This window comes from Coenobita brevimanus, chromosome 14 (assembly GCF_032717465.1).
Source record: "Coenobita brevimanus isolate Jiangsu-jjx chromosome 14, ASM3271746v2, whole genome shotgun sequence".
NCBI classification, from domain to species: domain Eukaryota; kingdom Metazoa; phylum Arthropoda; class Malacostraca; order Decapoda; family Coenobitidae; genus Coenobita; species Coenobita brevimanus.
In genome coordinates, this window is record NC_136967.1 from 35,750,852 (window position 1) to 35,822,940 (window position 72,089).

Consider the following 72,089-nt stretch of genomic DNA (forward strand, 5'->3'; position numbering starts at 1 on the left):
TTATTCTTTTCTACATTTACTCTCAAGGCACGACGCTCACAGACATCAGCAAAATTCTGAACTAGCTTACCATGTTCTTGTCTGGTATTTGCAAGCAGTACTGTATCATCAGCATACAACAAATTTGAGATATGCCATCCATCACCATTCAATACCAGCACAATTCTCCTCTCCATTACTCGTGTTTTTACTTCTCGCATCATCCCATCCATATTATGTATTGAGCAACCATGGGGACATCACAGAACCTTGTCGCATGCCCACACCGATCGTGAACCATTCACTCAGGTGCCCATTAACCCTTACACGTGCCTCACTACCATCATAAAAACTCTTGACGGCACCTAGCAGAATACCATCTACACCGTATGTGCGCAAAACTTTCCACAATCCTTCTCTGTCCACTTTATCATATGCTTTTTCCACTTCCATGAATGCCATAAACACCTTATGATCCTTCTCACAAGCCTTCTCTGCCATCTGTCTCACTGTAAATACTTGATCCACACATCCTCTGCCACTCCTAAAGCCACCCCGTTCATCACTCACTAGGACTTCTGATATCTCTCTTACTTTCTCTATAATCTATCTATCTGTCTACTGCCAGGCGCCTTAATCCCTTATACAGGGGGGCCACAAACACCCTGTCCCCAGCCATTTCACTGCCCTGCTCCCAGTTCACACCCCTCTCTCTCATATACCTCTCCACTCCATCTCATTCTTGGCCTTTCCCTCCCTCTCTCCTGCTCCACCTCACTCACATACATTCTCCTCGTCAGTCTCTCACTCTTCATCCTCTCCACATGACCAAACCACTTCAGTGTGTTTCTCCTAATGCTTCCTATCACATCCACATCCACACCACAACTCTCCTTCACATCCTCATTTGTCAGTCTCTCTCTCCATGTGACTCCACAGGCTCCTCTCAGATAACTCATTTCCACTGCTCTCACTCTTGTGTCCCTCCAACAACGTCCAAGCTTCACTTCCATACGTCAGAGTTGGTACCACAATACTGTCATGTAGTAACTTTTTCACTTCCATGCTCACTTCCCTGTTTCTTACCACTGCCTTCAAGGAACCAGCAACCTTTCCTCCTTGTTGGACCCTTTCAAGCACTTCACCCTCCAGACGTCCATCCTTACTCATCACACTACCGAAGTACTGAAAAGTACTCACATTTTCCATTTCCTCCTCATCCAACCTCGCTGTACATTCACTGACTTCACCTCTCTCGAAGACCATAACTTTACTCTTCCCTATCTTCACCTTTAAATTCCGTTTCTTACACACACTCCCAAACTCATCCACCAAGCCTTGCAGCTCCCCTTCGTCTTCACTTAACAACACAGTATCATCTGCAAACAACAGTACAGGGAGTTTCCAAACACTGCCCTCTCTCATTAGAGCCACTCCAACATCCACTGCCCTGCCTTGTATCTCTTTTATAACCCCATCCATAAACAGATTGAACAACCATGGAGACATGACACATCCCTGTTTCAACCCAACCTTCAAATAGAAAAATTCACTCGGTTCACTATCCACCCACACTGCAGCCTTACCACCCTCATACATACTCTTCATAGTATTCAGCAACTTCCCATCTACTCCATATATTCTTAATACTTTCCACAATCCTTGTCTATCCACCCTGTCATATGCTTCCTCCAAATCCGCATATAACTTCTTTCCCTTCTCTAGACACTTTTCCACTAAGGATCTAAGAATCAATATCTGCTCTACACAACCTCTTCCCTTCCTAAAGCCTCCCTGTTAGTCTCCAACTAATTCCTCTGTTATTTCCCTAACTCTGTCAATAAGTATCCTACCATATACTTTTCCTATTGCACTAAGAAGACAAATGCCCCTATGATTACCACTCACTTCTTTTTCCCCTTTCCCTTTGTACAAGGGAATAATTATACCTGACTTCCAATCATCCAGGACTTTACCTTCCTCCCAGGCCAATCTGCACATCTTCCACAACCATTCTACTACACCATCTCCCCCATGCTTCAACATTTCACCACACACTCCATCAATTCCTGGGACTTTCCCCATTGTGACTTTCTTCAATGCTTCCACAACTTCCATCCTAGTGATTCCTTCCTGTCTTCTCACCTCCCTCCTTCTCCCAGCCATTCCCCAGCCACTTATACTCAAATTACTTTCATTCTCTATGTTCAACAGTTCATTATAGTGTTCTCTTCATCTGCTCACTTTTCTCCCTTCTTAACTAGTAATCTACCATTTTTATCTTTCACTCCCCTACTAACTTCATTGCCACCTTGTCTGACTCCCTTTACCTCTTTCTAGATCATTTTCTTACATGCCCTCCACTTTGCACTCAAATTCCTTCAGAATTCCTCATCCACTCTCTACTTCCTCTCTTTTACTAATATTTCACCTCCCTCTTCCTTTCTAATGGGTAACCCCAAAAAACATCCCACATTTCGAAAGGCTGTAGCACTGGCAGTAGTGAGGCGGGAGGGGCAGGGCTAGGGTCTATTGGTAGCCCAACCCCAACTGTCCTCAGTCACCAACATGGCGTGGTTGGGAGCGCACCGTGCGTTCACTGTCGAAGCTTTCTTAAAAAAACAACATATCTGTGATCGCCGTGCAGAGGGCCTCTCGAAGACATTTCAGTATTCTACGGAACCAAAACGTTCCAGATCGGAAAACCATCTTGCAGTGGGTTGAGAATTTCAGGGCAACAGGTTCAGCTTTAAAAAGAAAATCACTTGGTCGACCGAGGAGCACTCATACACCTAAGAATATTGAAGCATTGAGGTGATCTGTTGTGCAGTCTCCGAGACATTCTGCACAGAAGCATGCTTTAGCCATAGGAATATCCCGGGAAACTGCAAGGAGAATCTTACACAAAGACCTTCACTTCATTCCATACAAAATGATGGTTGTGGAAGAATTCAATGCGAGAGACTGGATAAGCTGCAGGGAGTTACGCAAGAACATTCTGCAACGTGTTCTGGAAGATGCTGTTCTCTTGTGCAGTGACATAGCTCATTTTCATTTGACTGGCTCTGTAAACAAACAAAATTTTCGCTATTGGTTTGAAGACAACCCTCGCATGCTACATGAAAGACCATTGCACTCCGATCGAGTGACTGGTGCGCTGTTGCTGATGTTGGCATCATGGGTCCTTATTTCTTTGAAGAGGGTGGTGTAACTGTTACCGTAACTTTTGACCATTACATTGATATGCTCGAGAACTTTCTAAGGTCACAACTCGAACACCTTGAGCTTGAAGAACTCGATGTGTGGTTTCAGCAAGATGGAGCTGTGGCACATACTGCTCGAAGATCATTGCAAGTGCTGAGGGAAATGTTTCCAGATTGGGTGATCTCGTTGCGTGGCGATGTTGGGTGGCCGGCCCATTCCCCTGACCTTGCTCCTTGTGATTTTTTTCTGTGGGGCTACCCTAAATCGCGAGTGTATACTCATTGACCCCAAACTCTTGAAGCCTTTAAGGTTGCTATTCAGCAGGAGATTGCCGCTGTTCCACCCGACATGATGCGTTGAGCCATGGCAGCCTTCAGAAATCGCCTCCAACCATGCATAGACAATTACGGCCACCATTTGGAGGATGTCATCTTTAAAACATGATGAATAAAAACTGTACTGAATGAAGTTTCATGTGTGCAAATGATATTTTCATCATCTTTAGCCATTTTTTTTCATTTACCTTTGAAATGTGGGAGTTTTTTCTGAGTCACCCTGTACATATAACTCTTTCTTCTGTCTCTCAACTTCTTCCACGCCCCTATTTTTCATCCATGCATATGCTTTCTTCTTTTGCGCCACAACCTCTCTCACCTCTTCATTCCACCATGCTGTTCATTGCACCCCCTTTCGTCTTCTCTTCACCCCACACACCACCTCACATGCTGCATATATTTCCTCTGTGAATATCCTGCACACACCTTCCATGTCCCCCATCTGCTCCAGTTCATATTTACCCAATCGTTCCTCCACTTCTCTCTTATATTCTGCCTTTTTCTCATCCTCTTCTAACCTTTCCACTCTCCTTACATCTACCCTTTCCTCCCGTCCTTCCCTTCTTCTATTTCTCCATTTTACTTGGACCTCTGTATGCTCTTGCATACATTACACGTCTTCGCATCCTTTCATCCACACACACATAATCAATCATTGCCTTCCTTTCATTCAGTTCACCATACACCCTTCTTATCACTCGCCATGTATACCTATGGATCATTTTGTGCATGAAGAGGGTATTGGCTATCACCAACCCTCTCCCGGCACAAATGTCCACTAAAGCACTTCGATTCTCATCTATCTCAGCAGACACACCCCACTCACCAACTACTCCATCCACCTTCACATTCCCTACTTTACCATCATATCACCAATCAAAAACACTCTCTCATTGTTTTCAAACTTTTCCATGCACACTTCCACATTTGTCCAGAACTCTTCTCTCACTCTGCTTGCATGATCTAGCTTTGGTGCATACACGCACACAATCGCCCACATTTGTAGTCCAACTTTCCGTCTTACCCACAAAATCCTTGAACCAACTGATCCATACTCTCTTATATATAATAATTCTATAATAATTCTTCCATATACCTTCCCTATCACACACAATAAACTTACGCCACGATAATACTTTAACTCACTTCGCTCACCTTTATTTTGGTACAGGGGTACAATCACAGCCTTTTTCCACTCTGTTGGCGCAGGTTCACTCATCCATGCCTTCTTACATATCTCCAACAAGCACTTCATTCCACTCTCTCCACTGCAGTTAATCATCTCTGCATACACCTCATCAACCCCAGCAGCTTTCCCATTTTTCAGCCGTTTCACAGCATTCTTCACATGTGCGAGTGTCACGTTTCCTGGCACTGCATTCCTTCTCTGCACACCCCCAAAACCAATCATGTTTATAGCCGCTCTGCTGTCTCTATTCCCATTCATTAGGCTTTTAAAATATTCTTTCCATCTGGTCCTTACTTCATCCCCATGGGTTAATAATCTACCACCTACATCCTTTGCACCATCATATTTCTTTCCGTTTTCACTTCTACATTTCCGCACCTCTTTCCAGAATAACTTCCTATTTTCAGAGTAGTTTGCATTCATTTTTCTTCCTAGATCATCATTTGCCTCCTTCTTTTTCCTCTTCACTAATCTCTTTACCCCATGGAAATGGGTGCTGTGATTGTAAGGGTCTGGGTGTAATCAAGATTCATCTCAAATTTTCCCCAGCAAGGAAAAAAAATGATAAGCTCGCTTTGCTGTCATATGCCTGGCATCATGCGATATCCATCCTCCGTCCCTCCTCCAGCTTCTCCCTCTGAACCATCTCATTCGCATTTAACCTTCCACTTAAATACTCTTATGGTCTTCCTGTTTTATCCTCCTTATTTTTCCTCCTCTGCTTCTGCTCCACTCCCCCATACGTCCTCTTTCAGTCTATTGTTTCTCTTGATTTACTGTCTACTTCGTTTTCCTGGCTCGTCTTACTTACTTACTTACTTACTTAATACATACTTACTTACTTACTTACTTACTTACGAGAGAGGGAGAGAGAGTGTGTTCTTACCTATCTAATTGTTCTTACCTAATTGTATCTTTACAGGAATGAGTCAAGCTCGTACTGTCCCGTGTCTTAAACCATATTTATCGTACATATCCTTTAATTTGTGAATTGTTTTGGCACACACTATTTCATTCGGTAGTGCATTCCATTGATCAATTGCTCTGTTTGGGAAACTGAATTTCCTTACGTCTTTATCACCTCTCTTCTTATGCAGTTTTTTGCAGTGTCCTCTTGCTGATGCTCTTCCGTATGTTAAGTAATCATTTATGTCTATTTTCTCCTTCCCTGATATGCACTTATGTAGCATTATCATGTCACCTCTTTTCCTTCTCTCCTGTAGTGTTGGTAGATTCAGTTTATTTAGTCTTTCTTCGTAACTTTGGTCCCTTAAGCTTGGTATCCATCTTGTAGCGGCCCTTTGAACTTTTTCAATCTTGTCTATGTGCTTTTTGAGATGAGGACTCCAGACTACTGATGCATATTCCAGGGTTGGTCTAATGAATGATGTTATTATCCTTCTTAGCATGGCTTCGTTTATGTATGTGAATGCTATTCTCATATTTGCAAGCAGTGTATACATGTTCCGTACCTCCTCGCTGATGTGGTCAGCCGGAGATAGTCTGTTATTGATAATCACACCTAGGTCTTTCTCTCTTTCTGATGTGTATAGGGTTTTATTTCCTAACTTATAATCCCAATCAGGTCTTTTTCCACTTTTACCAAACTTGATTACATGACACTTGTCCACATTGAATTCCATTTGCAAATGTACTACTCCATTCATGAAGTTTATTTAATTCTTCTTGTAGCTCTTTACAAGAGTCTGTGTTAGTAATTCTCCTTTGTATTTTTGCATCATCTGCAAACATATTCAGATAGCTCTCATTTCCAGCGTTACTGTTTATATCATTTATATACACTAAAAACATGATTGGTGCCAGCACTGAACCCTGTGGTACTCCACTAGTCACTTCTTTCCATGATGAGTAGTTTCCTCTTAGTACTGTTCTCATTTCTCTTTTTATGAGAAAGTGTTGCATCCAACAATACAGTTTGCCTCGAATTCCTCCTTGACGGTACAGTTTCCATAAAAGTCTTTGGTGTGGTACTGTGTCAAATGCTTTCTTGAAATCTAAAATAGCTACTGTCCACCCATCCTTCCCTTTCCTGTATTGTGTTTGTTACTCTGTCATAGTAGCTCAACAGATTAGTAACACATGATTTTCCTTTTCTGAAACCAAACTGTCTTTCTGTTATCATACTGTGTTCTTCTAGATGATTTACCCAAGCTTTTCTTATAAGCTTTTCTAATACCTTGCTTACAACACTGGTCAGTGATACTGGTCGGTAGTTGAGTGGATTTTGTCTATTTCCTTTCTTGAATAAGGGGACAATATTTGCTTTTTTCCAAATATCAGGCAGTTTACCTTGACTCAAGGATTTCTTGAAAATAAAAAATAATGGTTTACTTAACCCCTTTGCACATTCTCGTAGTACCCAACATGAAATTTCATCAGGACCACTTGCTTTTCCTCTGTCTAACTTAACGCCTCCTGTATTACACTTTCTGCTATTTGTATATCTGGTAGTATGTATGGACATGCATGTTCCACATAGTCCCTCTCAAAATTTTGTTCTTCTGTAAAAACTAATTGGAAATTCTTATTTAGTGCTTCACAAATATCTTTCTCTTGTGTATAAGTGATTCCCTCGTCCGTAATGGATTGTATTATATCTTTTACTTTGGTTTTGCTTCTGATGTAGCTGCAAAACAGCTTTGGTTGATCACTACTTTTATTTATTATATCCTCCTCAAACAGTTTTTGGGCTTCCCTCCTTATTCTTGTATAATCGTTTCTTGCCTGTTTGTAATTATTATATGCCCTTTCACTATTGTGTCTTCTGTATCTATTCCACAACAAATCTCTTCTTTCTTTTGATTTTTTACATTCTGTATTGAACCATTTCTGTATTTTCTTATCTGCTTCTTTGTGCTTTGGGATGTACTTCTGGACTCCTATTTCATAAAATTCACAAAATTTTTTATGTACAGCATTTAAATCTTGTCCTCTAAGCTCATTTTCCCAATCAACTTCTAAGAAATACTTCTTTAGGTATTGATAATTTCCCTTTTTATAGTTTAGGCTCTTTTTGTAACTGTCATTGCTGTTAACTATGTCATATGCTATCCTGAAGTTATAATTTAGTACTGCATGATCGCTTTTGCCGAGTGGAGGGTGATATATTAAACTGTCAATATCATTTTCTTGCCTAGTAAATATTAGATCTAGCACTGAAGGCACATCAGGTCCTCTTTTTCTGGTGGTTTCCCTCACATGTTGCGTTAGGAAAAACTCTTGCACAAGATCCAGGAGTTTTTGGTCCCAACAGCTTTCTTGGCTAATTATATCTAGAGTATTCCAATTTATATTTGTATTAAAATCCCCAGTTAGTATAATTCTTTCCGATGTGTGTGTGTGTGTGTGTGTGTGTGTGTGTGTGTGTGTGTGTAACTTAACAGCATAACTCGAACTGTGGTGATCGAATTTGATGCAAACTGGACGGGGAGACTGACGGTCAGGCAGAGGTGAAGTGGTTCAGTTTTGAGAATATTAGGTCAAATGTCAGGCTCATAGGAGAGGGTCAGCTCATAAAGTTCTGATCCGATGTGGTCCAAGCTTGGTGAAAGTGTTAAGGATGAGACACGGATAAAGTGATTTAATCATGAAAACAACCGGATGATGAAGTTCAATGAGAAAAACCAAACAATTGTCCCTTTGACAGATTGCTCTAAAAGTCGAGTCACTAAGGTAATGTAAGGTGTATTTTGGATGTTACAGTGTTTCAGCACCAGGCATGTAGGACGTGGCCTTTACATTTTCCAAGTGCCTCCTTTTGGTTTTAGCTGTAATCTTTTGTGTATCCGATTTATGTTTACTTAGATATGTCTTCTTTCTTCCCTTGCATTTCTCTTTCCTTCGTTTCACTTCTCTCCTGCTCACAGTCCTGCATATCTTTCAAATCTCCCTTTCTCCTCTCTCTTTTGTACTTTCTTTTCTTCCATTACTCCAGCTTTCTCTGTCTCCATGAAACTGTTTTTCTTCTTTCGTTATACTCATTCCTTCTGTCTCGCCCTTCCTTTTTCCTCTACTCTTTCCTTCCATTCTCTATCCTTTTTACATTACTTCCATATTTCCCTCCATCCTTCCATCTAACTTCTTTTTCATACCCAGTCCTTTTCCTTCGCTTTCTCTTTTCTAGTCTTCCTATGTCCTTTCCTTTCTCACTCTCATCTATCCCTTCCACCTCATTTCATATTCTTTGCATCACCATCAACCTCTGAGCTTATAACTGACATCCTTCATAATTCCTTTACTCTATTTCCATTATTCTACTTTCTTAAGGTGCTTGTGGGACGGCTTTGCGCAATAGCACTGATATCATCAGGCGGATCTGTTGCTCAGTTTTACAAAGATCCCACCACGCCTTTCCTACTCCTCGAATGGAGTATGTTGAGCTGTGGGAGAAGGGCAAGGTCAACAAGCAGTCCACTGAGTTCATATTTTCGGTGAAGCTTGGGCCCCACAGCAACAGTCCTTTCACCCGTTACTTTTTCCTCCTTCCCTTGTAGAGTCCCTCCCTCTCTTCCTGCCTTTTTCCTCTTTCATCTTCTTTTGTTGCCTGTCCTTCTCTCCTTTTTTCACCTTCCTTCTTTCCCAGTGGCTTCGTCTTCCTACCGCAGTTTCCTCTTTTCTCCAGTCTCTATTCTCCTATTAATTCCTTCATCTTTCTCTCATTCTTTCTCATTCCCCTTCCTTATCGTCTTTTGCTGTCCCTCCTCTTTCCTTTGCACTTCATCTTTCATCCTACTCCTTCCTTCATTTATTTCACTTATCTTTATCTTCCCATTACTTTTTCATCATTCTCTCATTCTCCTCTTCTCTCCCTGCGCACCTGTTATTTAATCTCGGTCTCTCGTCCTCCGTCTGCATATTCGTATTATCTTCTCTCCCTTTATTCTTCTTTCTCCTCACTCCTATTTTTTTCCCTTTCTATCTGCAATCCATCTTTTTGCTCTTCCGTCTCAATTTCTTTCTTGAGTCTTCCTCACACCCAGATCTTCTTTGGTCTTTTCCCCTCATTTCCCTTTGTCCTCACCGCCCTCTTTTTTTTTTTTCCTCCTTTTTCTGTCTCACCTCATATCTTTCCTTCCATTTCACCTCCCAGTTTTCTCCCTTCTCGCCCACGTGCCTTTCCCTTCCTCCCTACCCATCGCCTTCTCCTTCCTTCCTTACTTACTTCACTCACCCTCTGCCTAGTTGCTGTTTATTGTCTGCTCTTTCCTTTATCTTTGTGTTCTGTTTCAGTTTTCCTTCTCTGTTTCTTATCCCTTTGCTTCTTCTTTTTCCTTTTTTTCTTCCAGTTTTCTTGTTGACCTCCCTATTTGCGACTGCCATATCATAGTCCACATTTTTCTTCTTTTTCTTCTAGTCTCACCATAACCACCATCTCGTTATCTCTGTCATACATCTACTTCCCGCGTGTCCATTCACTTCCCTTTCTCACAACCTCTTCCTTCCTCTCGCTTCAACCCATCGTCCACCTCTTTCTCTCTCTCTCTGTCCATCTCCATCCATGTTCACTTCTTTCTTGCATCTGCTGCTTCAACTTCTCATTTTCTCTGTTTGTCTTTGTCCGCTCTCTCCCCCTTTTCAAAACCTTTTCTTTCCCCTCTCCTCTGTCCATCTCCCACACCTCCCTCTGACCCAAACTGATTTTATTTTTTCTTTCCATTTTCGAACCCCATCTTCCTTTCCTTATCCACTTATCAATCATTATGTCTCTCTGTATTTTACGATTGTCACCGATAATTAGTTATATTGTGTTTAACTTGATGAGAGACTTGCCTAGTAAAAGGAATAACTGAAGCAATATCTGCCTTTACCTCCCACTCCCGTATGTTATCTCTTTTTCCATCTCTTCGCTCTTCCCTCCTTTCCTTCTCCTCCCATGCCTTCCTTCATTTTTTCCCTCTTCCATAACTCATCTCCTTGTCATTCCCTGTCTGCCACTCCCATACCTCTTTTCCTGCCTCTCGTTTTCTTCCCTCTTTCTGTTACTCCATCGTGCCACCATACTTCCCCTATTTTTCCTTCCAATTCAGTGCTTTCTTCTTTCACTTCCCTAACTCCCACCTACATGTCAATTCCATTCTTTTGATTTTACTTCCCTTTCCTTCCCACCTCCATGCCTCTTTCCCGTTTCTTTCTCCAGACTCTTCTTCCATATCCTATTCCACTTTCCTTTACTCCATGCATTTCTTCGTAGCGCCCTCAGTTCGACGACGGTTTTTGAATTGCACTTGTACTACCATCAGATTATATTATTTAGTTTACTGAAGGAGTGAGAACTTTACGAATTTATCTATTTTATTCTCCTGCTGTCTTTTCTCCCTGTATGCTCTCCTTCTCTGCTTCTACCCCTTCCCTTCTTCTATATATAACCCTCTCCTCCAGCACTTCCTCTCTCCTTTTCTTTCTCCTTTCTTTTCTTTACTTTTCTGTCCATTCCATGACATAATTTTCCAGTTTTCTTCCACTACAATGTCTCATTCTAATATTTCCTTAGTCCTTCCACACCTACGGCTCCCATATCTTCATTTTCCCCTCTACCTTAATATCTTCTTCCTCCCATTCCTGTACCTCCTTCCATATTTCCCTTTCACACCCACATCTCTTTTTCCATTTTATTTTGTTTTTTCCTTGTTTCTTTACCCTTTCATTCTTACACTTATACCTTCCTTTCATTCACTTCGACTCTCATGCTACCACCTCCAACTTTCCCTCTTACTCCCACACCCTCCTGTCCAGCTTTCTCTTCCACTCTCATTCTTCATTCGTCTTCTTATCCATCCCATTGTTTCCTTTCCCTGTTTCCCTCCCATACCTTTCTATTTCCCCTCCACTCCCGTAATATCATTCCTCACTCTCTCTTCCCTCACTGTTTCACTCACCGTTTTCCTCCCACTCACCAGTCTCTCCCTCGCCCACACCACTACAGCAGGGAATGCGTTAGAAGAAGGTGATAACCAACCAACCCGAGGTCTTTCTTTTTTTTTTTTTAATTGCACCCGCTTTAGAAACAGTTTTATGAGACTATAGAGGACTCCAGCACAGTGCCGGTCCCAGCTTTTTTGAGGCCCTACGCTGGATCTCTTTTGGAGCCCCCCCCCCTCTTCACAGTATATACATTCCTCCCCATTATATTCACCCCACAAGATATACCCCTGTCCTGAGCAATGTAAATACTTGTACTGCATAATCTTTTATTCTCTGAATAAAAATAAAATAATGATACCTTGTGTGAAACTATAATTTACAAATAATTATTACTCAGATGAAGTATATAAAAACAGAGACGGTCATTGCCATATAACTCCAGAGTGGCAAAAAGGCTAAAACATTATATTTTTTGTAAGATTATGAATTGTTACCATTAGAAAAGGAAAAATTTATATCTAAAATCTTTAACCCACCCCGTCCCGACCACTTTTCTACCACTGACTCCCCCCCAGTCCTGACCAATTTTGGAAATTTTTTTTTTTGGCTCAAACCTCCGCTTTTGATGAGAAACATCGAAAATTCATAGAGAAATCGCTCACCTGAGGTTTAAAATGCTCAATACATGTAGCAGTACTCCTTACCTTACTGGGTTTTCTATCAGGCTGGCTCCAAAGAAAACGAGTTCTATGGGAGGGTAACTATTCCACACCACTTATAAATGATATTTATTTATTTATTTATTTGATACAAATTTATATGTAGTATGAGACTATATTGGTTTTCACACAGTAATATAGGCAATATAAGCATTGTTTCACTCACCAAACACATCAACATACCTGACCTTTTTTGGCGACATTACCTGATCATCATTTCTGACTGTTTCTTCCTCTAATGCTACATAAACTTTGTCCTCAACATTGTCATCGATTGGTGAATCACTGGCCCTGAATTTCATACTATGGCACGACATGTCTTTACTCTGGTAACAGGTCAATTGCCAAGACAATGGCATGCGAGGGGGGGGGAGGTCATGCAGGGCAAGGCATTGTCCCTGTCTGGCATCTTGCAGAGGAAGGTGTCCTGTGTATATGTACCAAAAATCACGCGCAAAAATTGAAAATTGTGCAATTCGGGACCTTGCAATTGATTCGCGTTTATATATGTCAACGGGAGTGGCAGTGACAAAACGTGTGGATGTATATTCACATCAATGGGATGCGGTGGGTTAATAGTGGCATATAGGTTTCAACAAAATTATTGAAACAAAAACTTGTAACATCAGTAAAAATACTATTATATTTGGTAATAATTCTGAAATTTACACCAAAATGCTGTAGGCTCTCATTATCTCATATATAAGTAATCATAATCCACAGAAAGTTTGAAGATTCTAATGTTATACTATAAATAGTGAAAATTAATCTTATTATTATTACAGAAGGAACTTTAGCAATTAATTCGTCATACTATTGTAAATGGATGAGTATCGTTACCCCAAGAAAACGTTAAATTACCCACGACAGTATGATTTACCCCTAATTAACTACCCCTGGGCGGTGCCAGTAAGGGCCGTACTATAAGAACCCAGAGTTCAGGCGGTCCAGTGGCGATGTTCAGTTGTCAGATGTTCCTGAGCGTCAGTCATCCTTACTATAAAAAATCTGAAGTCAGTCTTGGCGAAACCCAGTTCTGGCGTTTGAATGTCACGGCACGCTAGATTAGGCAGGAATGCGCTGCATGAGCACTGAAAGCATTCAAATTTTGAATATTTCTTCTGTTTAATAAACCAGACACTTCCCTAACCCATTCTAAACTCTTACTTTTACATAGGAGAGAAGTATATTTGCGCCAGAATTGGTAACAAATGGTGGTAGAACGTGATAATAATAATTTGCTTTTTGTTTCACTTATAGAAGGAGTTTATGTGGTATTTTGGCATTTGTACACTTACACCTATTTTCATTTGTTTGTTATGCGATCTTACTGTATTTCTTTCTTTTCTTTTTTGTATGTATTGATTTTCTATAGTTTGTTTTTCTTCATTTGTCTATGCTTTTTCAGTGTTGTCGAAGGTTGCATAATTGCTGGTTAATTTCCTTGGGACCCTTTTTTAAGGCTTAGTTTATACTGCACAGATATTACTGAAAATGATATTATATAGCCCCATATTTTGTTATTTTATGTAAAAAATATATATACACTATATACAGTATTAACTATATACACTGACTTGTTCACTTGTACCTATCGTGAGCAATATATGTGCCAGCACTGTGTGGAAATCTTTATCTTCACAATTGTGTGGAAGATGTTGTTTATTCTTGCTAACGTCATTTGTGTTGGCCATTTTTTTTTTTCTTGTAACTTAATTTGTCTGTTTCTACTAGGTAGCTTTAATTAATAAATGTTTAATTCAGTTCTTTTAATTGCTCACTGAGTAACTGTGATAGTATATTTTTGTTATTACTTTGTTGATGTAATAATGGCTAGCTGTATGTATGAAACACGTATTTTATGTAGGTATAAATGGTAACACTCGTTGGTAGTAAATAAATGCTATAATAAATGAATGAATATATACAGTGTAGAATATTTATTGTTGGTGCAAATATTAACCCTCACAGACACAGTCACGCGATTCACGTTCCATGTGGATTGATATAAAGATGATCAGTCATGTGAATTGTGTTCCTAAGCACAAAAAATATCACCAAAAATTAAGTTTCTGGCTGATTTGCATCAATTTTTGATGCGTCGTAGCGAGCACAGCACTTTCCCATGGTAAGACATTGGCAACACTGAGCTGCCTCACAGGGCCTAGCACGTAGCGATAAACCTCAGTCTCTTCCAAGCAGCCAGGCGGTGAGGTTGCGTCGCGTCCTGTCCCTTTAAACTCCTACTAATTCTCCCCCTCCTGCCCGAGCTGAAGCTCCTGTGGACTCTGTGATAATGCAATATTTTGAGCATATTTGTATGTGATATTGTTGATGGAGCATTGATATATGTCACGAAAAGGAATTGTGGCCGTTATCAATCGTTAGGCTTAGAGGCGATATGCGTGTTCACTGTTGCGGGGTTTCGCCCCTCACCCTCCCCAAGGCCCAATTGCATGATTACAAATACGTATATAATGAAGCCAATGCCTAAACTGTACTTTGTGTGAAAGATATTGTGGCTAGCTTGGTGAAATTATGGAATTAGTTAGCGTTACGGATGCCATAAACCATAGTGTGGAATGGGGCAGGCATCACGTACAGTTTTTATAGTCGGGAAGGGAGAATTACAGGTGTTTAGGGATGGAATTATTGTGATTCTGAAAGTGAAACTGTGTATGGAATTGTGTGAAATATATGTCAAACATGCTGTGGGTGTTCGTGAAGGAGTGTGGTGTGTGCCAATACAATAGAGTTGCATCATACTCTCCTGGCAAAGGATGCTGCATCACAGTCATGTTGAACTTTAGTAAGGAAGGGAATAATTGCAGAGGTTAGGGTGGAATAATTGTGGTAGTCATGTATTTGTGTATGATATCATGTGAAGTGTAAGTGAAAGGTACCACGTATCCTCATGACAGCATAAATTATGATGCATAGAGTAGGTTAATAATACTTTTGAGGCAGGGGTCCTCAGGAATAGGGACGCCTAGGAACGACGGACGTCATTGAACAAGTACTGAACCTTGGTGTGACAGTGATATATTATACTTTATGTAAAATATACGTGAACTGTGCCGCGAGTGTTCGTTTAGGTGCGTAGCGTAGGTGAGCAATACTTTAGCGGTAGGTGTGCTGTGAAAGGGGACGATGCCAAGGAACGAGGAACGTCGTTGAACAGGTACTGTACCATGGTCTGACATTTAGTGACAAATTATACTTTATGTAAAATATACGTGAACTGTGCCACGAGTGTTCGTTTAGGTACCTAGCATAGGTGAGCGGTACTTTAGTGGCAGGTGTGCTGTGAAAGGTAATGATGCCAAGGAACGAGGGACGTCAGTGGGCATGTACTGTACCTTGCAATGCCGGGCAACCCCCCCTGGGGGTAGGGTTTTTTTTTCAAGAATACTCCCCCAGTATCCCTGCTTGTTGTAAAAGGCGACTAAAAGGGTTGGCGGAGGGTTAGTGCCCCGCCCCGGAAAACAACTAACTAAAAAACAAACAATAAGCCTCGGACAAGGACTGACCAAACGATGATGACCAAGGACCGAACAAAGGACATGGGTTATCAGAACGTGGAATGTAAGGGGAGCGAATGATGAGATGAAAGAGAGAGAGGGTGTCCAGGTGTTTGAGGGTGCGAAAGTGGATGTATGTGGAATAACTGAAACAAAATGGAGAGGAGAAAGTGTGAAAGAATGGGAGTATGGATGGGGTATATGTGCAGGAGTAGGTGAGAATGAGAGGGCAAAGGAAGGAGTATGTATAGTTGTGAGTAAAAGATGGAAGAAGAGCATAAGACAGTATGGATCAGTTGGGTCAAGGATTGTGTGGGTAAAGTTGAAAGTTGGAATACAAATGTGGGCGATTGTGTGTGTGTATGCGCCAACGCAAGATCTTGCTAGAAGAGTGAGAGAAGAGTTCTGGACAAATGTAGAAGTGTGCATGGAAAAGTTTGGAAGGAATGAGAGAGTGTTTTTGATCGGTGATATGAATGGTAAAGTTGGTAATGTGAAGGTGGATGGAATAGTTGGTGAGTGGGGTGTGCCTGCTGAGATAGATGAGAATGGGAGTGCGTTAGTGGACACTTGTGCTGGGAGGGGGTTGGTGATATCCAATACCCTCTTCAGGCATAACATGATCCACAGGTATACATGGCGAGTAATGAGAAGGGTGGGTGGTGAACTGAATGAAAGGAAGGCAATGACTGATTATGTGTGTGTGGATGAAAGGATGCGAAGATGTGTAATGGATGCAAGAGTTTATAGAGGTTGGGGGAGTGGACACTCTGACCACTACTTGGTGGTGGCCAGAATTAGAATGCAAGTAAGATGGAGGAATAGAAGAAGGGAAAGACGAGAGGAAGGAGTAGTTGCAAGGAGAGTGGAAAGGTTACAAGAGGATGAGAAAAAGGCAGAGTATAAGAGAGAAGTGGAAGAACGATTGGGCAAATATGAATTGGAGCAGATGGGAGACGTGGAAGGTGTGTGTAGGATATTTACAGAAGAAATATGTGCAGCATGTGATGTGGTGTGTGGAAGGAATAGAAGACGGAGGGGGGGTGTAAGGAACAGCGTGGTGGACTGAAGAGGTGAAACAGGCTGTGGCACAAAAGAAGAAAGCATACAATGAATGGATGAGGAATACGGGCGTGGAAGAAGTTGAGAGGCAGAAGAGAGAGTTATATGTAGAGGGAAAGAGAGAGGTGAAAAGATTAGTAAAAGAGAGTAAGAAGAGAGTGGATGAGGAATTTGGAAGGAATATGAGTGTAAAGTGGAGGGACTGTAAGAAAATGTTCTGGAAAGAGGTGAAAAGAGTAAGACAGGGTGGAAGTGAAGTTAGCAGGGGAGTGAAAGATAAAAATGGTAGATTACTAGTCGAGAAGGGAGAAAAAGTGAGCAGATGGAGAGAACAATAAGGAATTGTTGAACATAGAGGATGGAAGTAATGCGAGTATAAGTGGCTGGGGAATGGCTGGGAGAAGGAGAGAGGTGAGAAGACAGGAAGAAATCAGTAGGATAGAAGTTGTGGAAGCAACGAAGAAAGTTAAATCGGGGAAAGCCCCAGGAATTGATGGAGTGTGTGGTGAAATGCTGAAGCATGGGGGAGAGATAGTAGTAGAATGGATGTGGAAGATGTGCAGATTGGCCTGGGAGGAAGGTAAAGTCCCGGAGGATTGGAAGTCAGGTATAATTATTCCCTTGTATAAAGTAAAAGGGGAAAAAGAAGTGTGTGGTAATCATAGGGGCATTTGTCTTCTTAGTATAATAGGAAAAGTGTATGGTAGGATACTTATTGACAGAGTTAGAGAGAGAACAGAGAAATTAGTTGGAGAAGAACAGGGAGGCTTTAGGAAGGGAAGTGGTTGTGTAGATCGGATATTCATTCTTAGATCTTTAGTGAAAAAGTTTCTAGAGAAGGGAAAGAAGTTGTATGCGGCTTTCATGGATTTGGAGAAAGCATATGACAGGGTGGATAGACAAGGATTGTGGAAAGTGTTAAGAATATATGGAGTAGATGGGAAGTTGTTGAATGCTGTGAAGAGTATGTGCGATGGTGAGAAGGCTGCAGTGCGTGTGGATGGTGAACTAAGTGAATTTTTCTCTTTGAAAGTTGGATTGAAACAGGGATGTGTCATGTCTCCATGGTTGTTCAATTTGTACATGGATGGAGTAATAAAAGAGATACAAGGTAGGGTAGTGGATGTTGGAGTGGCCCTGGTGAGAGAGGATAGTGTTTGGAAACTCCCTGTATTGTTGTTTGCAGATGATTCTGTGTTGTTGAGTGAAGACGAATGGGAGCTGCAAGGCTTGGTGGATGAGTTTGGGAGAGTGTGTATGAAACGGAATCTAAAGGTGAATGTAGGGAAGAGTAAAGTGATGGTCTCTGAGAGAGGTGAAGTCAGTGAACGTACAGCGAGGTTGGATGGTGAGGAATTGGAAAATGTGAGTACGTTTAAGTACTTCGGTAGTGTGATGAGTAAGGATGGAGGGTTGGAGGGTGAAGTGCTTGAAAGGGTACAGCAGGGAAGAAAGGTTGCTGGTTCTTTGAAAGCAGTGATAAGAAACAGGGAAGTGAGCATGGAAGTGAAAAAGTTACTACATGACAGTATTGTGATACCAACTCTAACGTACGGAAGTGAAGCTTGGACGTTGTTGGAAGGACACAAGTCAAGAGTGAGAGCAGTGGAAATGAGTTATTTAAGAGGAGCCTGTGGAGTCACATGGAGAGACAGGCTGACGAATGAGGATATAAAGGAGCGTTGTGGTGTGGATGTGGATGTGATAGGAAGCGTTATGAGGAACACACTGAGGTGGTTTGGCCATGTGGAGAGGATGGAGGGTGAAAGACTGACGAAGAGAGTGCACGTGAGTGAGGTGGAGGGTGGAAGAGGGAGGGGGAGGCCGAGGATGAGATGGAGGGATGGGGTGGAGAGGTATATGAGAGAGGGGTGTGAGTTGGGAGCAGGGCAGTGAAATGGCGGGGGACAGGGCGACTTGGAGGCGATTTGTTTGTGGCCACCCCAAACGGGATTGAGGCGTCTGGCAATATATATATATATATATATATATATATATATATATATATATATATATATATATATATATATATATATATATATATATATATATATATATATATATATATATATATATATGTGTGTGTGTGTGTGTGTGAGCGAATATATCATGTGTGCAGGGAACCTTCAGATATTGTGAGGGAGTATATCATGTGTGTCGTGAAACTTATGGGAAGGATGGCTGAAAAATAAAATAAAGAAAAAGTTATATATATATATATATATATATATATATATATATATATATATATATATATATATATATATATATATATATATATATATATATATATATATATATATATATATATATATATATATATATATATTATATTATATATATATATATATATATATATATATATATATATATATATATATATATGTATATATATGTATATATTTATATATATACATATATATATATATATATATATATATATATATATATATATAATATATTTATATATATATATAATATATATATATATATATATATATATATATATATAATATATTTATATAAATATATATAATATATTTATATAAATATATATATACAGTAATCACTCTAATATCCGGACGCCCAATAACCGAACATCCCCACTACCCGGACCTAATCGTCCTTGGATCCAACATTCCCAAAATGGTCCGAAAACCCAAAAAAATAAAACGATTTTTTCCCGTCCGTAATTTGAACTTGCCGCACGCGCCGAGGGAGAGCATTGTTTTGGTGCATCATTCCTCCGATGTCCGATAGAGCGCTGCTGCATCCTCCCCACTTCCCGCCTGTCTCTCACCGCGACTGGACGTACGCTATTTGCAATGGCTGCCCACGTGTTCGCTTTTGTGGTGGTGCCCTACCTGCTGCAGGGCCTCCTGCTGCTCTTGGGCCTCCTCTTAGTGTGTGTGATGATGGCACCGCCACCTGAGAAAAGGAAGAGAGTGGTGTTGACTCTGGAAAAGAAGAGGGAGATATTGGAGAAAGTTGATGCAGGTTGGTCTTCTTCCCGCATTCTCTGTGATTACAATCTGGCCCGGTTGACTTTGTTCGATATCAAACGTTCTTGAGACAAACTCATGCAGTACACGGCTGACTTCTCGTTGAGAAGCAAACGCTACGTGGAAAGGAAGGTTGTGTTTACCCCCAAGTTTGCAGAAATTGACTGATCCACGTTGATTTGGTATCGACAGCAACGTGCAGCTGGTGTGATGGTACGTGGAACAGAGTTGAAGGCTGCTGATGAGAAGTTCGCAAGGCTTCACGACGCCCTAGACTTCAAGGCATCCGAGGGTTGGCTCTTCGCATTCAAGTTGTGACATGGCCTTGCTAACCGTAAAGCATGTGGCGAAGCATTGGACGCTAACGAGGATGGAGTTGACGAGTTTCGGCACAAGGTGAAAGGCTTGATCGACAGGGAGGGCCTAACTCTCAGTCAAGTCTACAATGCTGACGAAACTGGCCTATTCTATCGCTTGCTGCCAATGAACACTCTAGCCGAGGAGACGGAGAAGCGTGTACCTGGCCGCAAGCTTTCCAAGGAACAGATATCTGCTTTGTGTTGTGCCAGTGCTAACGGCATGCACCGGCTTAAGCCCGTTGTTGTTGGCCGTGCAAAGCAGCCTTGGTGCCTTCGTGGGGTGATGGATGTCCTTCCTGTCATCTGGTTCCATTCTTTGAAAGCATGGTTCACAGCTGTGATTTTCAAAGACTGGTTTCACTGTCACTTCGTCAAGGAGGTCATCCATTACCAGACGAAGACAGTGGGAATCCCTCGCGACCAGGTAAAGGCTCTCCTTCTGCTCGACAAAGCACCTGCCCACCCATGCGACAAGGGCTTGGTTGCTGAGAATGACCGTATTAGGTGCATGTTTCTGCCACCTAATACGACTGCTTTCATTCAATCCATGGACCAAGGAGTGATCGTGGCAACAAAGCACCTATACCGTTGGAAGTTCCTGGACGAGGTGATGGTTGTTTTCGAGGACAAGGACGAGCGCAGGGAAGGATGGGACACACGAGGCAAGCGGACTTTGGAAAACCTTTGCCGCTACATCAAGTCTGCGCTGTACAACTGGGCTAGTGCATGGAAGGAAGTCCCTGTGAAAACTTTTGAAAATGGTTGGTCTCGTCTGCTTCTCGGAACGGATGTGGAGTACGATTTTCTGGGGTTTGACGTGGATGACTTCCATGCACGGCTACGTATGCACGGCGACGATGTTGATGTGGACGATGTTCGTGAGTGGTTGGACGACGACGAGGGCGATCCTGGGTATCAGACGTTGTCTGATATCGAGATCGCGTCTTCGGTTGCTGGTGTCAGTACCGAACTTGAAGATACCGATGACGAAGGCGACGATGATGCGGACTCCTCTCAGCAGGACACTACTCCAGCCATCCCCAAGCTGAGTGCACTCCAGGAACATCTAGAGTTCGTCCTAGACTACCTGGAACACCCGGACTGCGACAGGGAGATGGGGCCCTTGGGACTTGTGGAGGAAGTGCATGCTTTCAGGCAGCGCATCATCAATCGTCAGAATCGTCGTTCCTTGCGTCAGTCAACGATTGACAGTATTTTCAGGCCCGTGACCCCCGCTGTGCCCAGCCCTGGCTCCACTCCGTTGCCTCCTCAAGACAGGCCCTCATGCTCCGAGCCACAGCCCAGTACATCAGCCATGGTGGAGCCACCGCTGGACGTGAGTTTGCGGCTTTCTTCAGAGTCCTCTGCAGTGGGTACGCCATCTCCACGACCCAGCAATGCACCCCTAGGTCGCCTGCCAGTGATACTCTCGGACTCTGACAGTGAATAAACAGCAAGAACTTCTCCACTAGACCACACGGGAATTTTGAGTGTTGTACAGTGAAAAAAACGGTGTGTTGTGTTAAGGTTTTCAAGTTGAGAGAAAAGACTCAATGGAAAAGAAATTTAACGTAAATAGACTTCTTTGTTTTGGCTTTGGAAAATGGAAAAAAATTGGGAAAATTTAAAGTGCAACACTAAGTTACAATGGAGCATTATTTGGACAAAAGTGAAAACTGTGAAGAGAATGGACTTCTGTGTGTTATTGACTAAGTTCAGTGCAAGACTTCAGGAAGAGTGTACTGCAAGTGCTTCAGGAAATCGTTCTTACTGTCAGAGTCCGAGAGGAGGCGGTTATTCATCGAGGTCGCCAGGGACTTGATGTAAGTAGCCAGAATGTTTCATACTGTACTTTTTTCCTTACTATACTTACCAGAATGTTTCATACTGTACTTTTTTCCATACTATACTTACCTCATTTCACTCTTTAATGTCCTTTATTGGTGTGAATAGGGTGTTTGTAGCTATGCATGTGCAGTAGGAATGTGTTTTTCTGAGTTAGGCTAGGTTAGGGTCCATAAGTACCAGAATGTTTATTAATGTATGAATATACTTCTAAACCCTCATTTTATGTTTCTTTTGCATTTATTTCAGTCATTTATGTGCCTTATTGGTGTGATTTGGGTCTTAAATAGGTGCTATGCATGTCCAGAGGGAGTTGTATAGGTGTTTCTCTGAGTTAGGGTCCATAAGTACAAGTCCATAAGCTGGGGCCCAGTATCCGGACAAAACCAATAACCGGACCTACCAATGGCTCTATTACGTCGGATATTGGAGTGATTACTTATATATATATATATATATATATATATATATATATATATATATATTCCGCAACAACGGACCACATGATTTTAGTTGCAGAATTGCTATTGTTAGTTCAGTAATTAAATGGCAGAGGTTGGACAAAATTGCATTATTTTGTTTCTCAACTGATTCTGACAGAAAATTAGGTCTACTAGCCAGGATAAAAAATCTACCCTGATCTGCTCACTGCTAATACCCTAAATTTGCCTTCATCCAAGATGGCCACCATCACGGGTATTTAATTAAAAAAACTGGCACATCCTCCAAACGAATAGAGCTATGAATGCAATCAAAGTGTCTAATCCTATGTTTTTGGGGTCAGGGAATTCATTTATGGCATTTTTAATAAGACTGAGATGTTTCTAAAGCTTGAATGTGACAAGACTCCCTGACTGCAAGACACATGTAACTAAATCAGCTAGAAAACTCGAACTACCTATAATCTACTCTACTTAAACTTATCCACATCATATATGTCGAACTTAATGTAACATCCTGAGAGAATAGTCATCCAGAGACTCTGCTTCCTGTTCACTGCATCATTGTTGCAGGTGATTTCTTTGCTATGACCACAAGTCAGTGTACAGGGCATGATCTAACCCAATGAATTAAACAACTCAAACTACCTATGTAGAGTCTACTCTACTTGAACTTATCCACATCAAATTCCCAAATCTAACACCCAGACAGTCTAATCATCTAGAACCTCTTCACTGTTCACTCCAGCTTTGGTGCAGGTGATTCCCATGCAGTGACCACATGCCAGGGTCCACAGCAGTCCATTCTTGCGATAGGAACAGGTGTTTTTGTCGCACTTGCCGTGGCAGTTGCATTTCACTAGCTTCAGCAAGGATGCTGGAGCAGCATCCCTCTGCATCTTCACTGGCTTGAGCTTCTCCATATTCTGGTCTTTGTGGAGCAACCAGCCCCACTTGGTTGGATCAAGAATATTGCCTAGCCAGATCTGTACCTGATGGTACACTCGGTAACTATGGTACTTGGCTGCATCGCAAGTGGGTGGGAGAGATTCAGGAGGCAGATAGACCGACCTGGACGCCACCTTGCTACTGAACCTGGCTGCTCTTTCAAAGTCAAGGCTATTTCCAGGCTTACAGTTGTACAGGACTTCTAGAGAGGCCTGGCCATGCTTGTTGACATCATCGTGGCTTTGATTTGGCTTCATGAATAAGCTGGTGTCGTGCTTGAGCTGCTGGCATTTGCTCATTGCCATGACCTTCCCTATGCTGTACGGCCTCGACGTCGTATCACACCCTGTGACGGCATGTAGGAAGTGCAACAATGCAGTAAGGTTAGAGGCTAGATGATCTTGTAGGATCCAGATGTTGAGGATCTTGCTGGCTGTCTGTAGGAAGATGACATGATGTCTGGGACTGAGATGGTGCAGCAGCAGGACCAGCAGGTCGGTGTCGTCCCCAACAACTGCCACTGATCTCCTCTTGGCCATGGTACATGCTGTTGACACAATGTCGAAGTCAGCATCACCAGCACTGTGGTGGAGTTCAACTCCAGCTTTCTCCAGCCCACTGCCAATGAAGTACAGAAACTTCTGCTTGTTCCTGGGGTTTGCGTGGAATGTCTTCTTCTTCATGGTCAGCTGCATTTCTGGTCTGAAGTCAACTTCTGGTCTGATGTTGTTTGAGCTGGAACATCTCTGGTGTGCTTCATCCTTGGTAGAGGGACCACTTCCATAACCATCAAATATGACAACAGCATGTCTGTAGTGGCAATTACATACTGCACATACAAACTGGATAGATTGGCATATGTTGTCTGGTTGGGCCATGGCAGCCGTTGCAAGAGTGCACCACCATCAAGGACGTACACCACATCATCTGGACATCAACTTACTACACAGGTTGGTACCTTCTTCACAAGGCCTGTCTGGAGACTGGCCTTGTCTGGCAGATGCATCAGGAGACTGTTGTCAAAAAGAGCTGTGAGGTAAGCTGACAACTCGTATGTGAACAAGCTTTCTGTGTCAACAGTCCCTGTTCCTGCCACAACAAGGCACTGGAACAACTGTTTCGGGTCGATCTCCAGGCGTTCGCCTTCAACAGCAATGTAAGTTGAGGCAGCAAGTGTGGTGACCTGATCTTTCTTGCAGAACGTGTGCTCTGCTACCGATTTGCCCTGCATAGATTTCAGTATGGCATGACCAAATGACTCTGCTCTTTCTACATTCACAGACTTGTCAGCTATGACTCCAGATGACAGACTACGCAGTTCCCTTGAATCCTGGGAGAAGGGTTTTCGTTCAGAGAAGTAGTTCAGGATGGTCTGCACATCCTTGGCATCTCTGGTCATCCTAGCAGCTGACCTGTCCTTGTGGACCTCTACTTCCTTGATGTCTTGAAGGCCGGTCACTTCTCTCATGGCCCTGTTGACTTCTCCACATGCTGGGCTGGACAGCAACCATATCAGACTGGTCGACTGTTCAAACCCCCGACCTCTTGTCAGACCACCAACCGCCTTAACGTTCCTCATGAGAACTTGTTCAAAATACAGGTCACCGTATATATCTGCCCAGTAGTTCTCGCTTCTTCTCAGGACAAAGAGGCCATCAACAAACTTGCTGTATACATGTGGATGAGTATCCTGAAGCTTCTCCATCTTGTTCAAGTACAAGACAAGGGACTTTGTATAGTTTTGATGTCCTGAAGCAGCCAGAAAGGGCAACATCTCCTTCAGAGCTTGTAGATAGAGCAGCCAGTTTCCTGTGCGACCAGCCCTGATGAATGCACGGAGAATAGCAACAAAAGTCAAGTACATGAGCCAGAGCTTGGCTGTGCAGTGCTCACTTAGAGATTCATGCCATTCTGCAGAAGCTGCTTTAAGATATGATATATTTTCAGATGAGAGAGCATCGTCCAGGGTCAAGGTGTCTTCTGAAACTTGTTTGACAAGATGTTCTATTGCTGTCAGAACTTCTGCACTGCTCTGAGGACCTGAAAGATAACACCACCACCATATTATATCATGCCACCACCACTACAGGCACCATGCATTACACATGCAAAAAAATTAATGTACATTACCATCACCATTAATTAGAATAAATGCATGACTAATGTAACCGAATCTACATGAAACTTTTGATGCTACATACAGACACAAGTTGCACACTCATCATCATCTTCATGCTCATCCATCATGTCCTGTACATCATCATGTACTAAGTCTTGTACACCCAAGTCGGGTTCAACTGATTCAGAAGCAGGAACAAGACTCTCTGAAAAAAACACAGCACCACACTTTTCAAGCGTCTGCTCGAGGTCATAACATGCAACACCAGGAGAACATTGTCAGTTATTGACATCATGTACAAAGAACATGAGAGGGAAAAACTACCTTCCATCTGATCACCTATGTGACTTGAGTCCTCCTCGCTGAAGACACAGGGTACAGGGACACCAAGCATCTGTGCTGTAGCCATGGTGTTCAGAGCAGAGTCCACCAGCAGATCAGCCCTGACAGCACGTGCCATGGCCTTCCCAGACAGCATGTGCTCCACACTACCTTCAGCATACACTTGGGACATCACCTCCTTCAAGCCGAAACCAGCCATTAGACTACCAGTAGAGCCCAGGAAGCTCATCTGTGTATGGAATCCACCCAGGATGAGGACGATATGATGCAGTGGACTCTCTCTAGGCTGAGCTTCGATGATCATGAAGGCAATCCACCACAACTGCTGGTCGAAGGTGATGACTGGAGTTGTGTTGTACCGCCTAGCATGGTCCACAACATACTCCAAAGTGGAGGGCACACAGGTAGAGTCAGATGGCGTGAGGTCAATCATGGGCAAGAATATGTCAGAGCTTTTTCCAGGATGTGGGATGTTGCAATGCGGCATCTGCATATACCCTGACCACATAGGTTGTGGTTCTAGAAGGTGGAAGGCCACTGTCCACATCACATCAAGGTTGTCATTCTGTATGTCTCGCTAGAACACTTCAACATTGGTGTACATAATCTTGGAAAGAACTGTCTTTGGATCTCTCTGTTCCACAAGATTCGCTTTTGCTAATTGCTTGACGACCTCCATGTCCACCTTGAGTCGTGGGATTCTCCTGGTACTCTGGATAGCTGGGGTGAATGTTGCCATTTGGCCCATTACGGCCATCTATGGTTCTGGAGGCATGGTCAACATTGGTTGCTTGGTACTGGAGGAAGGAACATGCAACTTGTTCTGGGAGATCAACACCTTGCACTACCGCAGCGTTGCTTCTGTACTTGTTTGCTTCTGTGTATGAAGAGCAGAAGCCAAGTTTGTTGATCATGTCAACCAGATCACGGTGACCATACTTGTGTTCCAGTGTCACGCTGAGACCAACTTGCAGGGGTGGGAGAAATGAGCGAGGACACGTGGACTGCATGATAGACTGACCTATTGAGGCCACATGCAACTTTGCATTTCTGCTCTTGTTAATGCTGCTTAGGAGTAGTTGCAATGAATGAGGCAGGTATCCAACATTTGAATCAACAGAACGCATATCCTCTGAAGTTGGATACTCCTCTTTATTACGTTCCATGGACTTTATCTCTGTTCTTATGAATTTCCCAACAGTTTCAATAAGTCTGTCCATATCGGAGAGTTCTTTGATTTCACTTGCTCTGTCATGGGCTTCTTGAATGATGGATTTAACATTGGACGTCAGAGTGACGACATTAGGGGGTTGTCTGATTGTGGTAATTGACACCCTTGCTCCATAGTGGTTCTCCAGCTCTCGCTTCAGTTGCTTGGGGGTGTAGATTTCCTCTTCGGTCATGCCACTCTCTCTGAGCATAACTTGGTACAGGTCTTGCCATGTAATGGTTTCATCGTCGTTCTTTTCCAGAAAATCGATTGCATATTGAATAGCACCAACTTTGGATGTGCTTCTAGGTCGACCAACTTTTCTTCTCTTGGTGGAAGAATTGCATTCTTCAGATGCAAATTCCGGAGGGCCTTTCCCTTCATGAACAGGTCCTTGCACGTGTGGTGGTATAGGGCCTCCCCAGCTGGTAGATCATTTACCACTGAGAGACGAGACTGGACCTTCAAGGCCCAATCATCCTCTCTGGTGTGACAGTGACTTTGAATGTTCTCTTGAAATCCTAGAGTCATAACATGACTGTATCTGGAACTAGCTTTGGTAGGACTTTTCTGTGCAAGAGACATTTCAACAAACACTCCACAGAAGAGGCAGTGGGTTTTGAAATCAAAGACATTTTCCTCAACTGATCTCAGGTTTGCCTTGACCACTTCGGAAGAATCACGCTTTTTGGCAGATTTGATGGTTTTGGGATTTGTGTGCCTGCTCCTGCATACTTTGTGCACAAGGTTATCATGATTTTTGTCAAAAACCAAATCTGGGACATCTAAGTTTCTCTCTTTGTTTGCTTTGTTAATGCCAGCACACCCTTTCTCTGTCAGTTTGACATAGTCATTGGACTTGTCTAGGTCAATCACTTCTCTGCAGATGACACACGCCATCTCTGTTCAGTCTTTAAGTTAGTTCATCTATCCTCCACCACAAATATGCTGTTATTCCATGCACATGCAACCTGTAGAAATTAAACGAAAGCCATTTACAATCTGGAAACATTTCAAATAACGACAGTGAAGGCATGCTGTGGATTACAAATAAGACAGAAAAAAGTACAATAATATGACAATTTTTTGCACAAAATTTAGAGTATGATTGCAATTATCTGCAAATAGGTCACATACAGACAAATAATACCATAATAAATGAACTCCTTGACTTGAAAAACATAGGATTAGACACTTTGTTTGCATTTATAGCCCTATTAGTTTGGAAGATATGCTAATTTTTGGCATTCGGTACCCGCAATGGCGGCCATCTTGGATTAGGGCAAATTTGGGGTACTAGCAGTGAGCAGATAAGGGTAGATTTTTTATCCTGAGTAGTAGACGTAATTTCCTGTCAAAATCAGATGAGAAACAAAATAAAGCAATTTTGTCCAACCTGAGTGGATTTTTTTTACTTTAATTACTGGACTATTGTGGCAAACTCTTCTGAAAGCTGCAGTACTGTGTTGAGGAATCGCAATCCTCCGCAATCTCCCATATGGCAGTTGGTGTTCGGTTAGTGTAGGCTACGGTATGACTCATTAATAACAAGCTTGAACGGGATTACCGGCCACAGCGGTGGCGGGTGAGGCGTTGCTGCATCAGCTAGCAGTAGGGATGGGTGATACCGGGAGAAATGATTTTATACGATACCATACGATATACTATAAGCCAGCATGGCAGTAAATTTTGTGGTACACATAGCTAATCATGTACAGTTGTTTCACAATTGACAGATGACGATCTAAAGTACTAATGTAATGATCACTGAATAGTTTTTTTTTTTTAATGGTCTTACTGAGTTATTATCATTGAGTAAGCACATTTCTATGAATTATCTATTTAAGTTCTATGGACTGCATTCTGCCTCTGGTCAGGTTGATTTTCCTTGTGGCACAAAGGCTACTTCTTTTCCTTGTAATATTATTTATGTAATAATGGATATGATTGTATTGTTATAATATTAGTATTGTGAGAGACTGTTCTCCCAGGGTCCCCGCTGCAGGGGGTCACCTTGACGTGGTGGTGGGGCTTGAAGCGTGGTTGGTTGTGCCACCTACTTTGGAGGCATGACTACCTTTGTAGGATTCGGCATTTGTCGGCCTCGTGGACCAAGCACTTTCACTGTTTAATAAGATCTGGTGTTCTGGGGAGTTTCCGACTTGTTGGAGTGTTGCTGTAGTTATCCCCATCCCCAAACCAGGTAAGGATCACCTACAGGCGACGAATTATCGGCCTATTTCTTTGACGTCTTGTATATGTAAAGTTTTGGAAAAGACGGTCAATGTTAGGCTTGTGTGGTTCTTAGAGAGAGGTGACTTCTTATCCCTGCCCAGTATGGTTTTCGAAAAATGCGATCTACCTCTGATGCACTTCTCTCCTTGGAATCTTCTGTCTGTGAGGCTTTCTCCTCTAACCACGGTCTTCTTTGATCTGGAGAAGGCATATGACACTGCCTGGCGTCATGGTATTTTACTCTCTCTTCATGAGTTTGGTTTTTGTGGACGCTTGCCTATTTTTATTCAACAGTTTTTATGTAACCGAATTTTAAGGGTGCGAGTGGGAAGAGTGCTTTCTAATGCCCGAACACTAGAAGATGGAGTACCACAGGGGAGTATCCTTAGTGTTACTCTGTTTACTGTAGCCATTAACAGTGTCATTAGCGTACTTCGTGATGGTGTACGAGGATCCCTATATGTCGATGACCTCTCGATTTCCCTCACTGCATCTAGAATGTCTCTGATAGAAAGGAAGTTGCAGCTGGCTCTCAATCGAATTTCTGACTGGGCAGAAATTCGCGGTTTCCATTTTTCTTCAACAAAGACAGTGGCTATGCATTTTTGTCATCTTTGAGGGGTTCACCCAGACCCTGACTTGTATCTCTATGGTAGGAGAATATCCTGTGTGGAAGAGACGCGGTTTCTGGGTCTTCTGTTTGATAGACGACTAACCTGGGTTCCTCATATTCGTTCTGTTAAGGCGGCTTGTCTTAAAGCTTTGAGTCTTTTGAGGGTTTTAGCTCATACCTCTTGGGGTGCTGACCGTCAGACCCTCCTCCTCTTGCATAGGTCTCTTATTCTTCCTAAACTTGAATATGGGTGTGAGGTCTACTCCTCTGCAACAGATTCCCGTCTCCGGTTGTTAAATTCTGTGCATCATGCTGGTGTGCATCTGGCATCTGGGGCATTCAGATCATCCCCGATTCCAAGTTTATTGGTCGATGCTGGTGTACTCCCCTTGGATTTGCGACGCCAGTTGCTCATGATGAGGTGTTGGTATCGTCTTCATCGCATTCCAGACTCAATTTCTTGTGCCATCATCTCCCAGGATTCCCAATCTTCTGTTTTTGACACCGGTTCTAATTTCCCAGGTTTATGTTAGCCCTCCCTGTTCCGAGACTGACAATTTGTCCACATCGGATCCCAAGGGTGGGTTCCTGGCTACTCCCTCGCATGACATTCTATAGGTCCATTGTTGAAAAAAAGGGCTCACTTCCCTCCCAGGTGTCCCTCTCCCTCTTTTCAGAACATGCCTCCATTCATGAGGGTTCTGTCCCTGTTTATACTGACGGGTCTAAGACTGATACTGGGGTAGGATTTGGTATTGTCTTCCCTTCCTTTAGTAGAGGTGATAGCCTTCCTGGCATTACTTCAGTGTATACGGCGGAACTGACTGCAATTTTATATGCTGTTAAAATTATTTTTACTCTCCCCCAATCCTTTTTTGTGATTTTTAGTGACTCGTGTAGTGCTTTGTCTGCACTGGAGTCTTTTAATGCATCCCATCCATTGGTTTTATCAATTTTAGAATGGCTTTTTCTTCTTGGCCGTCGTGGCCGCCGTGTAGACTTCTGTTGGGTACCCGCACATGTTGGTGTGGTGGGCAATGAGAGGGCAGATACTTTAGCTAAAGCTGCGTCTTCTCAACAGCCCCCAACCGACTACCCACTTCCTGCTTCTGATGTAACACCTTACTTGCGGAACGCAATTTGTACGTGTTGGCAGAGACAGTGGGATGTTGTTTCTCACAATAAACTAAAAGAAATCTTTCAAAGAGTTGTTGTGCCAAGGGTTCTTCCCTCTATGTCTCGGCGATTGGAGGTGGCTCTTGCTAGGCTTCGAATTGGGCATTCACGGCTTACACATGGGTTCCTGATGAATGGTGGATCTCAACCGCACTGTGATGACTGCCTTGTTCCCCATACTGTCCGTCACTTGCTGGTCGAGTGTTCGAGTCTGGGGGACCTTTGTCAGAGATTCCTCCATAGGCATGGTGCCTACTGTTTGTCCTCCATGCTTGGTGAAGCCTCTAGCGATTTTATTGATGTTTTTAGTTTTCTTCAGGAGGCGGGCCTCCTTCCACTTTTATAAGTAATTGGCATTTTATAAACTGTTCTTTTATTATTTTCAGTGTTTTATTCCTACTAACAGATAATAACTTTATTTTGAATATGCACCTTTTATTTTGCTGTGTCTTTTACTTTGTCATCTGGCGGCATATGACCCTGGCAGTTGCCCCGCCAGATTTTGATAATTTTCAATCAATCATTCAATCAATAACCCCGCTGCAGGGGGTCACCTTGACGTGGTGGCGGGGCTTGAAGCATGGTTGGCTGTGCCACCTACTTTGGAGGCATGCCTACCTTTGTATGGTTCGGCATTTGTCGGCCTCGTGGACCAAGCACCCCCTACATCACTGGTGGAGGAGGTCTGCTGGTGATGTTAGTCCCTGCCCATTTGCCATCTAGGGTGGGATTGTTACCTCCCCACGTGTTTGCCGTGTGTGGCGTCCCATAATGCTGGAAGACGGGAGTCCTGGAGGTTGAATGATGCTGCATGATGCACCCTACAGCTAGCAATACACCTCTTTGGTCCCTTATGCTGGCTAGACAGGCTGCCTGGTTGGGTGCGACCAAGTCAATCGGCTGGTCATGCGTTGGCTAGGGTCAAGTGGGCACTGGGGGGCCTGGTGGCTCCTCTCGTCCTGGAGTCACCCTTGCCTAAGTTCCCCGGTGGTTAACCACATATACTATCCCGCTACCTCTGGAGTCACCAGTGGTGTTATCCCTGGCACATGACTTCCCCTTGTTGAGCTCCATGGTGGGTGGAGGGGTGGGGGAATGAAGTTTTTTTTTTTTAAGCACATGGCCACTCAAAACAAAAATTTCGTTGACGACTCTGGCTCTGTCCCTGGCGACTCCCTTATTGCCACCTCGGAGCCTTACCAGGCCCATGGTGAATTTCCTCCTTTGCCTCAGCATTCAACTGAGACTGGGAGGCGATCATGTCGGGTAGGTACGGCCTTGGGGTTGAGCACAGAAGAGCTCGTGCCAGCTTTGTACACAAAGTATCTGGTGCTGAAATCCTCCGTAGGAGGGTCAGTCCTAGATATTGATATTTTTTAGCTGCACCGTGCCATAGTGTCAGCTTGTGGAAGAGAGCCCAAGATCCCTTCCCAGGGGGATGGAAGCATTCTCATTGAGGTGTCCTCCCCAGAGGAAAGCTCCTGGCTAATGAAATTGACCTCTGTTGCTGGTTCTGCTGTTACCTGTGTTCCTCATGGAACCTTCAACCAATGTAAGGGAGCCATTTTCTCTCGTGACATCCTCAGATACTCAGAGGAACAATTGTTGGAGGAGCTGCGGTCGTTTGGTGTGGTGAAGGTTGAGCGCCTTCAAAAAATGAAAAGCTGGGATCTTGACCCCGACTCCAACATTGTTCTTGACATTTGATAAATTGACATTGCCTAGGTCCGTGAAACTGGCATGGCTATTGCTTCCTGTGAAGCTGTATGTGCCAACCCCAAAGCGCTGTTTTCACTGCCAGGGGTATGGACATGTTAGCCGATTTTGCCGCCGCTCACAGGCTGGCCTTCCTGGTGTCTGTACCTCCTGTGGCAGACCAAGTCATGCCAATGACTGTCCAGGACCCCTTAAATGCTATCACTGTGGGGGCCCTCATGCGGTATCTTCCAAAAACTGTCCTCGCTACTGCCTGGAAAGGGAGATTTTATCCATTCCAACACTTGAGAAGGTTTCATTCCCTGAGGCTAAGAAGAGAGCCCAGACTCGCTTCTTTCAGCCCGGTGTTACTTATGCTTCTGTCCTTTCTGGAATACCAGTACACCGCCCTATGTCTCAGAGACAGCCTCGACCCAATCCAGTGCCCACTGCATCATCTAGTGCTTTGTGATTTGCTGTCCCTATCATTCATACTGTTTGTAAAAATGAACCTCGTGCACCCCCTACTGCGACTGTTTCTGCCCCCACTTTGGTGGTTGATGACTTGCACACTTCTGTGGTGATGACAGATGTCCACATTGACCAGACTCCTTCTCCTGTCCTACCCAGTCTGCCCAAGGCTCTACCTGTACCTGGCAAATGTCACCGTTGTTCGTCAGAGTCCTCTGAGCATGAAGACCGGCCACCTAAGGTCTCTGTTGTCGACCCTTCTGTCGACACCTCTCCTCTTCCCTCTGCCCAGCAGGCTGAGGGACCTAGCCAGGCGACATCCGAAACAGCAGGTTCACCTCTGGTCCCATCCCCAACTGGGGATGTTGTTGGACAGCTCGTTGGTGCTTCAGATCAGGAGCATGGGATGGCCTCAAAAGATTCGAGTCCAGTGGACTTTACTTCCACCCCCGGGGCTTCTGGTGGGAGCACTGGCCGTCCTACATCTCCAAAGGCAGCCCGCAAGCCGCCTTCCAAACAAACTGGTCTGCCCACTTCAAGAAAGAATGCTGAAAAACTTACTTCCTCATCCTCACACTTGCCATAAGGTGTTAGACAGAGGGTGTGGGTTTCTGGTGCTGGGCAGGCTCCTCCAAAGGGCTCTCATAAGCATCAATCTAAACTCGCCAGGGGGGCAAGGCTGTCTCGCCCCTCATCCTGATTCTTCCTTCATTATGGGTATAAGGATTCTCAGCCTGTATACTACAATGGAATTGTAGAGGTGTCATGGCAAATTGGGAGGAATTGCAGTTATTACTCTCTGCTTTGAACCCACAATGTGTCTGTCTTCAGGAGACGATGGTGGGGGACAGACAGTTCCCTCCTATTAAGGGGTATGAGGTCGTCCATGCATCTCCTCCTGGTGGTCACAGCGGTGAATGAGCAATTCTGTGCCGTTCTGATGTCCCCTTTATTTCCTTTGAGATACAGTCCCCCTTTCAAGTTCTAGCAGTACAGATGCACGTTTGGAGGTGCTATACCATCTGTTGTCTGTACCTCCCACCTTCCATTTCTGTTATGTGTGCTGATCTAGAAACCCTTATCAGCCAGCTTTCACCCCTTTTCCTACTCCTTGGTGACCTTAATGGCTGCCATCCTTTGTGGGGTGACTCGCTTTCAAATCCCCAGGGTGATCTCTTTGCCTCTTTGGTTGGGGATTTTGATTTGGTTGTCCTAAATGATGGGAGGCCGACTCATTTTCATGTTCAAACTGGCATGTATTCTGTCATTGACCTTACCATTTCCTCCTCTGACTGTGCCCTTGATTTTTCTTGGGAGGTTTTGGATGATCTACATGGTAGTGACCATTATCCTGTAAAGGTCCAGCCTATTTGCTCTGTTCCTGCAACCCGTATGCCACGCTGGTGTCTGGACAGAGCTGATTGGTCTCTCTTTGAGGAACTGTGTGTTTGCCAACAGGGTTACTGATTTTTCAACTATCGATGATGCCGAACGTTATTTTACTAAGACCATTTTCTCAGCAGGGGTTCATTCCATCTCATGGACTTCTGGTGTTCTTTCCCGGAGACCTGTGCCATGGTGGAATGATGACTGCTCCATACCAAAGATAGCTTACAAAGCAGCTGCTCGTCGGTATTTTGCCAATCGTAATGTTGTTTTTCTAAAGATACAGTTTTGCAAAGCACGTGCTCACTATAGATGGGTCATGAAGAATGCTCGCCGTAACTCGTGGAGGTCGTATGTTTCTACAGTTACATCCTCGACTCCAATGTCTATGGTGTGGAAAAAGGTGCGCAAGATTTCTGGTAAGTTCTCGCCCCCCCTCCCCACCTTTGTTGCGACTTCACAGAGAACTTGTGTCTGCACCAGATGCATTAGCCTCTGCCTTTGCAAATCAGTTTTACGCTGTCTCAAAAAAGGATTCTTCTCAGCTGTTTGCTACCTTTCGTAGGAATCAGGAGAGACTGGGTCTTGACCTCCGTTCTCGTGGCGAAGAGATGTATAATTTAGACTTTAGCCACCGTGAGCTGCGTGATGCCCTCTCAGAGTGTAGTGACACTGCTCCTGGGCCTGACGACATTCCATATGCTTTGCTTCATCATCTGCCAACTGATTCACTTAGTTTTTATTGAACTTTTTTAACAGGGTTTGGAGTGAGGGTTCTATTTCCAGGAATTGGAAGCTGGGTATTGTCCTCCCCATTCCCAAGCCTGGTAAAGATCATTCTCAGGTCACCAACTATAGCCCTGTCACTTTAACATCATGTGTGTGGAAGCTGTTCGGAAAGATGGTCAATGTCAGACTTATGTGGTTTCTGGAGAAAGGTTGCTTTCTCTCTACATCGCAGACTGGTTTCCGTAAGTTACAGTGCACTTCAGACAATCTTATCAGGCTTGAGGCGTCGATCTGTGAAGCTTTTGCCTCTAAGCAACATCTTGTGGCTGTGTTCTTTGACCTTGACAAGGCTTATGACACTGCTTGGCATCATGGCATCCTCCAACAACTTCATGCCTTTGGTTTACATGGTCGCCTGCCTTTGTTGCTTGGAGACTTCTTGACTGATTGTGTGTTTCGGGTTCGTGTGGGTTCTACCCTCTCTGTGCCACTGTGCCAGGAGGAAGGTGTCCCACAGGGGAGTGTCTTAAGTGTTTCCCTGTTTGCGGTGGCCATCAATGGTATCGCGAACACTTTGCCTGCTGGGGTATCCTCATCCCTTTATGTGGATGACATAGCTATATGGTTTTCTGGTTCCCGCATGTCTACTATTGAGCGGCGTATGCAACTTGCCTTGGACAAGATTTCTGCCTGGGCCACTTCCAAGGGTTTTCGGTTTTACCCCTCTAAGACTGTGGCTATGCATTTCTGTAGGATGAGAGGGTTACACCCAGACCCTGATCTCCAGCTTTGTGGCAGAAGACTTCGTTGTGTGACAGAGACGAAATTCTTAGGCCTGACATTTGACTGTCGTTTGACATGGGTTTCACACTTGGCAAATCTTAAAACATTATGTATGAAGGCTGTCAATCTACTGAGGGTTCTGTCCCATACCGCTTGGGGTGCTGATCGGAGGATGCTCTTGCATTTGTTTCAGGTTTTTGTAGTCTCCAAGCTGTCATATGGCTGCGAGGTATACTCCTCTGGCACAGAGTCCAGACTAAAAACTCTAGATGCTGTCTATCATGCTGGACTTCGCCTTGCAACTGGGGCTTTTCGGTCACCTCCAATTTCCAGCTTGTTGGTGGAAGTTGGTGTGCCTCCCTTAGATCTACTGCGTCAGTCTGTTGCAGCACGGTGCTGGCTCCGGATTCGTCGCCTTCCAGACTCACTTGTCTGTGAGTGTGTGATGAATCAGTCTTGTTTTCTGTGTTACAGTAGACATCCTCACATGCCTCGTCCATTTGGCTATAGGGTTCGGGATATTAGGGAAGAGTTTGGTTTGTCAGCAGTACCTGTCAGTCCTGTTCGCATCCCAAGGGTTGCACCATGGATATTGCCCAAGGTAACTTTCTGTAGGTCTCTTGCAGGCTCAAAGGATTCTGTCGCTCCTCAGTGCTGTTTACAGTTATTTTTAGAACATTCTTCTAGTCATGGTGGTTCTGTACCTCTGTATACTGATGGCTCTAAACCCGCATCTGGTGTTGGTTTTGGAGTGGTATTTCCCAATTTTAACTGTGGAGGTAGTCTTCCTTTGGTTGCCTCAGTTTTTACTGATGAGTTGTCAGCTATCGTTTTAGCCTTGAAGTTGGTGTTTACTCACCCTGACAATTACTTTACTATTTTTTGCGATTCTCAAGGGGCGCTTTTGGCCCTGGAATCTTTTAACTCTTCCCATCCTATAGTTTTAGCTATCTTGGAGTGGCTGTTCCTCATTCGTCGTCGGGGAAAGAGAGTAGATTTTTGCTGGGTTCCCATACATGGTGATGTAGTTGGCAATGAGAAGGTGGATGCATTGGCCAAGGCTGCGGCTTCTCAACAGCCCCCAACCGAATATGCGTTTCCTGCTTCTGATATAACACCTTACTTGCGGCACGGAATTCGTATGTATTGGCAGAGACGCTGGGATACTGTCGTTCATAATAAGCTGAAAGAGGTCTTTTGTGAGAGTGGATGTGCCAAGGGTTCTTCTTTCCATGCCTCGGCGATTTGAGGTGGCTCTTGCTAGGCTTCGTATTGGGCACTCCCGGCTTACACATGGGTTCCTGATGAGTGGTGAGACTCAACCATACTGTGATGATTGCCTTGTTCCCCTTACTGTCCGTCACTTGCTGGTCGAGTGCCCGAATTTGGCGGGCCTGCGTCAAAGTTTCCTCCATAGGCATAGAGGGGTAGATGGGGTCTACTGTCTCTCCTCGATGCTTGGTGGAGCCCATAGCGATTTTACTGATGTTTTTAGTTTTCTTCAGGAGGCGGGCCTCCTTCCACTTTTATGAGTAATTGATATTTTCTTTTAACTATTATTACATTATTTTTAGTATTTTATTTCTAGTAATAGTTATCAACTTTATCTTGAATATGCACTATTTATTTCCCGTGTCTTTTGGCTTGTTGTCCGGCGGCATATGTCCCTGGCAGTTGCGCCGCCAGATTTTAAATATTTTCAGTCAATCAATCTATATTCCTTTCTAAGGTCAGATCAGGTAGAATTGGTTAAACCTGAGGAAAGCAATACCACAGCAACAACTTGGACGCATCAATACAGTGGTCGAAACAACACCTACTGAATGAATCCAATGTCGATAACAAAAGTAACACGTCATCGTAATGAAGGGGATAAGAAACCAGTGTCGGCATACAGGTTCTTTTTCTTGTGTTTGTTTTCGTGTGTGGTAGCAAAGTGGTAATCATAGTAGTGGTAGTAGTAGTAGTAGTTACTGCTGCTGCTGCGGCTACTGCTTGTGCTCCTGCTGCTGCCGACTTTATTGTTAAGGAAATAATACTGAAATATTTCATTCGCATATTTAAGATACCACCTGGATGGTATAAAATCTCTCCTTCCTCCCTCTTCCCCCTTTCTTATCCGTGTTTCTCTCGTCTTACACTTATTCTTTCTTCATCCTCTCCTCTCCCTGCACATTTCTCTCCTTCCTCTCTCCTTGTGTCCTCCCTAGTTCTCCCTCCTTTCCTCTCCTTGCACCCGTCTCTCCCCTCTCCTCTATCCTTGATCCCCCCCTTCTTTTGTGTGTGTTCTTACCTAATTGTTCTTACCTAATTGTATCTTTACAGGAATGAGTCAAGCTCGTACTGTCCCGTGTCTTAAACCATATTTATCGTACATATCCTTAAATTTGTGAATTGTTTTGGCACACACTATTTCATTCGGTAGTGCATTCCATTGATCAATTGTTCTGTTTGGGAAACTGAATTTCCTTACGTCTTTATCACCTCTCTTCTTACGCAATTTTTTGCAGTGTCCTCTAGCTGATGCTTCTCCATATGTTAAGTAATCATTTGTGTCTATTTTTTCCTTTCCTGATATGCACTTATATAGCATTATCATGTCACCTCTTTTCCTTCTCTCCTGTAGTGTTGGTAGATTCAGTTTATTTAGTCTTTCTTCGTAGCTTAGGTCCCTTAAGCTTGGTATCCATCTTGTAGCGGCCCTTTGAACTTTTTCAATCTTGTCTATGTGCTTTTTGAGATGAGGACTCCAGACTACTGATGCATATTCCAGGGTTGGTCTAATGAATGATGTTATTATCCTTCTTAGCACGTCTTCATTTATGTATGTGAATGCTATTCTCATATTTGCAAGCAGTGTATACATGTTCCGTACCTTCTCGCTGATGTGGTCAGCCGGAGATAGTCTGTTATTGATAATCACACCTAGGTCTTTCTCTCTTTCTGATGTGTATAGGGTTTATGTGTGTGTGTGTGTGTGTGTGTGTGTGTGTGTGTGTGTGTGTGTGTGTGTGTGTGTGTGTGTGTGTGTGTGTGTGTGTGTGTGTGTGTGTGTGTGTGTGTGTGTCTGTGTGTTTGTGTGTGTGTGTGTGTGTCTGTGTGCGCGCGCTCGCTTGTCCTGCCTGATAACGTGACTAGTAAGTGACAGGTAAACATATCACATGACAAGAGGTGCCTATGGTGATTGATGATACTTACCCTTATGAATCCACTGTTTTTAACTAGCCGGCTGATGATTCTTAGAAGCTTCAAGAATCCATCCTAATTTGGTGACAATGATTATGATGATGACGATGATGGTGATGGTGACGATGATGATTATGATTATGATGGTGATGATGGTGACAGTAATGATGGTGATGATGATGGTAACGATGATGATCATTATGATGGTAACGATGATGATCATTATGATGGTAACGATGATGATCATTATGATGGTAACGATGATTATCATTATGATGGTAACGATGATGATCATTATGATGGTAACGATGATGATCATTATGATGGTAACGATGACTATCATTATGATGGTAACGATGACGATCATTATGATGGTGACCATGATGAAGGTAATGATGATGATAATGGTGACAATGATGATGGTGATGATGATAATGATGATGGTGACCATGATGATGATGATGATGATGTTGGAGTAGATAATGAAGGAAATTCAGAGAATCCTGGAAGGTATGATAAGGGATTGAGAGAATATCAATGAGATGCAGTTGAGTTTATGCCAGGCAGAGGGACCACTGATACCATAGTCAATGTCCAACAACTTCAGAAAAACTCTATTGGTAAGAAGGGTAAGCAGTACGTTGGTTTTGCTGATTTTTTCATTTTAATACTAGGAAGAAGGAACCAAAGGCCACGAGCCCGCAATACCATTCCTTCCAAGAGAAAAACAAAATACAAGAGAAAGCCAAATTCAAGATCTGATCATTTCAAGATGCCTGGACACGCTGCGTGTGAAAAGCTGGAGATCATAACTAGCAGGAAATACAGAGGGAGACAGTTCCAGAGTTGACCTGTTGCATAAATGAAGGACTGGGAGTAACGGTTAACTCTTGCATTAGAGAGCTGAACAGAAAGGGAATGAGAGTTTGCTGCTAGACGGGTGCTATGCACCCATCGTAGAGGTGGAGGGATGCAAGCACGCAGTTCAGAGGAGCAGTGACCATTGAAGTAGCGATAAAAAAAGAGATAAAATTAAAGAAGGCCTTGGACATTTCTTTGGGAGGTTGTGAAGTAAACAGTGAGAAAGTTTGGGATCAAAGAGTCACTGGCTTAGTGGCTATGCCAATGTACAAGGGTGATGGCATCCAGGTGAGAGTGAATGGAGATTGGAGTGATGAGTTTGCCATGAATATTAGTGTGCATCAAGGGTCAGTCTCCAGCCCCTTATTGTTTACCATGGTGATTGAAGCTCTCTCACATGATGTCAGAAATGAACTCCCATGGGAGATGTATGATGACTTTTTATTATTATTTTAATATTATGATTATGATGATGATGATGATGATGATGATTATTATTATAATTATTATTATTATTATTTTTTAAGGAGAGGGAGGCATTTTTTTTTTTCTATTTAAAGACTGTGAAGGTGTCTGACGGAGTGCCCAGAGAAGTGCAGTAGTATATTGGACATTAAGAATGGAAGGGGTTGTGTAGCACTGGATAAAATACTGGGGGTAGTGGTAGGTGGTAGCGACCATCATCCACTCACTTTATGTAGTGCTGCCTACTTCTTCCTTAGCCATTATCATTCTTTTTCTGTGCCTGCCCTCCTCTCTTCCTATTTCTCCCATCTTTTCTGTCACTTCTTATTGCTTTTCTTTCATTCACAGGTGGCTTTACACTGAGTGACAAGCCAAATGGTTTCCTGTAAGCCGCGAAATCATTTACAGCACTGGGTGGTAATCATATAACCAAACCATACGTGCTCCCTACGTGTCAGCAAGTGGGTTGGTGGAGGGTTAGTGCCCCTATCCATAAAACAAATAACTCAAAGTCAAATGGCCACCCCTTACGGGATTATGGCGTCTGGCAATAGATAGATAGATAGTTTTGCTCAAGGCTTTTTTTTCATAGAATTTAGTTCTCTGTCCAGGGTCATATTGGTAACAGCCTTTTCTTTTGTTATTGATATTGTGATATTTTAGTAATGTTAACTATTAACTGATTTATGGTATAATTCCAGTGATGTGGTTTTTTGGACTATTAGGTCTGATGATGTCTTTTCCTGAAACTGCGACCTTTAATAAATATGAAGTGAATCATTGTTTTTCTTCTTGGCTTGATTTTCATTATCCAGTTATCTCCATTATCCAATGACACGTTTGTGAAGGTTTGTTGTTAGAGTATTGCAGTCATGTGAGTATACTCCTCAGCTCAGCAGCTGGGCCAGCACATATAGTTTACCAATGAACTTCATCGTAGTATTCTTATAAGCTGTACATGATGTACTCTGTGGAGGAACTTTAACCCGCCGCGTCCCGGAGACGTGAATTCATGTCCTCACATGATGTGCACTCATATCCCGGAGACGTGAATTAACACGGCAACATTGCAAGGTCCCTAATTTGCACAATTTTCAATTTTCGCAAGTGATTTCGCTAGTGATTTTTGGCACGTATACACAGGACACCTTCCTCTATTCCTCTACAAGATGCCAAGCAGGGACAATGCCTTACACCGCATAACCTCTCCCCCCCCCCCGTGCACGCCATTGTCTCGGCAATTCACCTGTTACCAGTGACCTGGCCAGTAAAGACATTCAGGACCAGAGTGATTCCCCAATCGATGACAATGTGGAGGACAAAGTTTACATAGCATCAGAGGAAGAAACAGTCAGAAATGATGATCAGATAATGTGGGAAAAAAAGGTCATGAATGATGATGAGTTAGTGAGTGAAACAATGCTTATAATGCCTATATTGCTGTTTGAAAACCAATATACTCTTGTATTACATATAAATTCGTACCAAGTAAATAAATAAATACAGTTTATGAGTGGATAAAATAGTTACCCTCCCATAGAACTCGTTTTCTTTGGTGACAGCCTGTTAGAAAACCCAGTCAGGTAAGGAGGTATTCATACCTAGATCGAGTATTTTAAACCTCAGGTGAGCGATTTCTCTATGAATTTTCGATGTTTCTCACCAAAGGCAAATGTTTGAGCCAAAAAAAAAAAAGATCCAAAAATGTCGGGACTGGGGCGTACCACTGCCCAGAAAATGTTGGGATGGGGCAGGTTAAAGTCGCCATCGGGCCAAAAAAAGAGGAATTAAGATCTTCTGGTGTGGTAAATGTAGAGAGAATGCAGAAGAAAATTGATGGAGTCCTGACCCCGACTCCCACCTTGTTCCTGACTTTTGACAGGCTAACGTTGCCTACATCAGTTAAACTAGCTTGGCTATCCCTACCTATTAAGCCGTTCGTGCCTACCCCTAAGCGGTGTTTCCATTGTCAGGGGTATGGTCACGTTAGCCGATTTTGCCGTCGGGCACAGGCTGGCCTTCCTGGTGTCTGTGTCTCCTGCGGTGGACCAAGCCATACCAGCGACTGTACAGGACCCCTTAAATGTTATCATTGTGGAGGTCCTCATGCTGTCTCTTCTAAAAACTGTCCGAGATACTGCCTTGAAAAGGAGATCTTATCAATTCGTACACGTGAGAGGATTTCGTTTCCTGAAGCAAAAAGAAGAGCCCAGACACTCTTCTTTCAACTGGGAGTTACTTATGCTTCTGTCCTTTCTAGAACACCAATGCGTAGCCCTGTATCTCAGAGGCAGCCTTGACCCACTCCAGTACCCACTCCTTCAACTCATGATATACAGAATGCTGTCTCCATGGCTAGTACTATTGGTGAGAATTATGCTTGCCCGACCGTTACTCCGACTGTTTCTGCCCCCACTTCGGTGGCTGACGCCTTGCACACTTCTGTGATGGTGGCAGATGACCACATTGACCGGACCTCTTCTCCCATCGAAGCCCGTATGCCCGAGGCTCCATCTGTTCCTGGTAAACGTCACCGTTGTTCATCAGAGTCCTCTGAACATGAAGACCAGCTATCTAAGGTCTCTGTTGTTGACCCTTCTGTTGCCACCTCTCTTGTTCCCTCTGTCCAGCAGGCTGAGGGATCTAGCCAAGAGACACCTGAAGCTGATGGTTCAGCTCAGATCCAGTCCCCACCTGGGGGTGTTGGACCGCTTGTTGGTGCTTCTGATCTGAAGCATAGGATGGCCTCCTCAAATGACTCTAGACCTGCGGGCTCTACTTCCACTTCTGGGGCTTCCGGTGGGGGCACTGGCCGTCCTACACCTCCAAAGACAGCCCCCAAGCCTCCTACCAAACAAACTGGTATGCCCACTCCAAGAAGGAGTGTTGTAATATTTACTTCCCCATCCTCACGTTTGTCTTCAGATGTTAGACAGAGGGTGTGGGTTTCTGGTGCTGGGCAGGCTCCTGTGAAGGGCCTTCATTAGCATCAGTCCAAACCTGCTCGCTCATCAGGTGTACAGTCCCTCACTTAATCATCATTCCTCCATTATGGGTTCTATCATCCAGTGGAATTGTCGGGGTTTACTTGCCAACTATGAGGAACTGTGTCATCTTGTTTCTCAATTTACTCCTCTGTGCATGTGCATCCAGGAGACCGTGGTGGGTGATGCTGTTCTTTCCGGTCCTTCTGGCTACCACGCCATTTATTCTGATCCTGTGGCGGGCCAAGGTCATCATGGAGGTGCTGCTATTTTCCTTCGCAAGGATATTCCATACAGTCATCTGCACATCTCCACTCCCCTGCAGGCTGTCGCTGTCCGGATGTTTTTATGTCTCCAGTATACAGTTTGCAGTCTTTATCTTCCTCCCAGTGCTACTGTTGAAAGGGGAGATCTGGAACGCCTTATTCATGACCTTCCTTCTCCCTTTCTGTTACTAGGAGATATGAATGGTCACCATCCACTATGGGGAAGCAGTGAGGCCAACCCTCGGGGTGTAATGCTGGCCTCTTTAGTGGAAAGTGAGGAGTTAGGCATTTTCAGTACCAATAAAATGACTTATTTCCATAGTCAGACTGGAACTTTTACTGCCATTGATTTGTCTTTATGCTCAGCTGATGCTGTTTTAGATTTTACCTGGGATGTGTTGCCAGATCTGTATGGCAGCAACCATTTTCCGTTACTTTTAACTGCTAGTGCTGGTGGACCTCAGCCACGTCTTCCTCGCTGGCTTCTGGATAAGGCTGACTGGCCACGTTTCAGGGAATTAAGTTCCATTTCCCTTTCTGTAAATGAGTTTGGCTGTCTTACTGAGGCTGTGTCATATTTCAATACTGTGTTGCCCTCAGCAGCCCTGTTATCTATTCCAAAAACGAAGGGTCAGTTTCCTAAATGTCCGGTCCCTTGGTGAAACTCTGAGTGCAGTTCTGCAATGAGAGCCAAACGAGTAGCCTTCTCTCGACATCGTCGTCATCGTGGGGATCCTCAGTATTTGGTGGCGTATCAGAGGGCACGAGCTCATATGAGGCGGGTTTTAAAGGAGGCCAGGCGTTCATCCTGGAAGGGTTATGTTTCCTCTATCAATTCGAGGACTTCCATCACCCGGGTGTGGAACCGAGTAAGGAAAATTTCAGGAACATTTACTGTTCCCTTCCCTCCTGTTTTATCTGCAGCAGGTGGACCTGTGGCTGATCCATTTGCTGTTGCAGAGCTGCTTGCTGATCATTTTGCCAGTGTGTCAAAGAAGGATGCAGACATGCCTTCGGCTTGCCACCGTCGGCGCCTAGAGTCTCGTGATCTCAGTTTTGCCTCTCCTGGAGGAGAGCCTTACAATGTTCCATTTTCAATTTCTGAACTCCAGGCGGCTCTGTCGCAGTGCCATGATTCCTCTCCTAGTTATGATGATATTCCTTATGCCTTTTTACGCCACCTGTCTGATGAGTCCCTGTTGTTTTTGCTTTCACTCTTTAATAAGATCTGGTGTTCTGGGGAGTTTCCGGCTTGTTGGGGTGTTGCTGTAGTTACATTCCCAAACCAGGTAAGGACCATGTACAGGCGACGAATTATCGGCCTATTTCTTTGACGTCTTGTATATGTAAAGTTTTGGAAAAGATGGTCAATGTTAGGCTTGTGTGGTTTTTAGAGAGAGGTGACTTCTTATCCCCTGCCCAGTATGGTTTTCGAAAAATGCGATCTACCTCTGATGCACTACTGTCCTTGGAATCTTATGTCACTGAGGCTTTCTCCACTAACCAACACCAGGTCACGGTCTTCTTTGATCTGGAGAAAGCATATGACACTGCTTGGCATCATGGTATTTTACTCTATCTTCATGAGTTTGGTTTTCGTTGGCGCTTACCTATTTTTATTCATCAGTTTTTATGTAACTGAATTTTAAGGGTGCGAGTAGGAGGAATGCTTTCTAATGCCCGAACACTAGAAGATGGAATACCACAGGAGAGTATCCTTAGTATTACTCTGTTTGCTGTAGCCATTAACAGTGTCATCAGTGTACTTTCTGATGGTGTACAAGGATCACTATATGTCGATGACCTCTCAATTTCCTTCACCGCATCTAGAATGTCTCTGATAGAGGGGAATTTGCAGCTGGCTCTCAATAGAATTTCTGACTGGGCAGAAAATCGCGGTTTCCATTTTTCTTCAGCAAAGACAGTGGCTACACATTTTTGTCATCTTCGAGGGGTTCACCCAGACTCTGACTTGTATCTGTATGGTAGGAGAATATCCTGTGTGGAAGAGACACGGTTTCTGGGTCTTCTGTTTGATAGAAGATTAACCTGGGTTCCTCATATTCGTTCTGTTAAGGCGGCTTGTCTTAAAGCTTTGAGTCTTTTGAGGGTTTTAGCTCATACCTCTTGGGGTGCTGACCGTCAGACCCTCCTCCTCTTGCATAGGTCTCTTATTCTTCCTAAACTTGAATATGGGTGTGAGGTCTACTCCTCTGCAACAGATGCCCACCTTCTGTTGTTAAATTCTGTGCATCATGCTGGTGTACGTCTTGCGAACGGGGCATTCAGATCATCCCCGATTCCAAGTTTGTTGGTGGATGCTGGTGTACTCCCCTTGGACTTACGACGCCAGTTGCAAATGATGAGGTGTTGGTATCGTCTTCATCACATTCCAGACTCAATTTCTTGTGCCATTGTCTCCCAGGATTCCCGATCTTCTGTTTTTGACACCCATTCTAATTTCCCAAAGCCATTTGGTTACTGGGTCCAGTCTGTTATGTTAGCCCTCTCTGTCCTGAGACTGGCAATTTGTCCACATCGGAACCCAAGGGTGGGTTCCTGGCTACTCCCACGCATGACATTTTGTAGGTCCGTTGATGAAAAAAAGGGCTCACTTCCCTCTCAGGTGTCCCTCTCCCTCTTTTTAGAACATGCCTCCATTCATGAGGGTTCTGTCCCTGTTTATACTGACGGGTCTAAGACTGATACTGGAGTAGGATTTGGTGTTGTCTTCCCTTCCTTTAGTAGGGGTGGTAGCCTTCCTGGCATTACTTCAGTGTATACGGCGTAACTGACTGCAATTTTATATGCTGTTAAAATCATTTTTACTCTCCCCCAATCCTTTTTTGTGATTTTTAGTGACTCGCGTAGTGCTTTGTCTGCACTAAAGTATTTTAATGCATCCCATCCATTGGTTATATCAATTTTAGAGTGGCTTTTTCTTCTTGGCCGTCGTGGCCGCCGTGTAGACTTCTGTTGGGTTCCTGCACATGTTGGTGTGGTGGGCAATGAGAGGGCAGATGCATTAGCTGAAGCTGTCTTCTCAACAGCCCCCAACTGACTACCCACTTCCTGTTTCTGATGTAACACCTTACTTGCGGTACACAATTCGTACGTGTTGGCAGAGACACTGGGATGGTGTTTCTCAGAATAAACTAAAAGAAATCTTTCAGCGAGTGGTTGTGCCAAGGGTTCTTCCTTCTATGTCTCAGTGACTGGAGGTGGCTCTTGCTAGGCTTCGCATTGGGCACTCTCGGCTTACACATGGGTTCCTCATGTGTGGTGACGCAACCGTACTGTGATGACTGCCTTGTTCCCCTTACTGTTCGTCACTTGCTGGTCGAGTGTCCAAGTGTGGGGGACCTGCGTCAGAGATTCCTCCATAGGCATAAGGGGGCAGATGGTGCCTACACTTTGTCCTCGATGCTTGGTGAGGCCTCTAGTGATTTTACTGATGTTTTTAGTTTTCTTCAGGAGGCGGGCCTCCTTCCATTTTTATAAGTAATTGATATTTTATAAGCTATTTTTTTATTATTTTTTAGTGTTTTATTCCTACTAACATTAATTTTTTTTTTTTTTTGAATAAGCACTTTTTATTTTGCCGTGTCTTTTACTTTGTCATCCGGCGGCAAATGACCTTGGCAGTTGCGCCACCAGATTTTAATTATTTTCAATCGATCAATCAATCGGGCCCAAAAATCCCCCCACTCCCCTTTTTTTGTGTGCTTGTGCATTACAATACGTGAGGCTTGTCAGGCAGAGACTGCTTGCAAGGTATCACACTAATTTCGCGCGTCGTTACACGGCTTTGACTACTCGCTATTGTGTAGACACTCCAGGTCGAGCTACGTGGACCATCCCAGGCGGCCAAGGACAACGTACGACTCCTGCACCCCCTCCCTCTCCCACCTAGCCAGCCAGTGAAACACTAAGGGCTAACTATAAGACCTTTTTTGTAAATGGATGGAAATACAAGCATTTCAGGGCTATAAAAATGTCATTCCTGGACTTTAATGTTGTGCAGGGAAGGAAAACTATGTTTTCCAAAACTAAGGCTACAAAATCATGCCGTCTTACCAGTCCTTGGCTCCGTTGGATGTTATATCCTCCAGAAAGGACGATTCAAGAACTACAGTCAACAGATATTTAACTTAGCAGCGATCAGCTTACCTGAGAAATACCTACAGTAGATCCTCCCAAGATAAAACCTGTAAAAAAATGCAGAACTTAAAAATGTTATGACCTACATTCCTCTCCACTACCGGCCCTTCATTTCAAGCAATCATCGTCGAAAATAAACAACAAAACACCATTGGTACACTACCTGATCAGAGTAAAGAAAAGTCCGATGACGATATCATGGATTACAGCTATTAAACTTACCAGAGACAACACCCCACAACTGAATTCATGTGCGCAGTTACTACATATTAATTATCACCTTATTGCGCGGATATAATAATTCTGTTAACCATCACCATGCATATATGACTAATTTCTAATACGAATTATACATGTTTATCCTCATTGCTTCCATTACTGTATATTAATACACAGTTGTTAGCTTATTTTATGAGTACGATTTATAAACATCTGCGATACCTGGCGATGTCGTTAACTGAAAATGGGGGAGGGTGGGACGTCTTCAACGTTTATATTTAGAGCAATGACATCTCCCTTATTCTGGTGCCACACACCTTCAAACTGACCCCAAGCGTATTGTATTACATCAATATGTGGTCACACTGTAGCACCCGTAACACTGCAAAGTTCTGGCGTTGATTGTCTGAGTCTTGTATTTTGGCTCATTGATACTTCCTCTACAAAGTCCCTCATATTCTTATATCTTTTGAACATTGACATGGTCTATATGTATATACTGTATATCATAGACGAGATTACTGATGTTCCATATGAAGAAATAAAATGATATCAGTGAAGTAAAAAGAAGTTTCCCCATGTTCCCGAGAATACGTCCGTGGGGTTGCGTGGTTGCGAGTGTACTGTACACGTAGACCCGCGTACAGTTGGAACACGGAGCCTTGGTGCGGAGTATACGGGTGTGTGGGAGAACGAAATGAAAGCGCGAAGGTAGGAAAGGTTTCTGAATGCGGAGTAAGAGCACATGTGAGCGGTGCGTTGTAAAGAGAGGGTAGTGGATGATTGAAACGGGATAGTGCGTGAGGAAACAGCAAAGGAATAGCGAAGATGTGAAAGCGTAGCGAAGGTGAAACAAGGTACTGAAGGTATGTGAAGTGAAAGTAATGAAAGGATACACATTCAGTTACGCCTGAATAACCAAGAAACGATGATGAATAATCACAAAATAATAGTGAAATTAATTCTTATCGACTTGGGTGCACTGTAGTTAGGATTCCACTGTCACCTTTCTAAGCATACCCTGTTGCCTCAGAACTCCTTAGTTCACTGTTACCACTACTTGTGACACCGGCAGAATGAAGTTAGAAACTGAATTATGGTTTTGCCACATTCTAGAGTGGAAAATGCAATTTGGAGTCTAAAATGTATGTCAAGGGGCGGCTTGGGTTCGAAAGAAATAATTTGTGTATTCTTCCCTTATTTGTTTTTACATGGATGCCATGGGAAAAATGATAAGTGTACCATAACCATGGATGCTGCCTTTATTTATTTATTTATTACTGTTTATCTGATAGAGGCACACAGTATGATTATGTGAGCTGTATCCAGTGAATTTTATTAACCAACAGATTTGACTTGCTTTTAGTTTGATGTATATGATCCACATTATCATTCATTCATTATCTTCCTCATTTTTGTTGTCTTCACTTTCCCTTCATTTCTGATACTTTCCTCTTCAACCCAGTTTTCACGGTTCTTCTCTCCTTTCTTGTTTTTCCTTTTATCCCTTCTTTTCCTACCCCGTTCACTATTTACAGTCTACTTTTTCTGTCTGCTCCTGATCTCATAAGCACTGTATGAAAAAGTTTCACAGACAGTAGATTATGGTGTAACTACAAATAGTTTGGATAAAATGCAGCACATTTTTATAGTAACAATGCTTATTAGAGAGCGTAATTGGATATTTGAGCCTGAGTCTAATATCCACCGACGGACCTAAACGACTCTCTCTTCCGGTTCCACCGACAGACTCACTCACAAACCTGCTTCTTCTTCATCTATTCACACACTCACCTCACAAATTCACTCACAAGGCATCCCTCATTCACATATCTTGCCTGTCACCTCACGATTCACTCACACAGATCTCTCCTTTGCTTATTGCACACACACACACACACACACACACACACACACACACACACACACACACACACACACACACACACACACACACACACACACACACACATTTATTTACCTCTCCCCCTCAAATCTCCCAACAGACTCATCCATTCACGTACCCAGTGTACTGGCTTACTAATTTTTCTCTCTCGCAGTTCCAACATACTAAACTCCATTCCTCTCTCAAAGACTCATTCAGAAGCTTCTCTACATCCCATCCCTCACAGTCTTTCCTTCTTGCCTCTCTCCCATCTCTCTCAGACTTTGGCACAAACCTGTCTCTCCTCTGTCCAGCCACAGACGTACTCACAAACCTTCCATTTGACCATCCTGCAACAGACTCTCTTCCTTCCTCTTCCCCTATCTTCTAACAAGTTCATTCACGGATTTAATATTTTCCCCTCCTGACACGACTTTGCTCCATATATCTTTCCTCTCCACTCGCTCATAGCATTAGCAGATCCATGTCTCTTGTTCCATCCACTCACACGCTCACATGCCTTTCTCTTTCACATCCAGTCACACCCATTCACAAGCATCTCTCTTGCATATCCACTTACATCCACGAATCTTCACCCGTTCACAGTCTGACATCCACTACTCTTTCCTGTTTACTCAAAGATTCATCCCTACTCTTCTCTCACAGCCTGTTACATAATCAAAACCCTCTCTCTTCCCAACTACTCAGATTTTCCATACACGCTCATAAGGATCTTCCAGTGCCATCATTTCACAGGTCACTCAAAAGGTTCTCTTTCCTGCATCCGCGCACACTTGTACTGTCTCATCAGGTTACACTCACTCACAAGCTTCTGTATCATCCACTCAAAAATCACTTGCGGAATTCGGCGTTTATACCGAGAAAAGAAATTTTCTCACCAAAGTTAAAAAGCCACAATTAAAAAAGATACTGAAAATAAGTATCACCGCCTTCTCCGTATCGCTGATAAGTTTACAAGAAGAATTCAAGGAAAACATTAATGTGTACATTGTCAGCATTAGTAAATCAAACCCAAAAAATTTTTTTAGTTACGTAAAAAACAAAACGATAACGCCTACACTAGGTCCAGTAGTGTTATCAAATAGGCGCACACTTACAATAAAACCGAGATGTCTTAAAATTTTCACGGTTTCTTTGCAACTGTCTTTGCAGTAGAAAATGTATGTACGATTCCTTCCTCTTTATTCGTATGCTAAGAAGGTAGCCTAGTAAGTGATATTATGATTTTGAGATAAATAAATTATCCGAGATAAAGAAGCTTAAGACAAGCAAATCACTCAGTTCAGTCATAATATCTCAGAAAAAAAAAAAAGCTGAAGCATGAAATATCAACATTCTTGGCTCAAAATTTCAACTTATAGCACTATTCCACACAGGCTACGAATTCCACGAATGGCCACGAATTGATAAATTCCGAGATTCTTAGTTGAATCGTAATAAGTTCCTGAAGTTCGTAACTGATTCATATTTATTCTTAGTCAGTTCTTGCAATTCTTGAGCCACCTGGAATTCGGGGCAAAAGTTTTGAGCTGTTCAAAATTTTGGTCCAGAACTCCCAAATCCAAAAAATCTTAGTTAATTCTTAACAAATTCGTAGTGCATTCTTAGGTATCGTAACCGATTCCTAATCGATTCGTAGGCATTCCTATGTATTCTTAACTCATTCTGGGAATCGTGAAGCAGTGTCTTGACCACGAATCGGCTACGAATCTGTCAAGAATGCCACGAATACACGCCGAAGCAACAACGAAACAAGAACTATCTACGAATTCACGATAGGGTAAGAATCAGGTACGAATTCGCAACGATTCCCACGAACCAATCACGAATCAGATCCGAATCCGGGCGACTTGGGTATATAATGGATTCACTATTGGCTTCTGGTCATTTGTTCCTGACGATTCAACCGAGACAGATCACGAATCAAGCAATATGCCAAGACCTGCAGCCAGAGGGAAGAGCAAGGGTCGAGGGAAGGTTACCAAGAGAACCAGGGAAGAGGGAGAAGAAGGCAGAGAAGAAGGCAGCAGCCCTACCAGAGTACCTACCCCTCCACCTGCAGAAGCACCAGTTCCAGAGGTGGAGGAGGAGGATGTGGCAGACTCAGCAGCAGAGTCAGTGGCTGCTGAGTCTGTGGGTGATGCTGATGATGAAGCAGCAGGTTCCCAGGCAAAGTCGAAGAAGGCCAGGGTATTATCCAACCTGAGAGAGAATGAACAGGAGGAGGTGGCCCTCTTCCTCGAGAGGAATGATTTTATTTATAATAAAAGGAGGACAGACCACACCTTTGCTGCCAAGAAAATTAAGGCGTGGGAAGACCTGGCCCAGGAGATGAAGAAGGATGTCAGGGCACTAACCACCTTCTTTGAGAGCATCAGGACCCAGATAGGGAAGCTGAGAAGGAAGAAGAGTGGCCAAGAAGCTGTTGAAATGATTGAGCACCAACAATGGATCTGGGAGAGGTTCCAATTCCTGCTGCCCCACATTGGACAAGTCACCCGCTGCACAGTGCAGAGCTTCCGGGGTGGTGCCACCACCAGCCAGGTTGAGGAGCCATCCCAGGAAGAGGAGCCCCAGCTTCCAGAGACCACCACACCCTCCACCACACCCTCCACTGTGAGCCTGAATGTGACGGCGTCCAGCAGCAGGAAAGGCAGAGCGAGGGAGGCCGAAACCGTGGATGAGGAGCTGCACAGCTGCAAGGACTGCCAGGAGAAGTTGCTACAGATATTGCAAGCCCCTGCTGTGCCCGAGGTCCCCCACCCAGAGAGGTTAAAGTTTGCCGAGTACCTTGGGCATGCTTTCCAGAACCTGCCCCAGACCATATACTGTGACGTACAAAAGGCCATGTTTGCCCTTCTGTACAATGCTGAGAAGCAGGCAGATCTGCAAGCTGCAGGAAGACCAGCAGCAGCAGCAGCAGCAGCAACCTTCTCCTCGCAGCCAGCCCCTGGTCCAAGTGTGATCCCAACTCCAGCACCAGCAGTGGCAGCCAGACCCCTCCCAGTGGCAGTCTAGACCCATCAACCCGGCGTCATCAGTGTGGCAGTCGCAGGATGCAGCCTGGGTCAACAGCCAGTTCCCAGGGTACAGCCAGTCCCCCAGCCAACAGGAACTGGCCCATCAGAGAACCTCTCATCTAGCAACCTGCACCACCCAAGCGCCACCCGCAGAGAGCCAGCAGCCCCGGAGGTCCTCCAGTGCCCCTCTGTCCCAGGTGGATGTGTCCTTCAACCTGTCACACATACTTAGGGACACGGGCCCCATGGAATCCACACCAGTAGTCACTCCGGTCCCAGTGACCTCGACCTCGGTGACAACCACTCAGTGTGACACACTGTCCACCCCTTAGACTGTGTGCTACTGACAGACTGTGTTAGTGATATGTTTGTTTGTTTGTATGTTTTTGTATATGATGTGATGATATATGATATGATATGATATTTGATATGATAATATGATATGATGTGAATGTAATAAATATGTTAGATTAGTATTTCCATCTTTGAGTTTTATTTTATAATTGTGGGGATTCCCAAGTGAGCTAGGCCCACTCAGGGCCATTGTACCCCCTAACTGCTAATCCAAATCTCTCCTCTGCCCTTGGAAAAAAATATGAAAAAATAAGAAATAAGGAAAAAAAAAAAATAAAAAATATAAAAAAACAAAATAATAAAAAATAAAAAATAAAAAATAAAGTAGAATACATTTTTTTAAATTTAGTTTCTTATTACATTTTATTCCCAAAAACAAGCACTTTAGTTTCTCCATTTTATTAGCAAAAACAATCACTTAACATCAAAATATCAACAGTCATAATTCAAATAACATTCACTCCTGCTAGTCTCTCTTGCCATGGAACTGAACCTGCTTCACTGTTAAATTAGGCCTTAAGATAGTCCCTCATCACTTTGCCCACACGATTATCTCTGTTGGGTGCCTGGGGCTGGGGTATCTTCTCCAACTGTTGTTCTGCCCTCCAGGCACCAGGGATGATGTTGTGGTCCTCATCCTCCAGGTCCACCTCAGCATTTCCAATGGCAGGGAACCTGATCCTCAGTAAGTTGTGGAGCAGTACTCCTGTCTCCACCAGTAATCGCACTACTTCAGGTCCTTGTTCCAGGGTGCCCAGGAAGCATCTGAATCTGTTGGCCAATATTCCGAAACCATTCTCCACCACACGTCTGCCCCTGGAAATTCTGTAGTTGGCCACCATCATCTCATTGTCCAGACCCCTCCTGCCATAGGGTTTCATGTGGAAAGTTCTGAGGGGGAAAGCATCATCTCCCAAGATGAAGTGTGTCTCTGTCATCGTAGGGCATAGGATCACTGTCAGGAAAGTTTATGGTGTTGTCCTCAATGCACTCCATCAGTTCTGAAGCACCAAACAGCTGTCCGTTGGATTGATGACCTTCTCCACCAGTGTCTATCCAGATGAACTTGTAGTCTGCATCCACTAGGGCAAGGAGGACCACGGAGAAGAAGCCTTTGTAATTGTAGAAGACACTGCCTGAGTTATGTGGCTTCCTCAGGGCAATGTGCTTGCCATCCAAGGCCCCCAGGGCATGAGGAACATTCCACCGGTCTTGGAACCGCTGGGCAATGGCCTTCCAGTCCTCCTGGGTCCTTGGCAGTGGCATGACTTCATCCTTCAGCTCCTGTATGATGGCCTGACAGACTTCCTGCACACTGCATACCACTGTGCTGTAGCCACATCTGAAGTCATACTGGAGGGTATGTACCGGTCTCCTGTGGCCAGATGTCTCAGGGTCATGGCCAGCTTCATTCCGGCATCTAGGGCTGGTCTCATGTGGGTATCCCTCCTCTGGATGAATGGGCCAATCCTGTTGAGTAGCTCATCAAACAGGTGGGGTGGCATTCTCACATAGTTGGCAAAGGCATTCTCATCTTCCACCCTCAGCTCCTACATCAGTCTGTTGTAGTGCCCATACACTAGTCTTCTAGCTGGTGTCAGCCATGGTCTAACCCACCACCTGGGGGCCTTTCTCCTTCTTCGAACCAGTCTTCTTCTATTTATCACCAGCTGGTGTTCATACTCCAGTTCCAGGGCCAGTACTACAGCTGCTCTGCATTGACAATCCATTTTGGAATTGATGCCCAAGCAGGGGTGAGGGGCTTTTTATACCTGTCATGAGGGAAAATTCCACGAATTTTCAAGAATAGTCACGATTTAAATTATAATCGTACCAGAATCGTAGGTGAATTCGGCAGATTCGTAGCTTATTCTTAACTGAATCCTAACATTCCTGAAGTATTCTTAAGCGATTCTTGCAAATCGTAGTTATTTCTTGACAATATTCGTGCGGTTCCCGCCGATTCGAGCAGAATCCCACGAATATTCCTAAGTCTATCTTAACAAATTCGTAACTGAATCGTACAGCATCAAGATTTCGACCATAAATCTGCAAAAATCCACGATTCCTCACGATTTCTAAAATTTATCAATTCGTGGCGATTCGTCGGATTCGTGGTCTGTGTGGAATAGTAGCATTATCAGTACAGAGTGGGACTGTATCTCAGGAATGAAAATACGCAAATATAACTCAATCATTCAGAGACGGTAAAAAGTTAGAATCAGAAAATTACCATCGAGTTAGCTTATCATTAGTAGTGTGCAAGTTGGTGCAAGCCATTAATGGCGATAAAGTAGTGATGTACAAACTAATCTTATCCAAGACTCATAGCAAGAATTCCAGATCAACCAATCGTGTCATATAAAGCACCTTGATATTTTCCTTGATTTTTTTTTTTTAATTGTAAAAAAACAAAATTCACAGATGTAATCTACATAGATTTCCTGAAAGTATTTAATGAAGTTCTCCACAAACACAGTGTGAAACTTAAAGTGCATGGTTTCAGGGGCAATGTTCTAAGGTGGATCAAAAAGTCACCTACACAACGTAAACAAAGACCTGTAATGAGTGAAAAAGAATCAACTAAATGAGTGCTATTAGTGAAGTTAGAGTAACATTGTATTTCACCAATATGTGGCTCAATCCTATCTCGACAGTCATGTAATAGGTCGGAGTGTGGATCTGAAAAGAGAGAAAAAAAGTCATAATTACGTTACGGCCAAACATATTTTAGACCTGCAGTGGTGAGGTAGGTTTGAGCCCAATGCTGACAAAGGTGCCTTATGGTATGATGTTATTATTGGTACAGCGTTCAGGTTTAGGTGACATGTTGCTTCTAATTTAATTTAAATAAGCTGACTAGTCAAGAACTGTACTGTAAAGGGTCTAGACTTGCTGATACAAAATCGGTAAAATAGAGGGCGAAGGCATAAATCAGTATACATCTGACAAACTGTTTACTTGGACTCAAATGTGGCAAAATGAATTTTAATACTGATAAAAGCAAATAAAAAGGTTAAAAAGGAAAACTGAAGCCGTACTTTTGTGCTGCCAGTTTGTCTAGTCATTGATGAGTCAAGACATTTTCACCACTAATCACGTCCCTGGAAACACAGGCTGAGAACAGTTGTCACCACTCTAATGGCAGCACGAAAATGCGACACTTCAGGCCTAGCTGTCGACCTGGTGAGGGGGGGCTATCGAGGTATTTTGGAGTAAAATAAGGCGAGATGGGTTTAACAGCTGGACTAATGGTTTGGTTTAACTGTAAGTCTGCTTATGACTTCATCAGACCCTCTGATGCCACTGAAGACATCTTTGTACACCGGACAAACATCAAGAGATCAAGCACAGCAAACTCAGAGCACCAATAGAAAACCCTAGTCGAAGGGGAGGACGTCGATTTCGCTGTCGTCGAAAATGACAAGGGATCCAAGACAACCAGAGTCTTAGAGGAGCGGCCATGATGTGGGCAACCAACATGTGGCCACAACAACAAAGCCGGGGGTGCCAAGCCCAGACCTGAGTGGAAGATAAAAGATGGTGACTCAAACATCCTCATCCATATGCATATAGCAACTGCCAAGGCGGTCTGTGGTGACAACAAGGTGGCCATATGGAATATTCTTTCCAAAATATTCAGGGAGAATGGACTCCCCACCATCGGAATCCCTGAGTGCTTCACAGCTGACCATGAATGTAAGACAATGAAGAGAAGCAGGAGCAAGAAACCCCCTACTGTCCTAACAAAGCAGAGGACCAACCCATGGCGGTGACTACAGCTCGATGCACCTCAAATCACAACTGCAGCCACTCAGTACAACAGGAGCCAGAACCCGAGGAAGGCCAGGAAGAGGCAGCCGAATAAGTGCAAGAACACGAACTTGAAGACCAGGAAGAAGACCATGAAGCCAAACAAAACCCTACAGAGATACTGAAGGTGAAACACAAGAGGATCCCGAGGTGGACGAGGAAGAGGAATACAAACAAGTCATCCATCTCAAAGTACACCACCACCAATTCCTTTTTAGGTGCTTCAAGATCTGCTTCCAGCACTTCCTTGAAATCTGCACTGAAAATACATGAGGCAGATATTATGCTGGAAATGAATCACCATTAAGAGGAAAGAGAACTCTGAAGATGCCCTGTGGAGGTTCAGGAGGAAACCCTGGTATCGTAAAGACCTTAAGCATCTCAAGAATGCAGCGTGGACCAGAGAGGCCAGACAGAAGAGAGAAAGATAACTACAAGACATGGGAGTTGAATTAGATCACAGCCCCTACGATGGCATGAACCACCTCATCCAATAAGCATGAGGACCAATGTAAGGAGACAGAGCAGAATAGATCACATAACAGCAAGAATCCCTAGCAGTGGGGACAGCACCCACAGTTTCACATACTATTTTCATCTTTCTCTTCTTTGTTCAACTTCACCTGTCTCTATTATCTTCTTTCATGCACTATTCTATCAAAAGTCCAATCGAGCAAAAGCTTTAGCTTCAAATTTAATGTAAACAAAGGAAAAAAATATAGAGGAATCAAAATAAAAAAAATATATAAAACTAAGTCATCAGTGAAATTAGCTGGATTGTTAGGCATGCTTTCAAATGCAGATCAAAGAATATCATCAGATTTCAGTTCCTTAATCGATTATACCTGGAGAACTGCGGCCAGCTGAAAGTTGAGAAATACGAGTGAGTACAGTGAAAGGTGACAACAAAATATTCTAAGATTGGGGAATCAGTCATACAAGAATTGTTAGAATATTTAAATTTGTTTAACTTGCCAAAGATCAGACTATGAGAGAATCTGATTCAAACATATACAATTTTTGAAGGACATAATAACATGGCAATAGATAAATTCTTCTCCAATGATGATCAAATTCCATTCGTGGTAAAGAATAAAAAAATCATTATTACATGTTTTCCGGCAAATGAAGGGGAGCACTTATTTTTCATCAGGGTTACAACAAATGGAATCCATTGCCTAGGAATGTTGTAGGATTGGATTCAGTACTAATATATTATAAAGGCACTTTAGTATATACCTAGCTTCGATTCTCTAGCCAAACAAGTTGACATAACGATGATAAAATTTTCACCAAGATCAGTGAGAAAAGAGCACCAGTGCAACTCCGCTTTTCAGTCAGTTTTACATTTTCTTGTAGATTAAGGGGGTAATAAAGAAGTGTTATATCTCAATAATTTGTTTTCTCCAACACATCAGTAATTTGCATTCTCTGACAATGCATTCAAAGAAAAATTTAGGCCTCTAGAATTTCATTAGACTTTTATTTACCATGCCAAAATTAGCACTTTTTTTTTTTTTTTTTTAAGAGCTTTTTGTTGCCCAGCTAATTTGAAATATTTATCCCAACTAATATTTGTATTCAGTGGAGCCAGGATACTGGGAGCTTGAATGACAAGTGACTGGGAGTGTGGCCCATTCAGTAGGGCAAATCTGGTTATTATCTCAGTCTGTCAAATATTTTTTTTTCTTTGGCTCTTTGGACCTACCTCACCCAACACAGGTTGGGAAGAGAGATCCGGATGATGATGATGATGACGATGATTTGTAAGGACTGCACAGTGCCAACATTGATTAATATGCTTGTTTTTTATCATGAATGTGCTAAATAAAAGCCTATAATGACAATATATAATGTATTATTTTAAAAGTATTTTGGCCTGATAACTAGGAAAAACTTTCAGCATCCTTATCTGAAAATTTAGTTTTCTTTTCTTTAAAAATTCTGCACAGGAAGTTATGAAGGAATTTATAATCTGATAGCTGTTTTCAAAAGACAGCTGAATAAAGAAAAAAATGGTGTATCATTAAAGCTCTGTGTGCCATAGGTCAGTGTCACTGAGGAAAAAACAGGAAAAATTTGCAACAGTAAAAAAAAAATTAAATTCATATACTGTATAATCACCTTCATGTGACTGGTATTCCATATTAGCATTATGCCGGCAGGATCAGGATAATGTTTTATATCTGGAGATGTGAGGAACATTCTAGAATATAAGTGATGTGCCATAGGATTAGGCAAATTTTTATATCTGAGGAACACTCTGGAGATTTCGGCATGTCTTATGTTACCTTAGGAATTAGTTCTTGCTATTATTGGTATTGTCCATCGTTAAATTACGTGCATTTTTTCATGAGAAAATGTGAGTTCTCTCCTAGATCCCGGAATGTTCTGCTGTACTAGTAGGTGGAGTTGGAGTCGGGGAGGGATTATTTAACCCGCCCCATCCCGATCACTTTTCCACCACTGACCCCCCAATCCCGACCATTTTAGGAAAATTTTTTTTTTGGCTCAAACCTCCGCTTTTGGTGAGAAGCATCGAAAATTCATAGAGAAATCGCTCACCTAAGGTTTAAAATACTCATTACAGGTAGGAGTACCTCCTTACCTTACTGGGTTTTCTATCAGGCTGGCACCAAAGAAAACGAGTTCTATGGGAGGATAACTATTTCACACCACTCATAAACGGTATTTATTTATTTACTTGGTACGAATTTATATGTAGTACAAGAGTATATTGGTTTTCAAGCAGTAATATAGGCATTATAAGCATTGTTTCACTCACTAATACCTGACCTTTTTTTGCCACATTACCTGATCATCATTTCTAACTGTTTCTTCCTCTTATGCTATGTAAAGTTTGTCCTCCACATTGTCATTGATTGGGGAATCACTCTGGCCCTGAATTTCGTACCGTGGCATGACATGGCTATACTGGCCAGGTCACTGATAACAGGTGAATTGCTGAGACAATGGCATGCAGGGGGGGGAGGAGGTCATGCTGGGTAAGGCATTGTCCCTGCCTGGCATCTTGTTGAGGAAGGTGTCATGTGTATACGTACCAAAAATGACTCGCAAAAATTGAAAATTTTGCAAATTAGGGACCTTGCAATTTTTGCATTTATGTACGTCGATGGGATTGGCAGTGACAAAACGTGTGGATGTTAAAGAACGTCGACGGGACTACGCGGGTTAAAGGACTGTCCCCCCCTTCCCTTCACCAGAATGATTAAGTTCAGTTAAATCTGTGTGCCAGTTCTGTTGAGTGAGCCAGGGTGTAGCAGACCGTTAGTGAGTGAGAACCAGTGGCCATTTAACGAAAGTTACAGAGTCAGTAATGGACAGTAGGTGAACAGTGAGAGTCAGTGAAGAGACACTGAGTGAGTAGAACACTGACAATAGTACAGAGAGTCTGTGATGCAGTGTGTCAGACAGTGAGAGATAATCAGTGAAGAATGGAGTAGTCTGAGAGTCAGTGAGAGTTAATGTCCATCCACACTGGCGACATTTGGTCTCCAGACAAGTTGAAAACACGGCCCTAAGCACCGCGGTCGACATTTGGATACATATCTACAACAATGTATGTAACAGTGCTTGTAAAAGTACTGGCAAAATGTTGGCAACAAGAGGTGACTTGGTGAGGCCGTCCACACTTTTCTCTGTAGACGTGAAGGTCATGTCGGCATACAAGGACACCTTGGCGGCAGCTGCTGCAGTAGTTATTTTGTGTGGGCATTGGAGGAAACGCCAACATAGAGTCTGGGTGAGACCGTCCTTATTACATAACAGGAACAGTGCGGGACAGATGGGTCTCTTCCACATTTAAACAGAGGATGATGCCTGTCTTTTGCTACCTACAATACAAGAAAAAGGAGTATTCCATAATTTTTTTCAGAAATCAGATCTGATTTGGAGCATTTGTTTCGCATGATTGGCACACATACAAGTAAACATGACACAAACTTTAGGCAGCCAATATCAACAACAGACCGCCTTTCTGTGACATTGCAGTTTCTGGTGTCAGGTGACTCCTACAGCAGCCTCGGTTGCACGTTCAAGATGTCCAAGCAAGCTATCAGTCAGATAGTGCCAAAGGTCTGTGATGCACTGATTTTTTTTTTAATGCAAGAAAGAAGGGACCAAAGGCCGTAGCCTGCAAACCATTCCCTCCAAGAAAAAAACAAAAACAATACCAAAGAGAGCCAAAATAAAAATCCGTTCATTTCGAGATGCCTGGACACACTGCGTTTGAAAAACCGGAGATCACAGGAAGTAGGAAATATGGTACAGACAGAGGGAGACAGTTCCAGAGCTGACCTGTTGCATAAATGAAGGACTGGGAGTAACGGTTAACTCTTGCATTAGAGAGTTGGACAGAAAAGGGGTGAGAGTTTGTTGGTAGACTGGTGCTACCCACCTGTCGCAGAGGTGGAGGGATGCAAGCAGACAATTCAGTGAAGCAGTGACCATGGAAGTAATGATAGAAAAGAGATAAAGATGCAACAGTGCAGCGAAGAGACAGAGGTTGAAGGGAGCCAGTAAGAGGAGGAGAGTTGATGAGACGAAAAGCCTTTGACTCCTCCCTGTTGAGAAGAGCTCTATGTGGGGAACCTCCCAACACATGAGAGTTGTACTCTAGACAGGGGTGAATAAAACCTGTGTATAAAGTAGACAACTAGGGGTAAAGAAGGTATGGAGTCGGCTTAGCACACCTAATCTCTTGGAAACAGATTTTACAAGGGATGCAATATGATCTTTCCAAGATGAGTCCCGCATGAATGAAACCCCAAGGTTGTTCAAGGATGATGTAGGATTAGCCCCTTAACCGCGGGGCATCACTTTCGTGACTCTTGGGAGCAAGGGATCATACCGCAGTGCGTCTCTTTTGTGATTCTGTGTTATTTTGAATTTGCCCGGGCTTTCAAGTGGTGGCTTGTATCATCTATCAGTACTGCCAATGTCCAACACTAGTCAGCACTCCTAATCTCATCTGTACTCCCATCCATTGTTGACAATTTAGCAATTTCTCCGCGTTCTTGACTTCCCTCCCTACCTCCCCTCCATTACCCTATCCTCTCGCCCGCCCGGCCGTGCTACGCTAAGTAAATCTTCCCTGGAATTTTTCACTGATTTCATCCACTGAAATAAGCCCTATGCCCTATTCTTATACCAATTAATATATACAAGAAAGAAATAAAGTAAGTGAGAGTGCCGTACACCTAGAATTGGCTAATTATCACCTGACAACACCTCACGTGCACTCATTCACTAATTTTCGTTGTTTATTTCCCCTTGAAATATGCCGTATAATCTATTTTTGTAATAAAAATATATATAAGAAAGGGGAAGGGAGAAACCTAAGTGATATTTACATTCACCTGGAACTACCTAATTATTGCAGGCCACCACACTGTATTCTATGCTAAGTAAATCTTCCCTGGAATTTTCCACTTATTTCATCCATTGAAATAAGCCCTATGCCCTATTCTTGTACCAAATAATATATACAAAAAAGAAATAAGGTAAGTGATAGTGCCATACACCTGGAATTGGTTAATTATCACCTGACAACACCTCATGTGCACTCGTTTGCTAATTTTTGCTGTTTATTTCCCCTTGAAATATGCCGTATAATCTATTTTCGTAATAAATATACATATAAGGAGGGAAAAGAGAAGCCTAAGTGATATTTACATTCACCTGGAACTACCTAATTTATTATGTATTGTCTTGGTTTCCTGCCGATCATTTCATTGCTATATATTAGCAGGTCTCACAAGGCTAAAGTTAGTAGTATTGCACTCACCCTAGCCAGGTGGCAGGAGGCCACCACTATCAGTTCACTGTCGTCTTTGAAGGTGAAGGTACGTCTGATTCGCTCCTGCTAACTTCCTCCACTTTTTAGCCCCATGCAAAGGGCCCTGTGACGTTTACCCCCTACTAAACCTCGTGTGGAAAGAGGTAAAGGGCTGACAACTGATAATGAGTGACTACGATCTTTCTATTGAGTAAAACAATGCAAGCGGAATTGTAAATAATGTGTAAACAGCAAGTGAAAGCAATGAATGTAAATATACGTGAACAGTGGAAAATAGTTTTATAAATTACTTCAAGTGACAGTGCATAACACAGTGTAAATAAAATAGAAATGTAAATAATGTAAATAAAATAGAGAACGTAAATAGAAATGTAAATGAGTAATATTATAAGAATATGAGTATATACACTAGGAGTAATGAAAGTGAAAGTTTCACTCTAGCATGTATGAATACTATGAGTTATGAGAGTGAAGGTGAAAGTGACATTCACTCTCAATGCTAGTATACAGGACGAGAAAGTGAATGCTACGTATTTTACTGAAAGAAATTGAATGCCTACGGTGACAATAAACTACTATTACCGAAGGAAACTTATGGATAAAGACTGTAGATATATATAAGTGTTATATAGTAATAGAAATATATATTGTGAGTGTTTTTATGAATAATAAATGACAGAACACCAGCGGCGAACTAGCGCACATGGGAAGGTCATACGCCCTCGTAATTTTCATTGCTTTCACAGTGTTTTTTTTTTTTGGAGTATGGATTCCAAACTATTTGAAAATCATAGAATAATGTTTCTGGTGATAATATCAGGCTGTGGTAATCATATTACGGGTTGTCGGGAAGTGTAAAGTGGAGACTTTGTTACCCAACTTCAGAGGTCTCCACAAGTCCTACGGTACTCGACGAAGGCTCAACAAACACCCCAGGAGAAAGCTGAAGGTATGTGCCATAAACATATATGATTTTAATATTCTAGGACTAATAACTGATTTTTGGCAAATATTTTTAGAGAGGCTATCGGAGCGCAAATATGACCGGGGGAGCCGCAAGAAAAAGCAAAACAAGCCTGCGGTTAAAGGGTTAAGCTAGATATTATTAAACATTAGTGGGTACTCCTGTGGAAGATTGTGTTGTATTGATATGTGTAAAAACTGAGTTTTTGATGCATTTAAAACAACAGGATTATTTTTACCCCAGTCAGAGATACGAACCAAGTCAGACAGGTTTGCCATAGCCTCATCCCTTGTTTGTTGAAGTAACTGCTGAGATGGACGTTGCAGGAACCAAATGGAAAGGTGAAGGGTGGAATCATCAGCATATGAGTGGATAGGGTTAGATGTATAGCTTAGAAGGTCATTGATGAATAATACCAAGAGAGTGGGTGATAGGACAGAGCTCTGAGGAACACCAATGTTGATAGATCTAGAAGAACAATGGCCGTCTACAGCAGCGGCTATAGAACGACCAGAAAGGAAGCTAGAGATGAAGGCACAGAGAGAAGGATAGAAACCGTAAGAGGGTAGTCTGGAAATTAAAGATTTATGCCAGACTCGATCGAAAGCCTTTGAGATGTCAAGTGCAATGGCAGAGCTTTCGCCAGAGTCCCGAGAAGAGGATGACCTATCTGAAAGATAGGTGAGAAGATCGCCGGTGGAGCGCCCCTGACGGAACCCATACTGACGATCAGAAAGAAGGTTATGATAGGAAAGATGCTTTAAAATTTTTCTGTTAAGAATTGACTCAAAAACTTTTGAGACACAGGATGTTAAAGCAATTGGGTGATAGTTAGAGGGTTGGGAATGGTCACCCTTCTTTGGGACTGGCTGAGTGAGAGCAAACTTCCAGCAAGATGGATAGGTACAAGTTGACAGACAAAGGCAAAAGAGTTTACTCAGGCAGCGTGTAAGCACTGAAGCACAGTTCTTGAGGACAACAGGAGGGACTCCATCAGGCCCATATGCCTTGCTAGTATTGAGGCCAGTGATGGCAGAAAATACATCAGCTGAAGAAATTTTAACGTCAGCCATGAGGAAGTCAGAGGGGGTAAGTGATGGAGGAATAGCACCGGAATAGTCTGAGGTGGAATTGGAGGAGAAAGTCTGAGCAAAGAGATCTGCTTTATCAGTAGAAGAAATAGCTACAGAGCCATCAGAATAGAAAAGAGGAGGGAAGGATGATGAGGTAAAGTTGTTAGGAAGGTTTTTGGCAAGGTGCCAAAAGGAGCGGGAAGAATTAGAGTTGGAGAGTTGAGAGCATTTAGTACAGATGAAATTATTTTTAGCAGAGCGACGAACAGCCTTAGCACGATTCTGGGCAGAAACATAAAGATGTGATTCAGGGGTGGGTTGGCTCTGGTACCTTTTATAAGCTCTCTCCTTGTTGCGGACAGCATTAGAACAAGCGTGATTAAACCAAGGCTTTCTTGCATTAGTCAGAGGATTTGAAGGGAATGTATGCTTCCATGTCCGAGAGAATAATCTCCGTAATGCACAAGGCACACTCAGATGGCTCCCGTCCATGGAAGCAATAATCATTCCAGGAAAATCAAAGAATTACTGCCTGAGGGCCTCCCAATCTGCAGCTCCAAAGTGCCACAGACAACGTTTCTTTGGAGGGTCTGCAAGCCATACCTGAGTGATGGGACAGGTTAAGGTAATAAGGTTGTGATCAGAGGAGCCCAACAGAGAGGAAAGATTAACAATGTAAACAAAAGGATTAGTTGTAAGGAAAAGGTCAAGTATGTTGGAGCTCTCTCCCAGGCGGTCAAGGATACAGGCAGGGTGCTGTACAAGCTGCTCTAGGTCATTGAGGATAGAAAGGATGTAGGCATGTTCACCATGTGGATCAGTGAAAGGAGAGGAGAGCCAAAGGTGGTGCTGAACATTGAAATTTCCTAGAATGGAGATTTCAGAGAAAGGAGAAATGGATAGAATGTGTTCCATCGTAGAAGTAAGATAGTCAAAGAATTTTTAATAGTCAGCAGAATTAGCAGATACGTAAACAGCGCAGATATATTTAGTCAGAGAATGACAGGAGAGCCGAAGCCAGAGTGTAGAGAATGCAGAAGAATCAAGGTCAGGAACACGTGAGCAAAATAGGTCGTTGCATACATATACACAACAGCCATCTTTGGCTTTGAAATGAGTGTAGAGAAAGTAGGTGGAAACAGAAAAGGGTTTGCTGTCAGTTGCCTCAGACAGCTGAGTCTCTGTCAAGAAGAGAAGGTGAGGTTTTGAGGAGGAGAGGTGGTGTTTGACAGAAAGTTAGAGGAATGCCACGAATGTTGCAGAAATTAAGAAGTGAGTCAGACATTGGTACCAGGCATCTCTCAGAGTCGTCACGTAATGTACTCAGTGAGTACATTAAGGGTAAGAGAACCGCATATAAGGATGTAGTATACTAACATGGAATTATGGTGAAGTTGATAATAAGATAACATGTACCTTGAATACGCTTTAATAATTATATGCCAGTAAACCCCCTTCTACAACCAAACATTTCAATATCGTACCAGTACCTTTCACTAATCATACATAAACAGCATGACATCACATGTACATGATACAGGTAGTCACTGAGATCATAAAGGACCAACGTGTTCTCTTATAACTGAGTAATGTGAATATCATGTGAATTATCGTCCGGGGCATGCACAATCACATGACAATCATCATTACCTGGGGAGAGGGAGGGTATATGTGAATATTTATTGTGGGTAAGGTATTGAAGAGGATTGTCATAAAATCCTTGCTCTGCCTCATATAATATGTTTTGGATCTTATGCTGCACAGTTGCCTGAGATACAGTATATTTAATTTTCTTAGTTTACTTGCTATAAAGTCTGAAAATAATTGGTGGTCATCTCTTTCAGTGGAGTGTTGATGTATTTCTGTCATAATATCATAGGCCTCTTGTAACATGTCATCATTATTCAAATTTGATTTTTGAGACACAGAGAGCTTTCTAATCTTTGTGGGTGCAGGAGTGTTTGTTCCACCTGTACTAGGGCGACCGCGTTCATTACCTTCCACTGTAGCCTCACACGTTTCCAGCTCTAAAACGTGTCAGCTAATGTGCACGTACTATCTCCAGTAGTCTATTGGAAAACATTTTATTATATATATATATATATATATATATATATATATATATATATATATATATATATATATATATATAGAGAGAGAGAGAGAGAGAGAGAGAGAGAGAGAGATACAGTATATACAGGGTGACCCCCCCAAAACTCCCAGATTTCGAAAGGCTGTAGTACTGGCAGTAGTGAGGCGGGAGGGGCGGGGCTAGGGTCTGTTGGTAGCCTAACCCCAGCCGTCCCCAGTTGCCAACATGGCGTGGTCGGGAGCACATCGTGCGTTCGTTGTCGAAGCGTCCTTCACAAACAACCATTTCCTGATCGTCGGGCAGAGGGACTTTTGAAGACATTTCATTATTCCACGGAACCAAAACGTTCCACATTGGAAAATCATCTTGCAGTGGGTTGAGAATTTTAGGGCAACAGGCTCAGCTTTAAAAAGAAAATCACCTGGTCGACCTAGGAGCGCTTGTATGCCTGAGAATATTGAAGCATTGAGGCTATCTGTTGTGCAGTCTCCGAGACTTTCTGCGCAGAAGCATGCTTTAGCTGTAGGGATATCCCGGGAAACTGCAAGGAGAATCTTACACAAAGACCTTCACTTCCAGCTATACATAATGATGGTCGTGCAAGAATTCAATGTGAGAGACTGGATAAGCCGCAGGAAGTTATGCGAGAACATTCTGCAACGTGTTCCAGAGGATACTGTTCTCTTGTGCAGTGACGAAGCTCATTTTCATTTGAGTGGCTCTGTAAACTCATCAACCCCAAACTCTTGAAGCCCTTAAGGTTGTTATTCAGCAGGAGATAGCCGCTGTTCCACCCGACATGGCCCGTCGAGCCATGGCAGCCTTCAGAAATCGCCACCAAGCATGTATAGACAATGATGGCCATCATTTGGAGGATGTCATCTTTAAAACATGACGAATAAAAACTGTATTGAATGAAGTTTCATGTGTGCAAATAATATTGTGATTATCCTTAACCATTTTTATTTCATTTACCTTTGAAATGTGGGAGTTTTTTCTGGGTCACCTTATGTATATATATATATATATATATATATATACCTAGGCTGCTTCCCCCAAGGAAAGGGAGGTAGCCGAGACAGGACGACACACTCTCCATTTACTCATTCATTCAAACACATACATTTGCATCTTAGCCCCAAAGGGGAGAATGGACAGATCCTCACCGCACCCCACCACACAACGGTCAACTGCGCAATGCAATCAGTGACATCCGCAGCAGGGCCCGACAGCAGAACTGGTTTACCCCTGCCACATCATAACAGACCCATCCCCTTACCCGCACCTGACCTGACTAGCTGATCAGACCAAATGCGGGAGAATATCCCCTCAGGGCTGTGTCATCACTTATTCATTCACTATTTCTCTCCATTTATTTCTGTCACGCACAGCCACTCTTCCTTGCTCAACAGACATCCCTCTCGCATCCAGCGCTCTCTTCACACTGTCCATCCATCCTATTCATGGTCTTCCTTTCAGCCTTACACCTCTCACATCAGATCTAGTTATCTTTTTCACCAATCTCTCATTATCCATTCTTTCCATATGCCCAAACCATCGCAACACCCTCTGCTCAACTCTACCAGCCATCTCCCGAACAACTCCAGTTCTCCTTCGCACTTCATCATTTCGCACTCGATCCATACGCGTCACTCCACACATACTCCTCAGACACCTCATCTTCATTACATTCAAACTTTTCCTCTCTGCTACACCCATATTCCATGTTTCAGCCCCATATAACGCAGTCGGTACCACAACACCCTCATACAGCCTTCTCTTTACATCCATTCTAAGCGAACGACATCTAAACACTTTTTTCATTCCTCCCAGCACCTTTCCTACTTCATTTATTCTAAACTTCACTTCTGCATCCATTCTTCCATCCACAGCAACATGTGACCCTAGATATTTAAAACACTCTACCTCCTCAAGCAACTCACCATTCAAAACTATATTCATCCCCCTGCCATCTACCAACCTCGTACACTTCATCACTTTACTCTTATTCTCATTTACTTTCAATTTCCTCCTTTCACACACCCTTCCAAACTCCTCTACCAACTGTCTCAATCTCTCCTCTGAAACAGCCACCAGTGCAGTATCATCTGCAAACAGCAGCTGCTTCAGATTCCACTCTCCACCATCAACATTCACCAGACTCAGACCTCCACCTAAAACTCTTGCATTCACCTCCCTTACAACACCATCCATGTAAATATTAAACAACCAAGGCGACATCACACATCCCTGTCGCAGCCCCACTCTCATGGGAAACCAATCACCCACAGTATTTCCCACTCTTACACACGCTCTACTATTTACATAAAAACTTTTCACCCCTTTTAGTAACCTACCATCAAGTCCATACAATCTTAAAACAGTCCACAAAGCCTCCCTATCAATTCTATCATACGCTTTCTCTAAATTCATAAATGCCCAAAACACATCCTTGCCTTTTGCTAAATCCTTTTCACACACTTGTCTCACAGCAAACACCTGATCCACACATCCCCTCCCTCTCCTAAAGCCACACTGCTCATCACCAATCTCTCCCTCTGTACCCTATCTAACTCTCATAATTAACACTCTGCCATACACCTTACCTACAACACTCAACAGACTAATACCCCTAAAGCTAGTACATTCATACTTATCACTCTTGCCTTTATACAACGGGACCACACAAGCACTTGCCCATACCTTTCACAAAGCACACATTCAACAATCTTACTAACCAGTCAACAATAGTCACTCCACCACCCTTCAGGCATTCCACAGCACACCCATCCATACCTGCAGCTTTCCCTGTTTTCATCTCCTTTACTGCCTTCTCCACTTCCTCCTTCATGATCAAAGAATCATTCAACTCTCCCAACACATTTATTCCTTGCACCCTTCCATCCGCCACAATTTCAGCCACCCTCTCCTCCTCTACATTTAACAATCTTTCAAAATACTCTGCCCATCTCTTTCTTACTGCATCCCTCTCAATTAACATCCTTCCATCCTCTACTTTTACTTGTTCTTCCTTCCCCGACTTTCCCTTTCGCACCCTTTTCACCTCCTTCCAAAACATTTTCTTATTCTGTTGAAAATTCTCTGTCAGCCGCCTACCCCACACCCCACCTCTCATCTGCTGCCACTTTAGCATCACGGACAGCCCTTCTCGGCCTATATATATATATATATATATATATATATATATATATATATATATATATATATATAATTATGGTTTTCAGACACCGGCGAGCAAGGACGAATGGAGACGAGAGGTCTAGGGGTATGAACAAAAGTGGAATTTCGTGCATTGCATTGGTGCACTGGATGTAAAGCACATCACTCTGCAGGTGCCAGCATCTAGTGTTAGTGATTACTATAACTACAAGGGGTACTTTAGTGTCATTTTGTTTGCTGCTATTGACAGGATGTACAACTTCCTCTATGTAAATGTAGGTTGTCAGGGTAGGTTATCAGATGCAGGTGTATTTTCACACACTAGTTTCAGTCGGGCCCTTACGGATGGTACTTTGAACTTACTATCCCAACATTCACTTCCAGGACGTGATATTGCCACGCCTTACATATATGTGGGTGATGACGCATTTCCCCTATCACAGAACATTATGAAACCCTGCCCAGGTGCACACAGTCGGGGTTCAAAAGAGAGGATATTTAACTATCGTTTAAGCAGGGCTAGACAAGTTGTTGAGAATGTTTTTGGAATTGTTTCAGCTGTGTTAAGAATTCTTCGTAAACCAGTGCTGGTAAAACCTGATTCTGCCATGAAAATAACATTAACATGTGTTCATTTACACAATTTCCTACGATGCAGTTCAACATCCCATCAATTATGCACTCCTCCACGTACTTTTGATGTTAATGATATGAATTATGACACAGTTATCCCAGGTTCATGGAGGCAAGATGTACTACCAGTTGTTGAATCGAAACTGATACCACAGGAGCCAATACCGGAGAAGAGCAACATGGATGGTCAGACCAACCGTATGGAATTTACAGAATACTTCATCAGTGATATAGGTCATGTTAGTTGGCAAGCCAGATACACCTAGATACTGTATGCCAGTATTTCCAATTGTGTTTTGTTTTATGTAACCAAAGTAATGTACTATATATGGGACAAAATAAAATAACTGTAGTACAATGATATACATATTTTCTTATCTCGATTCCAGCATCGTATGTCCTGTGTGGCTTGTATTTATCTGCCAGAAACCACATGCTGTTGAGTGCAAACCACTGGCTTCTGTACGCCTCATTAGCTCCGTTACCGGATTTTCTCTCTTTTGTTTTCGTCAGTTCTCTTCTGAACTGAGTTTTTTTTTTTTTCGGCCTCACCTTTTTCCACCTTCAAAATTTCTGCAATCTCTTGCCACGCATCTGCCCTCTTAAATTTGTGCTTGTAAAGTACATGGGTGGGATCCCAGAGTAGAGTGTGTCCGCGGTAACGATCTATAATCATACCGTCTGCTCTTTGGTCCACTCCATAGTTTGCTCCGTAGTCCAACCTGAGTACCTGACGCCACCGCTGTTGGTGTGTGTGTGTGTGTGTCTGCTCAGATATCTCCCCCAACCACGTTGACTCGGCCGCGTCAGGGTTGCCAACATATCACCTACAGATTAGTACCAACATGTC